The 72,089-nt window shown below is 37.6% G+C and overlaps 2 protein-coding genes across 2 annotated transcripts; both read right to left on the reverse strand.

The window, feature by feature from the left end:
- Positions 1–13,015: 13,015 nt before the first annotated feature.
- LOC135786112 (uncharacterized) lies at positions 13,016–25,567 on the reverse strand. Its single transcript, XM_065295811.2, has 4 exons — positions 25,454–25,567; positions 21,244–22,277; positions 14,590–19,251; positions 13,016–13,055 (listed from the first exon to the last, which is right to left on the reverse strand). The coding sequence occupies exons 2-4, from the start codon at positions 22,275–22,277 to the stop codon at positions 13,016–13,018; spliced, it is 5,736 nt and encodes a 1,911-aa protein (XP_065151883.1). The 5' UTR covers positions 25,454–25,567.
- A 20,286-nt stretch (positions 25,568–45,853) lies between these two features.
- LOC135786111 (uncharacterized) lies at positions 45,854–58,399 on the reverse strand. The gene is made up of 4 exons (XM_065295810.2): positions 58,286–58,399; positions 54,082–55,115; positions 47,428–52,089; positions 45,854–45,893 (listed from the first exon to the last, which is right to left on the reverse strand). Exons 2-4 carry the CDS (start codon positions 55,113–55,115, stop codon positions 45,854–45,856), a joined length of 5,736 nt encoding a protein of 1,911 aa, XP_065151882.1. The 5' UTR covers positions 58,286–58,399.
- Between the last annotated feature and the right edge of the window lie 13,690 nt (positions 58,400–72,089).

Below are 72,089 nucleotides of genomic sequence, written 5' to 3' on the forward strand. Positions count from 1 at the left end.
GTTGATTCAATTGCACACATTGATGTCATTTGTGTCATGCACATCTTTCCGCCATTTTGAATTTTCCGTAAAACCTACTTTTTCGAACTCCTCCTAGAGCGTTTGTCCGATTTGCATGTCCTTTGATATATAGCATCTAAAGACAACTCTGACAAAAAGTTATCAAAAGCTTTTTTATAGACCAATGCGTTCTCGTATAAATTAACAACATATATGGCGGCGAGCACGCCAAAACAGACGTGTGGCTGTATCTTCGCAACACTTTGGTGTATCGACACGAAACTTGGTATATGTCATTACAGTCATGAACTGAGGGTGCCTGCAACGTTTCGTCACAGCGCCACCTAGTGGTCACGAGATTCGAAAAATGCCTATTTTCGCTTATAACTACTTCAAACTTGAGTCTAAAATCATGAAGTTGGTCTTGTTAGATTCCTTGAGGCATGCCGAGTCAAACGATACCAAACGTTTTTCAGTCGGCCATTTTGGGTGTCGGCCATTTTGAATTTTCTCATTAAGTTCAGTATTTCACAAACAGAATGGCGTATCGCTACGAAATTTGGCATGGTTCATCAGTGACATGTTCTGAGCGCACCTACAAATCTTTAGGACGGCCCCACCTAGTGGTCAGGATATGTAAATAAATTGTTTAAAATCTTTATATCATTTGATTAAATTGCCACTATGACATAAGACTTCACTCTATTGATTCCTTGGCTCATGCTGAGTCCGACTGTACCAAATATGTCTGATTCAAACCTACTTCCTGTCGGCCATTTTGAATTATATTGAACACCTACTTTTTCGAACTCCTCCTAGAGCGCTCGTGTGATTGGCTTGATTTTTGGTATGCATCATCTAGAGACACTCTAGACAAAAAGTTATCAAAAGCTTTTCGGTAGACCTATTTGTTGTCGTATAACGCATCAAAGAATGCGAGGGCGAGCACGCCAAAATGTGTTTGAGCCTGTATCTTCGCAAAACTTTTGTGTATTAATATGAGACTTGGTATATGTCATAACAGTGATGACCTGAGGGTGCATGCACCATTTCGTCACACTGCCCCCTACTGGTCAAGAGATATAAAAAATGTATATTTTTGCTTATAACTACTGCAAACTTGAATGTAAAATTATGAGAGTGGTCTTGTTAGATTTCGTGAGGCATGCCGAGTCAAACGATACCAAATGGTTTTTGGTCGGCCATTTTGTGTGTCGGCCATTTTGAATTTTTCTTTAAGTTCAAGTATTTCAGAAACGCAATTACGTATTGTTATGAAACTTGGTATGGTTCTTCAGCAACATGTTCTGGGAGGACTTGTAAACTTTCCGGTGCCCCCTAGTGGTCAAGAGATTTGAAGCTATATCTCTGCATCTCTTTATTGTATTTACACCAAATTTGGTGGGTGTCATCACAATCAAGACCTGAGTCACAATTTATTTTTTGGTCAGTGCCCCCTAGTGGTCAAGTTATTTACGGCTATATCTCTGCATCTCTTTATTGTATTTACACCAAATTTGGTGGATGTCATCACAATCAAGACCTGAGTCACAATTTATTTTTTGGTCAGTGCCCCCTAGTGGTCAAGTCATTTAAGGCTATATCTCTGCATCTCTTTATTGTATTTACACCAAATTTGGTAGGTGTCATCACAATCAAGACCTGAGTCACAATTTATTATTTGGTCAGTGCCCCCTAGTGGTCAAGTCATTTAAGGCTATATCTCCGTATCGCTTTATTGTATTTACACCAAATTTGGTGGGTGTCATCACAATCAAGACCTGAGTCACAATTTATTGTTTGGTCAGTGCCCCCTAGTGGTCAAGTTATTTAAGGCTATATCTCTGCATCTCTTTATTGTATTTACACCAAATTTGGTGGATGTCATCACAATCAAGACCTGAGTCACAATTTATTTTTTGGTCAGTGCCCCCTAGTGGTCAAGTCATTTAAGGCTATATCTCTGCATCTCTTTATTGTATTTACACCAAATTTGGTAGGTGTCATCACAATCAAGACCTGAGTCACAATTTATTATTTGGTCAGTGCCCCCTAGTGGTCAAGTCATTTAAGGCTATATCTCCGTATCGCTTTATTGTATTTACACCAAATTTGGTGGGTGTCATCACAATCAAGACCTGAGTCACAATTTATTTTTTGGTCAGTGCCCCCTAGTGGTCAAGTTATTTAAGGCTATATCTCTGCATCTCTTTATTGTATTTACACCAAATTTGGTGGATGTCATCACAATCAAGACCTGAGTCACAATTTATTATTTGGTCAGTGCCCCCTAGTGGTCAAGTCATTTAAGGCTATATCTCCGTATCGCTTTATTGTATTTAAACTAAATTTAGTATGTGTCATCACAGTCATGACCTGAGGCACCATCTATTGTTTCGGCAAAGCGCCACCTAGTGGTCTCAAGATACAAAAAATGCTATTTTTTCATAAAACTAATGCAAACTTAGATCTTAAATCATGACAGTTATCACGTATGAATCATTTATTGCCATGTTTGGCTTGACCCCGGTATCGCTGCTTGCAGCTATTTTATTATTAGTTATTCTTCTTCCGCCATTGCGGTCTATGGCAGCCCATAGAACCGTACGTAGGAAAGTTATGAAATTTGGCACACTGATAAAGGACACTCCAATGTGTCCCCACAGCAAATTTGAAGTCTCTATGTCAAACCCGCTAGCGCCACCAACAGTCCAAAATTGCACTTATGTTTTTGCTTATAACAAAATTCTTGCTTCCTCTGATTCCTTGGCTCAAGACGATTCGATTGGACCCTATGACGTCATTTTCCGTCATGAAAATTTTCCCGCCATTTTGAATTATTCGAAAAACCTACTTCTTCGAACTCGTCCTAGAGCTTTTGTCCGATTGCCACGAAAATTGGTATGTATCATCTTGAGACACTCATGACAAAAAGTTATCAAAAGAATTTCGATACAGCAATCCGTTGTCAAATACCACCTTAACGAATTTTACGTAGAGCGCAAAAAAACAGTTTTTAGGCTGTATCGTCGTCAAACTTAGGCCTATTGACACGACACTTGGTACTTGTGATGCCAGTCAGGAAATGAGGGTGCATGCACAGTTTTGTCGCAGCGCCACCTAGTGGCCAGACAAATGATTTATACACCTATAACTTTGGCTGTGATAAACTTATTTTGACGGGACTTGATTTGTAGGAGTCCTGGGTAGTCGCCGAGTCCAACGATACCAAACATGCCAGATTTCGCCTTACGGTTAGCCCTGCACAGCAAAACAGCACTTAAAAAACAAGAGCGAATATCTTCGCAAGCGTTATTCTGATCGACTCGAAAACACCATAAGAAGAATATTGCATTACCTTCTGAACAAAAAGTTCTATTGGCATTATATTAAAATTTTCATCAGAAATGGCCGAAAATTGCAAAAAACGAAAAATTACCTTTGAATTTTGTGTTTTTTACACATAAATGGTTATAACTTCGCAACGAAAAGAGATTTTTTCACCAGATTTGATACGCTGATGTACGAGCAGAGTCTGAGGTCACACAAAAACATTGGTATGCTTGCACCACTAGTTGGCCTTATAATTGGACAAAACCTTTCATATCAAGCAAGCCCTATGGTCATACAACTATTTCTTTGCTGAACTAAAGTGTATAGTCAGAAAACTAGCTAAATGTAACGCAGTCATGCTCTGAGGTTGCATGCACAATTTTGTCATAGCGCCACCTAGTGGCTTGGAGATAGAAAATAGCAATTTTTGCCTAAAACTACTGCAACAACACATCTAAAACCATGAGTCATCATGGATTCTTCATTTCATGGCTTGGACTATTATCACTGGTGGATGTGAATTTACTCTCTAGCAACCAATTAGAATACCTAATCAACTGTTTTTGAAAGAGCTTTTTCTCTGCATCAGAACATCGTAGAGACATGGGGATGGTCTCTTTTGACTGATTTAACTTGTTGTAACATGTTGTGACCCATGTTATGCCACTGCATACATCACTCACATGTCCTTCAGTGCTCTAATGTTCCATGATTGTCAATAACAGAAGGACGATTGCATTAGACAAGAACATAGAATTATTTTTGTTGATTACTTTTGCGGTTTTTTTTTTCATTTGAAATCATGAGTTTTACCTAGGTTCTTCAGTATTCTTATCCAAACTCAACTTTACACCCTTCTGTGCCCTTTTCGGCTTGACCCCGGTATTGCTGCTTGCAGCTATATTTATTATTAGGGGTCAAGCCCAGAATGGGCGAAGACCCCTATTGTTTCTGTTAGTTTTCTTTTTCTTTTTCTTTTTCTTTTTCTTTTTCTTCCTCCGCCATTGCGGTCTATGGCAGCCTATAGAACCGTACGTAGGAAAGTTATGAAATTTGGCACACTGATAGAGGACTGTCCAAAAAGTCTCCACAGCAAATTTGAAGTCTGTATCTCTAACCCGCTAGCGCCACCAACAGTCCAAATTTGCACTTATGTATTTGCCTATAACTTCTGACCCGTAAGTCCTAGACACTAAATTCTTGTAGCCTCTGATTCCTTGGCTCAAGACGATTCGATTGGACCCTATGACGTCATTTTCCGTCATGAAAAATTTTCCGCCATTTTGATTTATTCATAAAACCTACTTTTGCGAACTTGTCCTAGAGCTTTTGCCCAATTGCCACGAAAAATGGTATGTAGCATCTAGAGACACTCAGGGCAAAAGTTATTAAAAGAATTTTGATAAACCATTCCGTTTTCGTATAGCGCGTCAACAAATTTTACGTAGAGCCCAAAAAACAGGTTTTAGTGTGTATCTTCGCCAATCTTATGTCTATTGACGCCACACTTGGTAGTTGTGATGCCAGTGAGGATCTGAGGGGGCATGCAGAGTTTCGTCACAGCACCACCTAGTGGTCATACGAATGTTGTGCATGCTTATAACTTTGGCTCTGATCTGTGTTTTTTCACGGGACTTGTTTCGCTGAAGTCCAGAATAGTTGCCGAGTCCAATCTTACCAAACATGCCAGATTTCGCCTTACGGTTAGCCCTGCGCAGCAAAACAGCACTTAAAAAACACGCGCGAATATCTCCGCGAGCGTAATTCTGATCGACTCGAAAACATCATAGGAAGAATATTGCATTACCTTCTGAACAAAAAGTTCTATTGGCGTTGTATTAAAATTTTCATCAGAAATGGCCGAAAATTGCAAAAAACGAAAAATTACCTTTAAATTTTCTGTTTTTACACATAAATGGTTATAACTTCGTAACGCAAAGAGATTTTTTCACCATATTTGATACGCTGATGTACGACCACAGTCTGAGGCTACACAAAAAAAATTGTATGCTTGCACCACTAGTTGGCCTTATAATTGAATAAAACCTTTGAAATCAAGCCACCCTATGGTCATACAACTGTTTCTTCACTAAACTAAAGTGTATAGTCATAAAACTAGCAAGATGTAACACAGTTATGACCTGAGGTTGCATGCACGAATTTTGTCATTGCGCCACCTACTGGTTTTGAGACAGAATATGGCATTTTTTTGGCCTAAAACTACTGCAACAACACATCTAAAACCATGAGTCATCATGGATTATTCCTTTCATGGCTTTGACTATAATCACTAGTGGATGTCCATTTACTCTCTAGCAACCAATGAGAATACCTTATCAACTGTTTTTGCAAGAGTTTTTTCTCTGCATCAGAACATCGCAGAGACATGGGGATGGTCTCTTTTGACTCTTTTAACTTGTTGTAACATGTTGTGACCCATGTTTGCCCACTGTAAGCATCACATACATGTCCTTCAGTGCTCTAATGTCCCATGATTGTCAATAACCGAAGGACAGTTGCAGTAGACAAGAACATAGATTATTTTTGTTGATTACTTTGCATTTTTTCATCTGAAATCATTAGGTTTACCTAAGTTCTTCAGTCTGCTTATCCAAACGCAACTTTACATCCTTCTGTGCCCTTTTCGGCTTGACCCCGGTGATTGCTGCTTGCAGCTATATTTAGGGGTCAAGCCCCGAAGGGGCGAAGACCCCTATTGTATTTGTTAGTTTTCTTATTATTATTATTATTCTGCTTCTTCTTCTTCTTCTTCTTCCGCCATTGCGGTCTATGGCAGCCCATAGAACCGTACCTAGGAAAGTTATGAAATTTGGCACACTGATAAAGGACAGTCCAATGTGTCCCCATAGCAAATTTGGAGTCTCTATCTCAAACCCGCTAGCGCCACCAACAGTCCAAAGTTGCACTTACGTTTTTGCTTATAACTTCTGATCCGTAAGTCCTAGAAACGAAACTCTTGTTTCCTCTGATTCCTTGGCTCAAGACGATTCGATTAGACCCTATGACGTTATTTTCCGTCATTAAAATTTTTCCGCCATTTTGAATTATTCGTAAAACCTACTTTTGCGAACTCGTCCTAGAGTTTTTACCCGATTGCCACAAAAATCGGTATGCAGCATCTAGAGACACTCAAGGCAAAAAGTTATTAAAATAATTTCGATAAACCAATCCGTTCTCGTATAGCGCGTCAACGAATTTTACATAGAGCGCAAAAAAACAGAGTTTAGGCTGTATCTTCGCCAAACTTAAGCCTATTGACACGACACTTGGTACTTGAGATGCCAGTCAGGAATTGAGGGTGCATGCACAGTTTCGTTGCAGCGCCACCTAGTGGCCAGACGAATGTTCTATACGCCTATAACTTTGACTGCGATAAAAGTATTTTCACGGGACTTGATTTTTTGGAGTCCTGAGTGGTCGCCGAGTCCAACGATACCAAACATGCCAGGATTCGTCATACGGTTAACCCTGTGCAGCAAAATAGCACTTAAAAAACATGCGCGAATATCTCGCCGAGCGTTATTCCGATCGACTCGAAAACACCATAGGAAGAACATTGCGTTACCTTCTGAACAAAAAGTTCTATTGGCGTTATATTAAAATTTTTATCAGAAATGGCCGAAAAATGCAAAAAACGAAAAATTACCTTTAAATTTTGCATTTTTTACACATAAATGGTTATAACTTCGCAACGAAAAGAGATTTTTTCACCAGATTTGATACGCTGATGTACGACCACAGTCTGAGGTTACACAAAAAAAAATGTATGCTTGCACCACTAGTTGGCCTTATAATTGAAAAAAACCTTTGAAATCAAGCCACCCTATGGTCATACAACTGTTTCTTCCCTAAAATAAAGTGTATAGTCATAAAACTAGCTAGATGTAACACAGTTATGACCTGAGGTTGCATGCACATTTTTGTCATTGCGCCACCTACTGGTTTTGAGATAGAAATATGGCATTTTTTGCCTAAAACTACTGCAACAACACATCTAAAACCATGAGTCATCATGGATTATTCCTTTCATGGCTTTGACTATAATCACTGGTGGTTGCCAATTCACTCCCTAGCAACCAATGAGAATACCTTATCAACCATTTTTGCAAGAGCTATATCTCTGCGTCAGAACATCGTAGAGACACGGGGGTGGGCTCTTTTGACTCATTAACACCACTGTAACATTTTGTGAGCTGAGTATTGCCACTGCAAGCACCACTCATTTTTACGTCAGTGTTCTAGTTATCAATGCTCGTCGAAAGAGAGGGAGAGATTTCACTAAATGAGAACAGCTTTTTTGCTGATAACTGTTATATTGTTTTGTCTGAAATCAAGAGATTTTCCTAGGTACTTTAAACTGCTCATCCGAAGTCAACTTTACTTTCTGCTGTGCCCTTTTTGGCTTGACCCCGGTGATTGCTGCTTGCAGCTATATTTATTATTATTATTCTGCTTCTTCTTCTTCTTCTTCTTCCGCCATTGCGGTCTAAGGCAGCCCATAGAACCGTACGTAGGAAAGTTATGAAATTTGGCACACTGATAAAGGACAGTCCAAATATTATCCACAGCAAATTTGGCGTCTCTATCTTAAACCCGCTAGCGCCACCAACAGTCCAAAGTTGCACTTATGTTTTTGCTTATAACTTTTGATCCGTAAGTCCTAGAAACGAAATTCTTGTTTCCTCTGATTCCCTGGCTAAAGACGATTCGATTGGACCCTATGACGTCATTTTCCGTCATGAAAATTTTTCCGCCATTTTGAATTATTCGTAAAACCTACTTTTGCGAACTCGTCCTAGAGTTTTTACCCGATTGCCGCAAAAATTGGTATGTAGCATCTAGAGACCCTCACGGCAAAAAGTTATTAAAAGAATTTTGATAAATCAATCCGTTGTTGTATAGCGCGTCAACAAATTTTACGTAGAGCGCAAAAAAACAGATTTTAGGCTGTATCTTCGTCAAACTTAGGCCTATTGACACGACACTTGGTACTTGTGATGCCAGTCAGGAACTGAGTGTGCATGCACAGTTTCGTCGCTGCGCCACCTAGTGGCCAGACAGATGTTTTATACACCTATAACTTTGGCTGCGATCAACGTATTTTGACGGGACTTAATTTTTAAGAGTCCTGAATAGTCGCCGAGTCCAACGATACCAAACATGCCAGATTTCGTCTTACGGTTAGCCCTGTGCATTAAAATAGCGCTGAAAAAACACGTGCGAATAACTCCGCCAGTGTTATTCCGATCGACTCGAAAACACCATAGGAAGAACATTGCATTACCTTCTGAACAAAAAGTTCTATTGGCGTTATATTAAAATTTTCATCAGAAATGGCCGAAAATTGCAAAAAACGAAAAATTACCTTTAAAATTTGTGGTTTTTACACATAAATGGTTATAACTTCGCAACGAAAAGAGATTTTTTCACCAGATTTGATACGCTGATGTATGAGCAGAGTCTGAGGCCACACAAAAAAATTGGTATGCCTGAACCACTAGGTGGCCCTATAATTGAACAAAATATTTCATATCAAGCAAGCCCTATGGTCATACAACTATTTCTTTGCCGAACTAAAGTGTATAGTCATGAAACTAGCTAGATGTAACGCAGTCATGACCTGAGGTTGCATGCACGATTCTGTCATAGCGCCCCCTAGTGGTTTGGAGATAGAAAATAGCTAATTATGCCTAAATCTACTGCAACAGCACATCTAAAACCATGAGTCATCATGGATTCTTCATTTCATATGGCTTGGTCTATAATCACTGGTGGATGTGAATTTACTCTCTAGCAACCAATGAGAATACCTTATAAACCGTTTTGAAAGAGCTTTTTCTCTGCATCAGGACATCGTAGAGACATTGGGATGGTCTCTTTTGACTGATTTAACTTGTTCTAACATGTTGTGACATGTTGTGTTTTATGCCACTGCAAACATCACTCACATGTCCTTCAGTGCTCTAATGTTCCATGATTGTCAATAACAGAAGGATGATTGCAGTAGACAAGAACATAGATTATTTTTGTTGATAACTTTTGTGTTTTTTTCATTTGACATCATGAGGTTTACATAGGTTCTTTAGTATCCTTATCCAAACTCAACTTTACACCCTTCTGTGCCCTTTTCGGCTTGACCCCGGTATTGCTGCTTGCAGCTATATTATATTATTCTTCTTCTTGTTCTTCCGCCATTGAGGTCAATGGCAGCCCATAGAACCGTACGTAGGAAAGTTATGAAATTTGGCACACTGATAAAGGACAGTCAAATGTGTCCCCACAGCAAATTTGGAGTCTCTATCTCTAACCCCCTAGCGCCACCAACAGTCCAAAGTTGCACTTACGTTTTTGCTTATAACTTCTGATCCGTAAGTCCTAGAAATGAAATTCTTGTTTCCTCTGATTCCTTGGCTCAAGCCGATTCGATTAGACCCTATGACGTCATTTTCCGTCATGAAATTTTTTCCGCCATTTTGAATTATTCGTAAAACCTACTTTTGCGAACTCGTCCTAGAGTTTTTACCCGATTGCCGCGAAAATTGGTATGTAGCATCTAGAGACCCTCACGGCAAAAAGTTATCAAAAGAATTTCGATAAACCAATCCGTTGTCGTATAGCGCGTCAACAAAATTTTCGTAGAGCGCAAAAAAACAGATTTTAGGCTGTATCTTCGTCAAACTTAGGCCTATTGACACGAAACTTGGTATATGTCATAACAGTCATGACCTGAGGGTGTCTGCAACGTTTCGTCACAGCGCCACCTAGTGGTCACGAGATTCGAAAAATGTATATTTTCGCTTATAACTACTTCAAACTTGAGTCTAAAATCATGAAGGTGGTCTTGTTAGATTCCTTGAGGCATGCCGAGTCAAACGATACCAAACGGTTTTCGGTCGGCCATTTTGGGTGTCGGCCATTTTGAATTTTCTCATTAAGTTCAGTATTTCACAAACAGAATGGCGTATCGCTACGAAATTTGGCATGGTTCATCAGTGACATATTCTGAGCGCACCTATAAATCTTTAGGACGGCGCCACCTAGTGGTCAGGATATGTAAAAAGAAATTTTTAAATCTTTATATCATTTGATTAAATTGCCACACTGACATAAGACTTCACTCTATTGATTCATTGGCTCATGCTGAGTCCGACTGTACCAAATATGTCTGAGTCAAACCTACTTCCTGTCGGCCATTTTGAATTATATTGAACACTTACTTTTTCGAACTCCTCCTAGAGCGCTCGAGTGATTGGCTTGATTTTTGGTACGCATCATCTAGAGACACTCCAGACAAAAAGTTATCAAAAGCTTTTCGGTAGACCTATCCGTTGTCTTATAACGCATCAAAGAATGCGAGGGCGAGCACGCCAAAATGTGTTTGAGCCTGTATCTTCGCAAAACTTTTGCGTATTAATATGAGACTTGGTATATGTCATAACAGTGATGTCCTGAGGGTGCATGCACTGTTTCGTCACACTGCCCCCTACTGGTCACGAAATATAAAAAATGTCTATTTTTGCTTATAACTACTGCAAACTTGAATGTAAAATTATGAGACTGGTCTTTTTTAGATTTCGTGACGCATGGCGAGTCAAACGATAGCAAATGGTTTTTGGTCTGCCATTTTGTGTGTCGATCATTTTGAATTTTTCTTTAAGTTCAAGTATTTCAGAAACGCAACTGCGTGTTATGAAACTTGGTATGGTTCATCAGTAACATGTTCTGAGAGCACTTGTAAACTTTTTGGCGCCCCCTTGTGGTCATGAGATTGAGGCTTTATCTCTGCATCTCTTTATCGCATTTACACCAAATTTGTTGGGTGTCATCACAGTCAGAAAATCATGAGATTTATTTTTCTTTTTTAATTGAGTCAACTTTTGGTCAATGTTTGATTTAAAAACCTTCATCCAGTAGTGGAGAAGTGTAACACTTAAATCATAAAAAATTTAAGTACAATGTGTAATACTACATAAGAAAGGTAACATATTAAAAATTCACAAAGAGCATACATGTTATTTTAATAGATATACAATATGTGCAGTAAAGATTAAAATGGATATGAGGCTGTATATTTGTAAAGCTTTAGTGTATACTTATGATGCTTGATTTATCTCATCACAGTTCAGATTTGAGGGTAGGTGCATAGTGTCATCTCAGAGCCACCTACTGGTGGGAAAATATGTAAAATAACTGTATTTCCTTGTAATTCATGAAATATTTATTTTGTCAACTATTTTAATATTTGTTCCCTTCAGTTCCTGGTATACAAAACAGTCAATAAATATAAAGTAACGGTAAGAAGAACACTGGTAAGAAAAAGCAGTAATAATAAAATGTTTAATAATTAATACAGTGTTTACAGAATAAATTAATGTAAAATTACTTAATATTACAGAGGTGAAATAATGCACAGATATGATATATATGGACAAAAAATGTTTATGTTTCTAATTTTGAGTGAGTGTAAACAAGGGGTTCTCAAATGTTTTGTGCACAGGGTCCCCTTGTAAGGAAGACAAATTAAGCATATTCTTCCTTTAAAACATTTAAGATGATTACATTTAAGAGATTATTTAGATGGTTGTTTAGTTGAAATTACATTTGATTTGACAGTTATACTGGTTAAATTATTATAAATGTTTTAATAAAATCAAAAGTAGCATGACCCACATTGTTCTTAGATTACCCTTCTTAATAATGCAAGGCAATTATATAAAACAGATTATTTAACAGATTCTCTGGCTAAACATTTAGAGCCTCCAGGGGTTCTCAACTCACACTTAAAGTTTTAGGATCTACAGCAGTCCTTTGCTTGATATGCACAACCACACCCACAGTATTTGCCATTACATTAATATACATTCACATGATATATTTATAAAGCTGCAACTGCAACGTATATGTTGAAATGTTGTATATAGTATATGATGCATATACTGCAATGTTTTATAAATAAAAAATAAAATAAAGTGACAATAAACTAGATATCTGCATGTATATGTTATATCATGTTTGTCTTGTAATGTTAAAGAAATTGTTCTTCACAATGTGATAGAAAATATTGAATAAATGTGGCTTGGTAGTCCTGTCCTGTTGTAAGCAGCTCTGGACATTAAAAAGGAATAGCCTGGATGACCAGGATGACTACTGTGTGTCATACTGATGTAGTGTTGTGTCCACCATATCACACCTTCCTGAAATTGACTGTAGTTGACCAGAAGATGAATGTTCAGCTGTGGTATCTTCATATACATTCTAAAACATAAAAGTATAAAAATACTATTTAGTTATTAAAAGGATGAGAAAACACGTATATAATTAATAACAAAAAATAGAATAAAAAATACTAACCTTAAGTGTCAATGTACATCCTTGTTCCATCACCACACATGAATAAATGACTGAAATAAGTACTGTTGAAGACGAATAAATGTTGATTGGTAGATCTGTTGTGTTGTAACGACAGTTGATGTGAATGACATTAAAAAGGAAGTCATCCCGATTTAGTAGTGTGTTCACCATAGTACATCTTTCTGCAATAAAAGAAAGCATATTATTATGTTATTATTTGTTTAGATGAAGTAAAAATATAAAGGCAAAACAAATTTATATAACAAGATTCTGAATAAAAATACACCTACTGTTTGTAAAATGGTAAGTGTCAACTTGATGCAGAGTTGTGTTCACCAAAGTACATGTTTCTGCAATAAAATAAAACATATTATTATGGTGTTATGTATTTTGAAGTGAAAGATATAAAGGCTAAACAAATTTATATAACAAAAATATGCATAAAAAAGCACTTACTTAATGTAAAATGGTAAATGTATTTCTGATGCACAGTCTTCTTTTTGCTGTATTCTGCTGTACATCAGTTGAAGACAGATGATGTTGTTGTTTCATGTAAACAATAACATTAGAATTCGATTTTTTCAACCACTAGGTAAAGGTTGAGCTGTGGTTTCGGCATATACATTCTAAAACATAAAAAGTAAGTAATGATTAATCGGTAAAAAATTAATGATGAGCATGTGAATTATAAAAAAAAATATGAAGAATAATTCTAACCTTAAGTTTCAATGAACGATTCTTCAATCACCAACAGTAGTTATCTCAGTCATTTAGTCATGTGTGGCATTGGAATATTGGCTGAAATATTTTTCTTAGACGTCAAAGAGTCACATGTAATTGTTTAACAGTGGTTAAGAAGCATTTTTGTACATAAAGTCAAGATGATTTTTGGCTTGTATAAAATAAAAATAAAAAAATTCTTGAACTGTGCTTAAAATGAAATAAATGTAGAAAATAGGTGTGGTTGTGATAAGAACTAAAACGTGCAAAACGCAGCAGATTACAAAACAAAAACACAAATAAAAGTAAATGAATAAATCAAACAAGCAAAGGACTGCTGAAACAAACAGTATAACTGTCATACACCAACCCCTGTCACCTCCCACCCAGTGTCCCCTACCCTTACATGCCCTTACCCAGGGAGCCGCTGTGATTAATTCCTCCCTAACCTCCCACCCCAATGGCCAGCGGAGTATTTATATGTACTATTACAATAGTGACATAAGTATAGCCTGATGGAAGCTGTAGTAGGTTTGTGCAACCTCAACATGTATACATTTAATGTCTTTTGTGTACACATGGTCTATTAATGTACCCTTTTCTGTAGTAGCAGTTTTTATCTGTTGACTGTATCCATGATGTTGCATCAATTTCACAATTGTGGATGAAGTAAAAAGATCTTCATTAAAGTCTCCCATGATTATTTTCTGTCCAGGATGCTTCTCCATTTCATCAATAACAAGTAATAAGTGCTGTCGAAACAGATCAGGATTATAAGAATTTGGTCTATACAAAACTGCAGCAGTCAAACTGACACATGGAATTACAAAGTATAAGCATTCTAAGTTGGAGTACTCAGGAATAAACAAATTACACTCAATGTTCTCAGAACAATACAATCCAACACCACCTCCTCTCTGATGTTTTAATTCAGTATAAAGTGCAGTGCTGTTGTCATAACACTTAGATCTTGGGTTGTGTGAGAACACATATCCTGGTATCTGTGGTTCTTGGTCATTAACATTTAGCCATGTTTCTGTCAAACAAATACAATCAGCGTTCATCAGAACTGTATGTGACAGGACATCCTGAAAGTGAGCTTTTAGACTTTGCACATTAAACAGTGCTATTCTAAATGTACCAAAGGATTTACTAAAACTGTACTTATCCAATTTTATTTTTGTCATATCTTTCAAAGACAACTCGATTTTTTCATTACAAAATATGACAGATTCTTTAAAGTCCTCAATGATTAATCCACTAAGAGACCTAACTCGGCTTAAAGCAACATATGCTTGTCCTGCTGTAAAGATTTTATTAAGTGAAACAACAGCTTTATCTACTGTGAGTCCTTGTACTTTGTGAACTGTACATGCCCATGCCAATCTGAGTGGAAATTGCCGTCTTATGCCACCAGCATTTGTGACCTGGTCTTCTTGTACTTCAATTACAGTTGAATTTGGAAAAAGTGTGTAACGCTTTTTGCATCTTTGAACTTTCCCAACAGTTGGATTATCAAACTCTACATAAATAGCTGATGGGAAATCATCATTATCTTCACCTTTTTTCTGACTTTCACTTATGTGGACAACCGTACCAAAAGCTCCATTGACAAGACCGTCAGCTACATCAATATTTTTCTTTAACATAACCCTTGCTCCAACACCCAAGGAAATGCATTTAGATAGACATGAGTTGAAAACTGTAGCGTGGTATCCAACTTTACGTTCCATTCTTCCAGTTTTTGAGTTTCTGATATAATCCTGAGCATTTATACTAATTGCATCTGGACAACACTCATGTAGTCTTTCAAGGTTGTATTTATCAACCTCGCTATTTGTAGCAAATATGTGAAGGTCATTACATCTCTCCCCTGTTTCACATTTTTTCAACACATCAATATCAGTAGTGATAAGATCTTCACTTTTCTTATGAACTCTCAGGCGATTTAACATTCCAGCAAAAGATGCATCTTGTTGTCTAACAACTTTAGTTAATTCAGCAAGCTCAAAGTTGCTTTCCCATAGGTTGACTCCTTTTGAATCAGCATAAAGAGCAGTTCCTTTCACAGGTGGTAACTGATAGAAATCACCCACAGCAATAATGCTGACTTTTCCAAATAAAGAGTAATCACCAGTTTGTTTTATTTGTCGCAGCCTTCCATGAATGTATGACAACAGACGATGGTCAACCATAGAGACTTCATCAATAATCAAAATTTGCAGGTTACCCATTTTGATACGTAAAGAATTTATTTTGTCATCACTAAGCGGTTGATATGGCAATCTGACGTTTGCACCAATTGAAAATGTATTATGAACAGTTGAAGCACCAACATTAAAGGCTGCTACTCCTGTCGAAGCTGTCAAAAGCACAGTAACATCATCAGGATTTTCAGACAGCTGAGATAACAGTCTGCAAGATTCATAGTGTATTGCCTTAATTAAATGACTTTTTCCTGTGCCTGCTCCACCAGTGATAAACAATCTGATAGGTTCAGGGTTTTGTCCAAGTACTTTTTGTAAACACCACTGACGGACTTTATAGAATATGTCAGACTGTTCCTCATTTAATGATCGCAGTAAATGTAACGCTTCATTTCTAGGCAATGTGGTATGGTTTGTTTGTACAGTAGAAATAGTTTGTTGGTTTCCTGTAAGATCTGGAATAAGGTTTTGAGTGTTATCTTCATCAGGCAATACTTTATTCTTCATCAGTTCCATACATTCGTGACGTTCTCTTTCAGTTTCAGGACATATTGCAGCCCAAGCATCCTCTAAATCTATATCCTTCTCCAAAAGCTGTTTAGCTCGCTCTAATTTATCAGAGTCCTTTTCAAACAATTCTCTGTTGCAATCAACAATTAATTTCACATTTTTCATTCCAGAATTAGTTTTTATGACACCACTGTTGTAGTACTCCTCATATGTCTCATAGTTGCTTGGCTTCAAGTGACAGTCATCATAATGTGGTAGAAAAAGCTGCAATAGTGAATGATAGTATTTTTCTGGATCTTTTGTGGGCGAAAATCTCGGATATCTGACAACAGCTGGCTCGGTTCGTGTTCTTCGTTTCACATAACCACAGTTTTTATTGAGTTTAATAACTTCAGTTTCTGCATTTTGTTTTTGTGACAAAACTTCTGATTTTGTCAAAACTCTGTACTCAGAACAAAAACTGGCAAGACAAAGATTAAGTAGTGGTTGTTTCTGTGGTCTGTTCGTATACCTATCAACAAAACTTGTCATCCAAAGACTGCTTTCATCATCAGACTGTTCTTTCTTCACTTTATTCTTAAGCACATTTAAAGGCAAACTCATCTTTACAGGATTTGGTCCTATTGGAATAAATTGTACTTTACGTGAGCATTCCTTTAAATGCATGCCTGTCAGTCTGTACACCGCTTCTTGCGCGGAAATTTCGCGGCTGTGCAAATAAACACTTCCCAATTGCTTTAAAGATGCCTTAGCTTCAAGATTTCCATTCATAGCTTCATTTTGCGTACGTTGAAGCAAAAGTCCCATTTCTTGTTCTGCTTTTGTAATGTAGCTTAGTATATAAACTACTACAGAAAAGGCATCTGTGACATACTGAATATCCATATTTCCTTGCCAAGCACGCAGTAAATCTCTGTTATACTGGTTTACCCAAATATCTTTTGGATTTCGTTTCAAGACAATGGATTTCTTTTTAGAACATTTGTTGTATGCTTTTTCAAAGACAGCCTGACAAATACCCACAGAAGAGAATAAATCATCAGTTGAATCAAAAATCACATCAGAGTTTAAAGCATTTTTGATTTTTTGTAAAATGGCATTTGCTGTGTCATCTTCATTTTTCCCTTTAAACTCGTCCGCATTAGATGCTCTTGTAATAAAGGTACGGCTAGATGGAGGTCTTGGAAAATTAAAACGACATACTGTATTTTTCTTGCGACATGTTTTTGAATGTCTTGTACTGTGCTTCTGCACACTGTTTACTGTTTCAAAGAGTTCTATGTCTTGTTCTGGCGGTGTCTCACAGGTGATATATGTGTCAATGAAATCAGCAACCACAGGATCATTAGCTTCATCATCATCATTAAGCTTTGGAGCATTTTCCACCCAAAACAGACAGTGAACGTGAGGAGAACCACGTTGTTGGAATTCAACACGATAAAAATAGTCTTTTATTTTACCGATAGGTTCAGCTGGTGACATAATGACATGTTTCAAAAAACAATGCCATCTGTGATCAAACATTCTTGCTGCAGTGACAGGATTTTTTCGTATAAGTTCGCATTTCTCAGCCCAGGCAAGTTGATCTAAATTGATTTGTTTGCCCTCTTGTTTAATAATGGTGTTCAACATTTCAGGCCATCTCATATCAGCAGAACTAAAAGATGCAAAGAATGTTGGTATGCCAATTTGTCTAATTAAAGCAAATAGATCTTTCTGTGTAGACATCCAATAGGGAGGGGTCCCTCTGACTGGTCTCAAAAACTTATATCCTTCATCAAACTTAAGTATTTTTTGCAAGGAATCAGGATTTGTCAGCATATCTGGTGTCAGCTCTGATAAACTACCTTTTTCAAAACCTTTTCGTAATGCAATTGAGACATTGGACAGAATTTGTTCAACTTCTGATATATACTGAGCATAAAAAATGAAGTCTGAATTCTGAGCAAAACGTCCATCAGCATTTAATATTCGTGCATTCAGGTATCTTGACAATGTGATTTTTTCTGGTCTGTCATCGTGAAATGTTGGACCACCAGTCGGATAGAGAAAAGGGAAGCACTTAGCCTCATTGGTTTCATCTGATAATAACCTGACAGGACTGTTACCTTCACCTGGTGCTACATTTAGTACATCATGAAAATGTTGATCAATTATTTCTGAACCAATGTCAACAGGCTGTAGTGATGTGTCTGACAAAAGTCCACTTTGCTCCTTGATATATGTAAGATCTTCATGTGATTCATCATTAGCTACCTTATCATCGTCACTGTTATCACAAACATTATCTTCCTGCATTTCATTACCATCAGCCTCGTCAGGTTTATTCAAGTTGTTAATCCACTGCTCATTAAACTGCACATCTTTATACATCTTGTTGTTTTTCACCAAATATACTAAAGCATTTCTGACATGATCGGTGTGGACATATTTAAATTCATAATGGCCTTTGTATGTCAATTTTCGTTTCAGTTTGATTTTTATCATATGATCATCACATTCATTTCGTGGAAGTATGTTGGTCATGTTTGTAGTATTAACCGGAATACAGACAACAGGTCCATGGCAACCCCTCTGCCCACCTCTGGGAAGACATAGCAATTTAAGAAAAGGAATATTGAGTGATATTAGATGTTGTTCCAATGAGTTTAGACATTTTAATTCTTTAGGAATGTCCTCCAAATGCATATTGTTGGCAACACTCTCTTCAGGTAGTTGTCCTCTAAGGATTTTTCGATGGCATGTATAACATATCCACAAATTACAGGCTAAATGCCCAGATAAATTACAATTATCCTCACATTCAGTGTCACATACATGTAAATACTTCAGTGTGATGCATCTTTTACTTAAATCAGCTATGTGCTGTCCTTTTTGTTCATAGCAATCAAATTTACACCCAATAACTTGTTTTCTAAACAATAGCCGATGACATACACAACAAACACATTCTGGACCACTGTTGACTTCTTGATGAAACCGACTAATAGTAGCATCAATGTTTGTTTGTCTTTCTCTTTGTTTTGCATAGATTTCACATCCTTTCTGTATTTTACTCATGCGAAAGTTTGCATCATTATGATATTTATCCTTAGAATATTCACGAACACTGGCATTAAAAGTGGGATTTGTGCAATATTTATGTTTAGAATATTCACGAACACTGGCATTAAAAGTGGGATTTGTGTTGTATTTATACTTAGAATATTCACGAACACTGGCATTGAAAGTGGGATTTGTGTTGTATTTATACTTAGAATATTCACGAACACTGGCATTGAAAGTGGGATTTGTGTTGTATTTATACTTAGAATATTCACGAACACTGGCATTGAAAGTGGGATTTGTGTTGTATTTATACTTAGAATATTCACGAACACTGGCTTTAAAAGTGGGGTTTGTGCTATATTTATGCTTTGAATAGTCACATAAGTTAGATTTAAAGACTTTGTTGGTTTTGTATTTGATCAGAGAATATTGCCTAACACATGCTTGAAAATCAACATCTGTGGAATACTTCTTCTTTGATCTTTGACGTTTTGACAGCCGAATGTTAATATCAGTCTTATATTTATTTTTAAGGATTTGAAGTTTTCTCTCCTTATATTCAGTATCATGACAATACTTATTTTTGGACATTTCAATCTTTTTCTGTCTGTATTTAATATCATCATATTTAGTTTTAGACATTTCTTTTGTTTTCTGTCTGTATTCAATGTCTTGACAATATTTACTTTTGGACAATTCTATCTTTTTCCGTCTGTATTCTGTGTCATCATAGTATTTAGATTTTATACTAAGTTTTTTTCTTTGTCTGAAATCATTATCACTGTGATATTTCTCACGCTCTCTTTTACATTTTGGCTTGTCTGATGTGTTATTTAACTTTCTTTTTCGTAAACACTGTGTAATGCTTTCATTACCCCATCCAGCTTTGCATGCTCCTGCACAAACATTTCTTTGATGTTTATGTGTTACACATGTGACCATTTCAAAGTGATTTTCATTACAGTGCTTCAGATATATAGCATTATCTGTAAATACCTGATCAGTTGGTGCATGTACATTCCATCTGTCATCATTGAAAGTAAAAATATTTGTTTTCAGCAAATCGGCCGTACAAAAAATGTCTATTTCTGTGGCCCACGATCCAGAATAATACATTTTACGCTGTGTCAAATAATCTTTAACCGATGTGTACTCTTCTCTTAAATACCTCATAAATTTAGAACTGTTAGCTTTAAGGTGTTTCACAACTTCACGTCTGATTTTCAGGTGTTTCTCTTCATTGCCACATACTGCATGTGCTACACATCGATAAAAGCAGTTGCCGTCTCCTTTGATACTCTTTGTTTTACATGGTTCTCCTAAAGAACTTATATTTGTACCCTGTACACTGTGGTTTTCATTAGTTAAATGTAAGCGTGCACACAACGCATCTTGATTTGCAGATGTTAACGGCTTAAAACTGAACTCATTATTTATAGTATCTCCAATGATGATGTCATCTGTGAGTACATTCTCATTTAACAGGACATCTGTCAAATCAACATTGTCTTGTGTATTTGTCAAATCAACATTTTCTTGTGTATTTTTCTTATAAGGCAATTTTTCTTTATCCAATTTGCATACATATAGCTCTTGTTTACTGTTACCATCAGTACACTTACTTAGCTTATGTTTCCTCTTTGGTGTAGTGCTTGTGGCACTGCATTGACTAGTATTACAAGTTGTGTTAGCAGCTGTGGGTTTACCAGTTGCTGTTGCTTTAACATCCATCACCTTGAGTTGTTTCCTTTCAGTGTTCAGTGAGACAGCAGCAATAACAGTTTGATTATTCAACTGACTATCACCAAGTGGTTTAGGTGCATTTGGTTCCTGATTGCAATCTTTTATGCATATGCCTTCTGTAGGTCTCGAGTCATGGTACAATAATTTATCTAGATCTGTTGCACTTTTTACATCATTAACATTTGTTCTGCTTTGACTATTAGGGACTGAAAAGGCACCTGCATTTCTGTCACACAAGCTTGGCTTGATTCCTGTTACCTCAAATGGAATATATGCATTGCCAAACCTATTAGCAAAGTCATAGAAATACCTGATAACATGATCAATGTTGCTGTAATAAGCTACAAAGCTTGTTGCAGATCTGTATTGTTGGCCATTAATGAAACTGGTTGCATGTGAATCTACAATGGCATACAAATTACCTTGTTTTATAATTGCACATGTATTGGCAGCAATAGTTACCAAACAAGCATCAAAATCACGCAGCGATCGCTCCACTGCTACATGAAATGGCATTGCAAAATCTCCCACTTCTGCATCATACTCAAAAACATCAGTAAAGCCACCGAAAGATGAACCAAACTTTATTTCAAAATATTTGTCACAGTACGTACATGTTCTGGGAAGTTCTGGAATCAATATGTATTCACACTGGCCTTTTCCTATTTGCCTTGTATTTTTTAAAACAACATAAAGGTCATTTCCCTTATTCAGTACATTATCCAAATCTGCAGTTTGCCATGTCAAAACATTTTTTACACAGTGCTGAAGTACAGATGTTAAACTGATAGCCGCACACTGCTTATTTCTTGTACTACCAAATCGCATATCGTCTTGACTGAACGATCCTCTTATAACTGATCCATCCAGTACTTTATCAGCTTCATTGGCAGATACCTTGTCATTCACATGCACTTTCTCATTGACAGTCTTATAGGCAGTCCCATGGACTTTCTCAATGACAGTTTTATTGGCAGTCCCATGGACTTTCTCAATGACAGTTTCAATGACAGTTTCAATGACAGTTTTATTGGCAGTCGCGTGGACTTTCTCATTGACAGTTTTGGCAGTCACGTGGACTTTCTCATTGGCAGTTTTGGCAGTCACATGGACTTTTTCATTGACAGTTTTGGCAGTCACGTGGACTTTCTCATTGGCAGTTTTGGCAGTCACATGGACTTTTTCATTGACAGTTTTGGGACAATAAATTGTCGGTATTGGAGCACTTTTGAGAGGAGGCCCAACCTCATATGCGGGTCTTTTTACAAGAGGCTCAACATGGCTGACAACAGCCATGCGCCTCTTAGCCGCCTCAGATCTCCGGAACCCCTTTTTACGTGGCATCTGCAAAAACATAACAACAAATAAGAAACTGTTAATACAAAAATATTATGCATATACTCTTCATTTTTTTTACAATGTTTTAATTTATTGACATTGGTGTACTTAAAGGGATAGTTCACTTTAAAAAGAAAATTCTGTCATCATTTACTCATCCTCATGTTGTTCTTAACCTGTATGAATTTCTTTTTCTGATTAACAGAAAAGAAGTTTTTTTGAGAAATGATGGCAAACACAGACAGGAAGTGACCATAGACTTCCATAGTATGAACAAAAAAATATGTTGGAATTTCCTGGATATCGTCAGCTGTGTGCTTAAAATCATTTATAAAATTTTGTCTTCATTTATCACAATACTTCCAAAATATTTTTTCCTACTATGGAAGTCTATGGTCACTTACTGCTGTGTGTTTACCATCATTTCTCAAAATACCTTCTTGTGTGTTCATCAGAAAAAAGAAATTCATACAGGTTTACAACAACATGCGGATGAGTAAATGATGACAGAATTTTCATTTTAAAGTGAACTAACCCTTTAAAAGCTAAATTTTTAGTATTGTATAATACAGGATACTAGAATACTGAACAAGGAAACGGCTTCACTGATGAAACGTGCATGACAATTCCTTTCGCTATATAACGCATCTCTACTAGTGAATTAAAAACAAAAGAAATAGAAGGCATTGCCCAGAATAAGTTTTACAAAGTAGTAAATCAGGATGACACCAGTAAGTACAGGCTATATAATTTGTGTGTTTAATTTAGGCTATTTATTTATTTTTGTCCCTGTGCGCTGATCGGAGACGTGTTTTACTGTGCTGATATTCTGAGAGCTTTCTAGTCTTGCGGCAGTCATCAGCAGCGCCTTGCATCGCCCAATCAGCAAATGATGGGCAAGTGCCTTTTTACATGTACTTAATTTAGTGTATTTGGATAAGGGCTGTGCATAAAAAAAACCTGCAATTCTTGTGTGTGTTTCATAAGTAAAGTCGGTTCGGTGATTAATATTAAATCGCCATTAGCTGCTTTCAGATGGAGCAGCATTTACTATACAGAGCCGTAGTTCACAGAGAAATTAGGCAAAATCGGGTTCATAATTTTAAAAAATGTACTCCGATAACCTATGCGCTTTTGGCTAGCTTCTCTGTGAACCACAGGTCTGTGTAATAAATGCCACTCCATCTGAAAGCAGATGATGGCGTTTTACTTCATCTTTACTGATGAGACACGCATTACAATCGCAGGCGATTTTTTGCGCAGCCATAATCCAAATACATTGAATTAAGGCCATGTTAATGTCCTGATGGTTTGTAATATAATCCACTAGCTAGCCTGCCTGTAATTTCTCTTTCAGCATGTTTGCTTGTGCTTTACAGAATCACAATTTAAACTTCTGAAACGTTTTCATTTTTGTATCTACGTTCAAGGTTCTAATGTATTACGTTCATATAAGGCACAAAATTAGTAATCATCTTCTCCGCTTTAGTTTTTAGTGTCTAATATTACATGATGGTCTTGTCATAATTATTAAATAACATCCTAAAATCTTTTCTTTTCCATTTTTAAACACTGCACCACTTATAATGTATATGTCATTACATTATATACAAAAAATAAACTTGTTGATTGATTATGTTTACACATACCATTATATGGTGTATAATAAGGTAAATGTTTATCAACAAATATTATTCTTTTCTAAAGCTAAGTCAAACACAATAATTTAAAATGTTGTTATGGGGTATTTTTTAATGTGCATGATTAATTTGAATTTTTGAAAGCCCTAAAAATACATGATTTCATTTTAGACTGGTCTTATGTTCTGCTTTAGAGATAAAGAGACAGTTTCCTACACCGGGCTTATTCTAGTACACGACTAAAATGTATGTTTGATCTGTCTTAATTTAAACACACTTATATATCTTAACATATATCAGTGCCATTGTTTTTGCTCAAGACGCACACCATTAATGTTTATTTATAAGGTTTGTTTAAAAAACTACTTAAATGTCCTAATATAACCTAGTAATAGGCCTAGTGCTGGATTATTCTAAACCATGTCAGGAAACTGCCCTATGATATAGCTCTATGATTTCCATTTTAGGTTGTTTACTGTATGTGCACTCTCAGAAGATAATTTACACAAGCTGTCACTGGGGTGGTACCCTTTCAAATAATACACCTTTGTGAAGAGTGCATAATAATGGGTACAAATGTACCCATATCTGTATTTATTTTAAATGTATGCAAAAACGTAAAAGAACAACTTACACCACAAACATGGTAAATATTAGGGCCCATTTAAAGGGTATCGTCCCAGTGACAGCTTTTGTACCTCTTATTCTGAGTATGTATGCATGATAACAGAAAGGAGTAAGCACGCGCCTTCAGCCATCTTCCTGCCAGTCAGCTTGCCTCAGACTGAAAGTAATACATGACATATGACACCTGCTGCTCTGTGATGTGACGCGCGTTCAACTCCGGTAAATTCAGGCAGATAATACATTCAGTTGTACTCTTTGCTCTCTCTCTAACTACACTAACTGATTTAATTACAAGAACATATAAAACAATGTTTTAAGTTGGTGCCGCTGTGGGCAAGTGATCTAAGCAAGACATAAAATATCCTTTTTAAAACAACATGGTTTCCTACACACGTGATTTACAAAACCGTTAAGTTAGTTGCAACCTTAAAGTTTCAAAGGTTCACAGTTACCTTATTTCATTATGTGCCATAAATAAATAAGACTTATTACAGTTATTTCATTCGCCGGTGTCTCAGGGTGTTATTTGGCGCTTACTGAGTTATTTTTCTACTTTTGTTGTCGTGCGCGAGTCCAGGTCAGACTTTAGGAGAGGCTTCATTCACTCGGAGAAAAAACGCTTTTAACCATCAAAGGCAGCGACAGATCTCTAACAGTATTAAACAGCCATTTACTTGCAGCATATTACATTTCTTCGTAAACTAACATTTTCTATAAAACTGTTATTGTTCGAAACATTCGGTGTTTTAGCAGCCTTTCAGTATGATTTCGGAGGCCCTAACGTTAGTTATTTGGTCGACGGAGTTTCCAAACTACTCAATACACACATTCATCGTCGTATACGTGTAAAGCATTGCATAACAATTGCTATTATTTATTATCTCGATATCACTTCCGATAAAATACATAACTTACCTTTGTTTAAGAACACCAGCAACTTTATAATACACGTCAACACAGCTTATACACCAACGACGACAACGCATGCGTACAGTAGTGATGAATCGTTTGCAACGAGCCTGCTCTGACCTATTTGCATGTGGCACTCGATGCGTCCAATCAAATGGAAAGACAGACTAGGACTATACCATTATGTTAAAGAAGAAAGGGGGAAAGACGCTGCAAAAATCAGTGTAGTGGTACAGTCCGAGTACACAAAAGGCTTGTTCGACTTCACCCGGCGCCGCAAGAACCGACAGCCAGATGACGTCAAAGTTCCGCGAGAGCGATATAAAAGCAAACTCCTCGTATGATTTCGCGAATCGCTCTCGCGGTACTTTGATGTCATCCCGCTGTCGATTCTTGTGGCGCCGGGTGAAGTCAAACATGCCTATTGCGATAGAGAGAGGAGGGGGAGCCGGATTTAAATATTATTATTATTCTTTATTCCAGACACATAGATCCATATCAAAAAGACATACAAACATACTTATTTAAAAAACAATACACACAAGAACGGAGGGGAAAAAAGACATTTAAAAAAACATACAGCCTTTTGCTCCAGTGCTAGGTATAACTCTCGCTTCCAGAAATGAGAGTTACACCTAGTGTCACTCAGTTTAACATTGTTTAACACACGTATAATACTGTTTTTCGAATCCCTCAGCCTACACATGAAGCTATAGATATACTTCCTTAACACAGCATTCAAGGTGGATACATTATTTGACACAAACAGTTGGCATGCACTTGTCCACCTTGGAAGCTTGAGCAGGATTCTCAGCGCATCGTTAAATGCAACTTGGAGCTTTCTCATTTTAGCATTGGTATAGTTACACCACAGGTGGGCTGTATAAAGAGAATTACAATATGTCCTAAACAGAGCTATTTTAATATCATCTGTACACATATAGAATTTACGTGCCAGCATATTAGCTTGTCCGTACAGCTTACAGCACTGCCGCTGCACATCATCACTCAAATCATTATATCAAATCAAATATAAGCGCGTTGGGAGAAAGTTAAGGCATTTAACGAAAATAAGAAGAAAGTTAAGTCATGAGTGAAACCTAAAAACACTACTTTTGTCTATATTTATTATGTTTATTTGCTGTAATTCTGTGTTAATTGTTCAATTGTTTACTTAAACTTTTATCATAATGTCAAATAATAGGCTTAGGCTATCTGTGTATTTTTTTCCAAACAAAACATTACAAAATAAGGCTTTTATATAATGAAACAATTGATACAACAATTGAATACCAACAAACCATTCACAGTTGCTAATTTGGCCTAAAAAAGAAGTATCCCAGTGATCGTAAATGAAGACCCGGAGCCGTAAGAGCCGGTGTTGTTCTAAGGAAGCAAAGCCAAAAGAGCCGAATCTTTGAAAAGATCCGGAATTCTGAAACAGAAAATCTGTCCCAATCAAAAACTGTCCCAATAGGCGGAACATAAATACATTTTTATAGGTTCGCTTGGCGACAAGCGATCTTAAATCATGACAGTCATCGCGTATGAATCATTTTTTGCCATGTTTGGCTTGACCCCGGTATCGCTGCTTGCAGCTATATTTAGGGGTCAAGCCCCGAAGGGGCGAAGACCCCTATTGTATTTGTTAGTTTTCTTATTATTATTATTAGGGGTCAAGCCCCGAAGGGGCGAAGACCCCTATTGTATTTGTTAGTTTTCTTATTATTAGGGGTCAAGCCCCGAAGGGGCGTAGAACCCTATTGTTATTGTTAGTTTTCTTATTATTATTATTATTATTATTATTATTTTTCTTCCTCGTTCTTCCGCCGAAAGTCAATGGCAGCCCATAGAACCGTACATAGGAAAGTTATGAATTTTGGCACACATGTAGAGGACAGTCTCAGAAGTTACTATAGCAACATTGGTGTGTCTGACTCAAACCCTCTAGCGCCACCAACAGTCCAAAAATCCACTTATGTTCATGCTTATAACTTCTGACCCATGAGTCCTAGAAACTAAATTCTTATTTCCTCTGAATCCTTGGCTCAAGATGATTCAAATGCACACAGTGATGTCATTTGTGTCATGCACATCTTTCCGCCATTTTGAATTTTTCGTAAAACCTACTTTTTCGAACTCCTCCTAGACCGTTTGTCCGATTTGCATGTCCTTTGGTATGTAGCATCTAGAGACACCCAAGACAAAAAGTTATCAAAAGCTTTTTGATAGACCAATGCGTTCTCATATAAATTGACAACATATATGGCGGCGAGCACGCCAAAACGGACGTGAGGCCTTATCTTCGCAACACTTTATTGTATCGACACGAAACTTGGTATATGTCATAACAGTCATGACCTGAGGGTGCCTGCAACGTTTCGTCACAGCGCCACCTAGTGGTCACGAGATTCGAAAAATGCCTATTTTCGCTTATAACTACTTCAAACTTGAGTCTAAAATCATGAAGGTGGTCTTGTTAGATTCCTTGAGGCATGCCGAGTCAAACGATACCAAACGGTTTTCGGTCGGCCATTTTGGGTGTCGGCCATTTTGAATTTTCTCATTAAGTTCAGTATTTCACAAACAGAATAGCGTATCGCTACGAAATTTGGCATGGTTCATCAGTGACATGTTCTGAGCGCACCTATAAATCTTTAGGACGGCGCCACCTACTGGTCAGGATATGTAAAAAAATGTTTTTAAATCTTTATATCATTTGATTAAATTGCCACTATGACATAAGACTTCACTCTATTGATTCCTTGGCTCATGCTGAGTCCGACTGTACCAAATATGTCTGAGTCAAACCTACTTCCTGTCGGCCATTTTGAATTATATTGAACAGCTACTTTTTCAAACTCCTCCTAGAGCGCTCGTGTGATTGGCTTGATTTTTGGTATGCATCATCTAGAGACACTCTAGACAAAAAGTTATCAAAAGATTTTCGGTAGACCTATCCGTTGTCGTATAACGCATCAAAGAATGCGAGGGCAAGCACGCCAAAATGTGTTTGAGCCTGTATCTTCGCAAAACTTTTGCGTATTAATATGAGACTTGGTATATGTCATAACAGTGATGACCTGAGGGTGCATGCACCATTTCGTCACACTGCCCCCTACTGGTCACGAGATATAAAAAATGTCTATTTTTGCTTATAACTACTGCAAATTTGAATGTAAAATTATGAGACTGGTCTTGTTAGATTTCGTGAGGCATGGCGAGTCAAACGATACCAAACGGTTTTTGGTCGGCCATTTTGTGTGTCGGCCATTTTGAATTTTTCTTTAAGTTCAAATATTTCAGAAACGCATATGCGTATTGTTATGAAACTTGGTATGGTTCCTCAGCAACATGTTCTGGGAGGACTTGTAAACTTTCCGGTGCCCCCTAGTGGTCAAGAGATTTGAAGCTATATCTCTGCATCTTTTTATCGTATTTAAACCAAATTTGGTGGGTGTCATCACAATCAAGACCTGAGTCACAATTTATTTTTTGGTCAGTGCCCCCTAGTGGTCAAGTCATTTAAGGCTATATCTCTGCATCTCTTTATTGTATTTACACCAAATTTGGTGGGTGTCATCACAATCAAGACCTGAGTCACAATTTATTTTTTTGTCAGTGCCCCCTAGTGGTCAAGTCATTTAAGGCTATATCTCCGTATCGCTTTATTGTATTTACACTAAATTTGGTGGGTGTCATCACAATCAAGACCTGAGTCACAATTTATTTTTTTGTCAGTGCCCCCTAGTGGTCAAGTCATTTAAGGCTATATCTCCGTATCGCTTTATTGTATTTACACTAAATTTGGTATGTGTCATCACAGTCATGACCTGAGGCACCATCTATTCTTTCGGCACAGTGCCACCTAGTGGTCTCAAGATACGAAACAATTGCTTTTTTTCATAAAACTAATGCAAACTTAGATCTTAAATCATGACAGTCATCATGTATGAATCATTTTTTGCCATGTTTGGCTTGACCCCGGTATCGCTGCTTGCAGCTATATTTATTATTATTATTAGTTATTCTTCTTCTTCCGCCATTGCGGTCTATGGCAGCCCATAGAACCGTACGTAGGAAAGTTATGAAATTTGGCACACTGATAAAGGACAGTCCAATGTGTCCCCACAGCAAATTTGGAGTCTCTATCTCCAACCCTCTAGCGCCACCAACAGTCCAAAGATGCACTTACGTTTTTGCTTATAACTTCTGATCCGTAAGTCCTAGAAACAAATTTCTTGTTTCCTCTGATTCCTTGACTCAAGACGATTCGATTTGACCCTATGACGTCATTTTCCGTCATGAAAATTTTTCCGCTATTTTGAATTATTCATAAAACCTACTTTTGCGAACTCGTCCTAGAGCTTTTGCCCAATTTTCACGAAAATCGGTATGTAGCATCTAGAGACCCTCACGGCAAAAAGTTATCAAAAGAATTTCGATAAACCAATCCGTTGTCATATAGCGCGTCAACAAAATTTTCGTAGAGCGCAAAAAAACAGATTTTAGGCTGTATCTTCGTCAAACTTAGGCCTATTGACACGACACTTGGTACTTGTGATGCCAGTCAGGAACTGAGTGTGCATGCACAGTTTCGTCGCAGCGCCACCTAGTGGCCAGACAGATGTTTTTTACACCTATAACTTTGGCTGTGATCAACGTATTTTGACGGGACTTGATTTTTAGGAGTCCTGAATAGTCGCCGAGTCCAACGATACCAAACATGCCAGATTTCGCCTTACGGTTAGCCCTGCGCAGCAAAACAGCACTTAAAAAACACGCGCGAATATCTCCGCGAGCGTAATTCTGATCGACTCGAAAACATCATAGGAAGAATATTGCATTACCTTCTGAACAAAAAGTTCTATTGGCACTGTATTAAAATTTTCATCAGAAATGGCTGAAAATTGCAAAAAACGAAAAATTACCTTTAAATTTTGTGTTTTTACACATAAATGGTTATAACTTCGTAACGCAAAGAGATTTTTTCACCATATTTGATACGCTGATGTACGACCACAGTCTGAGGCTACACAAAAAAAATTGTATGGTTGCACCACTAGTTGGCCTTATAATTGAACAAAACCATTGAAATCAAGCCACCCTATGGTCATACAACTGTTTCTTCACTAAACTAAAGTGTATAGTCATAAAACTAGCTAGATGTAACACATTTATGACCTGAGGTTGCATGCACGAATTTTGTCATTGCGCCACCTACTGGTTTTGAGATAGAATATGGCATTTTTTGCCTAAAACTACTGCAACAACACATCTAAAACCATGAGTCATCATGGATTATTCCTTTCATGGCTTTGACTATAATCACTAAAGGATGTCCATTTACTCTCTAGCAACCAATGAGAATACGTTATCAACAGTTTTTGCAAGAGCTTTTTCTCTGTATCAGAACATCACAGAGACATGGGGATGGTCTCTTTTGACTCTTTTAACTTGTTGTAACATGTTGTGACCCATGTTTGCCCACTGTAAGCATCACATACATGTCCTTCAGTGCTCTAATGTTCCATGATTGTCAATAACCGAAGGACAGTTGCAGTAGACAAGAATATAGATTATTTTTGTTGATTACCTTTGCATTTTTTCATCTGAAATCATTAGGTTTACCTAGGTTCTTCAGTCTGCTTATCCAAACGCAACTTTACATCCTTCTGTGCCCTTTTCGGCTTGACCCCGGTATCGCTGCTTGCAGCTATATTTATTATTATTCTGCTTCTTCTTCTTCTTCTTCTTCCGCCATTGCGGTCTATGGCAGCCCATAGAACCGTACCTAGGAAAGTTATGAAATTTGACACAATGATAAAGGACAGTCCAATGTGTCCCCATAGCAAATTTGGAGTCTTTATCTCAAACCCGCTAGCGCCACCAACAGTCCAAAGTTGCACTTACGTTTTTGCTTATAACTTCTGATCCGTAAGTCCTAGAAACGAAATTCTTATTTCCTCTGATTCCTTGGCTCAAGACGATTCGATTAGACCCTATGACGTTATTTTCCGTCATTAAAATTTTTCCGCCATTTTGAATTATTCGTAAAACCTACTTTTGCGAACTCGTCCTAGAGTTTTTACCCGATTGCCACAAAAATCGGTATGCAGCATCTAGAGACACTCAAGGCAAAAAGTTATTAAAATAATTTCGATAAACCAATCCGTTCTCGTATAGCGCGTCAACGAATTTTACATAGAGCGCAAAAAAACAGAGTTTAGGCTGTATCTTCGCCAAACTTAAGCCTATTGACACGACACTTGGTACTTGAGATGCCAGTCAGGAATTGAGGGTGCATGCACAGTTTCGTTGCAGCGCCACCTAGTGGCCAGACGAATGTTCTATACGCCTATAACTTTGACTGCGATAAAAGTATTTTCACGGGACTTGATTTTTTGGAGTCCTGAGTGGTCGCCGAGTCCAACGATACCAAACATGCCAGGATTCGTCATACGGTTAACCCTGTGCAGCAAAATAGCACTTAAAAAACATGCGCGAATATCTCGCCGAGCGTTATTCCGATCGACTCGAAAACACCATAGGAAGAACATTGCGTTACCTTCTGAACAAAAAGTTCTATTGGCGTTATATTAAAATTTTTATCAGAAATGGCCGAAAAATGCAAAAAACGAAAAATTACCTTTAAATTTTGCATTTTTTACACATAAATGGTTATAACTTCGCAACGAAAAGAGATTTTTTCACCAGATTTGATACGCTGATGTACGACCACAGTCTGAGGTTACACAAAAAAAAATGTATGCTTGCACCACTAGTTGGCCTTATAATTGAAAAAAACCTTTGAAATCAAGCCACCCTATGGTCATACAACTGTTTCTTCCCTAAAATAAAGTGTATAGTCATAAAACTAGCTAGATGTAACACAGTTATGACCTGAGGTTGCATGCACATTTTTGTCATTGCGCCACCTACTGGTTTTGAGATAGAAATATGGCATTTTTTGCCTAAAACTACTGCAACAACACATCTAAAACCATGAGTCATCATGGATTATTCCTTTCATGGCTTTGACTATAATCACTGGTGGTTGCCAATTCACTCCCTAGCAACCAATGAGAATACCTTATCAACCATTTTTGCAAGAGCTATATCTCTGCGTCAGAACATCGTAGAGACACGGGGGTGGGCTCTTTTGACTCATTAACACCACTGTAACATTTTGTGAGCTGAGTATTGCCACTGCAAGCACCACTCATTTTTACGTCAGTGTTCTAGTTATCAATGCTCGTCGAAAGAGAGGGAGAGATTTCACTAAATGAGAACAGCTTTTTTGCTGATAACTGTTATATTGTTTTGTCTGAAATCAAGAGATTTTCCTAGGTACTTTAAACTGCTCATCCGAAGTCAACTTTACTTTCTGCTGTGCCCTTTTTGGCTTGACCCCGGTGATTGCTGCTTGCAGCTATATTTATTATTATTATTCTGCTTCTTCTTCTTCTTCTTCTTCCGCCATTGCGGTCTAAGGCAGCCCATAGAACCGTACGTAGGAAAGTTATGAAATTTGGCACACTGATAAAGGACAGTCCAAATATTATCCACAGCAAATTTGGCGTCTCTATCTTAAACCCGCTAGCGCCACCAACAGTCCAAAGTTGCACTTATGTTTTTGCTTATAACTTTTGATCCGTAAGTCCTAGAAACGAAATTCTTGTTTCCTCTGATTCCCTGGCTAAAGACGATTCGATTGGACCCTATGACGTCATTTTCCGTCATGAAAATTTTTCCGCCATTTTGAATTATTCGTAAAACCTACTTTTGCGAACTCGTCCTAGAGTTTTTACCCGATTGCCGCAAAAATTGGTATGTAGCATCTAGAGACCCTCACGGCAAAAAGTTATTAAAAGAATTTTGATAAATCAATCCGTTGTTGTATAGCGCGTCAACAAATTTTACGTAGAGCGCAAAAAAACAGATTTTAGGCTGTATCTTCGTCAAACTTAGGCCTATTGACACGACACTTGGTACTTGTGATGCCAGTCAGGAACTGAGTGTGCATGCACAGTTTCGTCGCTGCGCCACCTAGTGGCCAGACAGATGTTTTATACACCTATAACTTTGGCTGCGATCAACGTATTTTGACGGGACTTAATTTTTAAGAGTCCTGAATAGTCGCCGAGTCCAACGATACCAAACATGCCAGATTTCGTCTTACGGTTAGCCCTGTGCATTAAAATAGCGCTGAAAAAACACGTGCGAATAACTCCGCCAGTGTTATTCCGATCGACTCGAAAACACCATAGGAAGAACATTGCATTACCTTCTGAACAAAAAGTTCTATTGGCGTTATATTAAAATTTTCATCAGAAATGGCCGAAAATTGCAAAAAACGAAAAATTACCTTTAAAATTTGTGGTTTTTACACATAAATGGTTATAACTTCGCAACGAAAAGAGATTTTTTCACCAGATTTGATACGCTGATGTATGAGCAGAGTCTGAGGCCACACAAAAAAATTGGTATGCCTGAACCACTAGGTGGCCCTATAATTGAACAAAATATTTCATATCAAGCAAGCCCTATGGTCATACAACTATTTCTTTGCCGAACTAAAGTGTATAGTCATGAAACTAGCTAGATGTAACGCAGTCATGACCTGAGGTTGCATGCACGATTCTGTCATAGCGCCCCCTAGTGGTTTGGAGATAGAAAATAGCTAATTATGCCTAAATCTACTGCAACAGCACATCTAAAACCATGAGTCATCATGGATTCTTCATTTCATATGGCTTGGTCTATAATCACTGGTGGATGTGAATTTACTCTCTAGCAACCAATGAGAATACCTTATAAACCGTTTTGAAAGAGCTTTTTCTCTGCATCAGGACATCGTAGAGACATTGGGATGGTCTCTTTTGACTGATTTAACTTGTTCTAACATGTTGTGACATGTTGTGTTTTATGCCACTGCAAACATCACTCACATGTCCTTCAGTGCTCTAATGTTCCATGATTGTCAATAACAGAAGGATGATTGCAGTAGACAAGAACATAGATTATTTTTGTTGATAACTTTTGTGTTTTTTTCATTTGACATCATGAGGTTTACATAGGTTCTTTAGTATCCTTATCCAAACTCAACTTTACACCCTTCTGTGCCCTTTTCGGCTTGACCCCGGTATTGCTGCTTGCAGCTATATTATTAGGGGTCAAGCCCCGAAGGGGCGTAGAACCCTATTGTTATTGTTAGTTTTCTTATTATTATTATTATTATTAGGGGTCAAGCCACGAAGTGGCGTAGACACCTATTGTTATTGTTAGTTTTCTTATTATTATTCATCCTAGTTCTTCCGCCATTGAAGTCAATGGCAGCCAATAGAACCGTACGTAGGAAAGTTATGTAATTTGGCACACATGTAGAGTACAGTCTTAGAAGTTACTATAGCAACATTGGTGTGTCTAACTCAAACCCTCTAGCGCCACCAACAGTCCAAAAATCCACTTATGTTCATGCTCATAACTTCTGACCCGTGAGTCCTAGACAATAAATTCTTGTTTCCTCTGAATCCTTGGCTCATGATGATTCAATTGCACACATTGATGTCATTTGTGTCATGCACATCTTTCCGCCATTTTGAATTTTCCGTAAAACCTACTTTTTCGAACTCCTCCTAGAGCGTTTGTCCGATTTGCATGTCCTTTGGTATGTAGCATCTAGAGACACCCCAGACAAAAAGTTATCAAAAGCTTTTTGATAGACCAATGCGTACTCGTATAAATTGACAACATATATGGCGGCGAGCACGCCAAAACGGACGTGAGGCCGTATCTTCGCAAAACTTTATTGTATCGACACGAAACTTGGTATATGTCATTACAGTCATGACCTGAGGGTGCCTGCAACGTTTCGTCACAGCGCCACCTAGTGGTCACGAGATTCGAAAAATGCCTATTTTCGCTTATAACTACTTCAAACTTGAGTCTAAAATCATGAAGGTGGTCTTGTTAGATTCCTTGAGGCATGCCGAGTCAAACGATACCAAACGGTTTTCGGTCGGCCATTTTGGGTGTCGGCCATTTTGAATTTTCTCATTAAGTTCAGTATTTCACAAACAGAATGGCGTATCGCTACGAAATTTGGCATGGTTCATCAGTGACATGTTCTGAGCGCACCTATAAATCTTTAGGACGGCGCCACCTAGTGGTCAGGATATGTAAAACAATTTTTTAAAATCTTTATATCATTTGATTAAATTGCCACTATGACATAAGACTTCACTCTATTGATTCCTTGGCTCATGCTGAGTCCGACTGTACCAAATATGTCTGAGTCAAACCTACTTCCTGTCGGCCATTTTGATTTATATTGAACAGCTACTTTTTCGAACTCCTCCTAGAGCGCTCGTGTGATTGGCTTGATTTTTGGTATGCATCATCTATAGACACTCTAGACAAAAAGTTATCAAAAGAGTTTCGGTAGACCTATCCGTTGTCGTATAACGCATCAAAGAATGCGAGAGCGAGCACGCCAAAATGTTTTTGAGCCTGTATCTTCGCAAAATTTATGCTTATTAATATGAGACTTGGTATACGTCATAACAGTGATGACCTGAGGGTGAATGCACCATTTCGTCACACTGCCCCCTACTGGTCACGAGATATAAAAAATGTCTATTTTTGCTTATAACTACTGCAAATTTGAATGTAAAATTATGAGACTGGTCTTGTTAGATTTCGTGAGGCATGCCGAGTCAAACGATACCAAATGGTTTTTGGTCGGCATTTTGTGTGTCGGCCATTTTGAATTTTTCTTTAAGTTTAAGTATTTCAGAAATGCAATTGCGTATTGTTATGAAACTCGGTATGGTTCATCAGCAACATGTTATGGGAGGACTTGTAAACTTTTCGGTGCCCCCTAGTGGTCAAGAGATTTGAAGCTATATCTCTGCATCTCTTTATCGTATTTACACCAAATTTGGTGGGTGTCATCACAAACAAGACCTGAGTCACAATTTATTTTTTGGTCAGTGCCCCCTAGTGGTCAAGTCATTTAAGGCTATATCTCTGCATCTCTTTATTGTATTCACACCAAATTTGGTGGGTGTCATCACAATCAAGACCTGAGTCACAATTTATTTTTTGGTCAGTGCCCCCTAGTGGTCAAGTCATTTAAGGCTATATCTCTGTATCGCTTTATTGTATTTACACCAAATTTGGTGGGTGTCATCACAGTCATGACCTGAGGCACCATCTATTCCTTCGGCACAGTGCCACCTAGTGGTCTCAAGATACGAAAAAAATGTTTTTTTTCATAAAACTAATGCAAACTTAGATGTTAAATCATGGCAGTCATCACGTATGAATAATTTTTCGCCATGTTTGGCTTGACCCCGGTATCGCTGCTTGCAGCTATATTTAGGGGTCAAGCCCCGAAGGGGCGTAGAACCCTATTGTTATTGTTAGTTTTCTTATTATTATTATTATTATTATTATTATTTTTCTTCCTCGTTCTTCCGCCGAAAGTCAATGGCAGCCCATAGAACCGTACATAGGAAAGTTATGAATTTTGGCACACATGTAGAGGACAGTCTCAGAAGTTACTATAGCAACATTGGTGTGTCTGACTCAAACCCTCTAGCGCCACCAACAGTCCAAAAATCCACTTATGTTCATGCTTATAACTTCTGACCCATGAGTCCTAGAAACTAAATTCTTATTTCCTCTGAATCCTTGGCTCAAGATGATTCAAATGCACACAGTGATGTCATTTGTGTCATGCACATCTTTCCGCCATTTTGAATTTTTCGTAAAACCTACTTTTTCGAACTCCTCCTAGACCGTTTGTCCGATTTGCATGTCCTTTGGTATGTAGCATCTAGAGACACCCAAGACAAAAAGTTATCAAAAGCTTTTTGATAGACCAATGCGTTCTCATATAAATTGACAACATATATGGCGGCGAGCACGCCAAAACGGACGTGAGGCCTTATCTTCGCAACACTTTATTGTATCGACACGAAACTTGGTATATGTCATAACAGTCATGACCTGAGGGTGCCTGCAACGTTTCGTCACAGCGCCACCTAGTGGTCACGAGATTCGAAAAATGCCTATTTTCGCTTATAACTACTTCAAACTTGAGTCTAAAATCATGAAGGTGGTCTTGTTAGATTCCTTGAGGCATGCCGAGTCAAACGATACCAAACGGTTTTCGGTCGGCCATTTTGGGTGTCGGCCATTTTGAATTTTCTCATTAAGTTCAGTATTTCACAAACAGAATAGCGTATCGCTACGAAATTTGGCATGGTTCATCAGTGACATGTTCTGAGCGCACCTATAAATCTTTAGGACGGCGCCACCTACTGGTCAGGATATGTAAAAAAATGTTTTTAAATCTTTATATCATTTGATTAAATTGCCACTATGACATAAGACTTCACTCTATTGATTCCTTGGCTCATGCTGAGTCCGACTGTACCAAATATGTCTGAGTCAAACCTACTTCCTGTCGGCCATTTTGAATTATATTGAACAGCTACTTTTTCAAACTCCTCCTAGAGCGCTCGTGTGATTGGCTTGATTTTTGGTATGCATCATCTAGAGACACTCTAGACAAAAAGTTATCAAAAGATTTTCGGTAGACCTATCCGTTGTCGTATAACGCATCAAAGAATGCGAGGGCAAGCACGCCAAAATGTGTTTGAGCCTGTATCTTCGCAAAACTTTTGCGTATTAATATGAGACTTGGTATATGTCATAACAGTGATGACCTGAGGGTGCATGCACCATTTCGTCACACTGCCCCCTACTGGTCACGAGATATAAAAAATGTCTATTTTTGCTTATAACTACTGCAAATTTGAATGTAAAATTATGAGACTGGTCTTGTTAGATTTCGTGAGGCATGGCGAGTCAAACGATACCAAACGGTTTTTGGTCGGCCATTTTGTGTGTCGGCCATTTTGAATTTTTCTTTAAGTTCAAATATTTCAGAAACGCATATGCGTATTGTTATGAAACTTGGTATGGTTCCTCAGCAACATGTTCTGGGAGGACTTGTAAACTTTCCGGTGCCCCCTAGTGGTCAAGAGATTTGAAGCTATATCTCTGCATCTTTTTATCGTATTTAAACCAAATTTGGTGGGTGTCATCACAATCAAGACCTGAGTCACAATTTATTTTTTGGTCAGTGCCCCCTAGTGGTCAAGTCATTTAAGGCTATATCTCTGCATCTCTTTATTGTATTTACACCAAATTTGGTGGGTGTCATCACAATCAAGACCTGAGTCACAATTTATTTTTTTGTCAGTGCCCCCTAGTGGTCAAGTCATTTAAGGCTATATCTCCGTATCGCTTTATTGTATTTACACTAAATTTGGTGGGTGTCATCACAATCAAGACCTGAGTCACAATTTATTTTTTTGTCAGTGCCCCCTAGTGGTCAAGTCATTTAAGGCTATATCTCCGTATCGCTTTATTGTATTTACACTAAATTTGGTATGTGTCATCACAGTCATGACCTGAGGCACCATCTATTCTTTCGGCACAGTGCCACCTAGTGGTCTCAAGATACGAAACAATTGCTTTTTTTCATAAAACTAATGCAAACTTAGATCTTAAATCATGACAGTCATCATGTATGAATCATTTTTTGCCATGTTTGGCTTGACCCCGGTATCGCTGCTTGCAGCTATATTTATTATTATTATTATTATTTTTCTTCCTCGTTCTTCCGCCGAAAGTCAATGGCAGCCCATAGAACCGTACGTAGGAAAGTTATGAAATTTGGCACACTGATAAAGGACAGTCCAATGTGTCCCCACAGCAAATTTGGAGTCTCTATCTCTAACCCTCTAGCGCCACCAACAGTCCAAAGTTGCACTTATGTTTTTGCTTATAACTTCTGATCCGTAGGTCCTAGAAACGAAATTCTTGTTTCGTCTGATTCCTTGGCTCAAGACGATTCGAATAGACCCTATGACGTCATTTTCCGTCATGAAATTTTTTCCGCCATTTTGAATTATTCGTAAAACCTACTTTTGCGAACTCGTCCTAGAGCTTTTACCCGATTTCCACGAAAATTGGTATGTAGCATCTAGAGACCCTCACGGCAAAAAGTTATCAAAAGAATTTCGATAAACCAATCCGTTGTCGTATAGCGCGTCAACAAAATTTTCGTAGAGCGCAAAAAAACAGATTTTAGGCTGTATCTTCGTCAAACTTAGGCCTATTGACACGACACTCGGTACTTGTGATGCCAGTCAGGAACTGAGTGTGCATGCACAGTTTCGTCGCAGCGCCACCTAGTGGCCAGACAGATGTTTTTTACACCTATAACTTTGGCTGTGATCAACGTATTTTGACGGGACTTGATTTTTAGGAGTCCTGAATAGTCGCCGAGTCCAATGATACCAAACATGCCAGATTTCGCCTTACGGTTAGCCCTGCGCAGCAAAACAGCACTTAAAAAACACGCGCGAATATCTCCGCGAGCGTAATTCTGATCGACTCGAAAACATCATAGGAAGAATATTGCATTACCTTCTGAACAAAAAGTTCTATTGGCGTTGTATTAAAATTTTCATCAGAAATGGCCGAAAATTGCAAAAAACGAAAAATTACCTTTAAATTTTCTGTTTTTACACATAAATGCTTATAACTTCGTAACGCAAAGAGATTTTTTCACCATATTTGATACGCTGATGTACGACCACAGTCTGAGGCTACACAAAAAAAATTGTATGGTTGCACCACTAGTTGGCCTTATAATTGAACAAAACCTTTGAAATCAAGCCACCCTATGGTCATACAACTGTTTCTTCACTAAACTAAAGTGTATAGTCATAAAACTAGCTAGATGTAACACAGTTATGACCTGAGGTTGCATGCACGAATTTTGTCATTGCGCCACCTACTGGTTTTGAGATAGAATATGGCATTTTTGCCTAAAACTACTCCAACAGTACATCTAAAATCTTGGGTCATCATGTATTATTCCTTTCATGGCTTGGAGATCATTGATGCATGCCAATTAACTCCTTAGCAACCAATTAGGATACCTTATCAATCCTTTTTACAAGAGCTATATCTCTGCATGAGAACATCGTAGAGACATGGGGGTGGTCTCTTTTGACTCATTAACACCACTGTAACATTTTGTGAGCTGAGAATTGCCACTGCAAGCACCACTCACATTTTCTTCAGTGTTCTAGTTGTCAATGCTCCTCGAAAAGAGAGGGAGAGATGACACTGAATGAAAACACAGCTTTTTTGCTGATAACTGTTATATTATTTAGTCTGAAATCAAGAGATTTTCCCAGGTTCTTTAAAATGCTCATCCGAATTCAACTTTACTTTCTTATGTGCCCTTTTTGGCTTGACCCCGGCATTGCTGCTTGCAGCTATATTTATTAGTTATTCTTCTTCCGCCATTGCGGTCTATGGCAGCCCATAGAACCGTACGTAGGAAAGTTATGAAATTTGGCACACTGATAAAGGACAGTCCAATGTGTCCCCACAGCAAATTTGGAGTCTCTATCTCCAACCCTCTAGCGCCACCAACAGTCCAAAGTTGCACTTACGTTTTTGCTTATAACTTCTGATCCGTAAGTCCTAGAAACAAAATTCTTGTTTCCTCTGATTCCTTGGCTCAAGACGATTCGATTTGACCCTATGACGTCATTTTCCGTCATGGAAATTTTTCCGCCATTTTGAATTATTCGTAAAACCTACTTTTGCGAACTCGTCCTAGAGCTTTTGCCCAATTTCCACGAAAATCGGTATGTAGCATCTACAGACCCTCACGGCAAAAAGTTATGGAATTCATGTCAATTCGTCCATCCGTTTCCGTAAACCGCGTCAACGAATTTTACATAGAGCGCAAAAAAACGGATTTGAGGCTGTATCTTTGCCAAACTTAAGCCTTTTGACACGATACTTGGTACTTGTGATGCGAGTCAGGAACTGAGAGTGCATGCCCAGTTTCGTCGCAGCGCCACCTAGTGGTAAGACGAATGTTTTACACACCTATAACTTTGGCTGTGATCGACGTATTTTCATGGGACTTGTTTACTTGGAGTCCTGAATAGTTGCCGAGTCCAACGATACCATACATGCCAGAATTGGCCTTACGGTTAACCCTGTGCGGCAAAATAGTGATTAAAAAACACCCGCAAATAACTCCGCGAGCGTTATTCCGATCGACTCGAAAACACCATAGGAAGAACATTGCATTACCTTCTGAACAAAAAGTTATATTGGCGTTATATTAAAATTTTCATTGGAAATGTCCGAAAATTGCAAAAAACGAAAAATTTACTTTAAATTTTGTGTTTTTAACACATAAATGGTTATAACTTCGCAACGAAAATAGATTTTTTCACCAGATTTGATACACTAATGTATGAGCACATTCTGAGGCCACACAAAAAAAATTGTATGCTTGCACCACTAGTTGGCCTTATAATTGAACAACACCTTTGATATCAAGCCAGCCCTATGGACATACAACTGTTTCTTCACTAAACTAAAGTGTATAGTCATAAAACTAGCTAGATGTAACACAATAATGACCTGATGTTGCATGCACAATTTTGTCATTGCGCCACCTAGTGGTTTTGAGATAGAATATGGTATTTTTTGCCTAAAACTACTGCAACAACACTTCTAAAACCATGAGTCATCATGGATTATTCCTTTCATGGCTTTGACTATAATCACTGGTGGTTGCCAATTCACTCCCTAGCAACCATTTAGAAGACTTTATCAACCGCTTTTGCAAAAGCTATTTCTCTGCAGCGGAACATCGTAGATACACTGGGGTGGGCTCTTTTGACTAATTAAACTTGGTTTACCTAGGTTGTTCAGTCTGCTTATCCAATCTCAATTTTACATCCTTTTGGGCCCTTTTCGGCTTGACCCCGGTATTGCTGCTTGCAGCTATATTATTATTCTTCTTCTTGTTCTTCCGCCATTGAGGTCAATGGCAGCCCATAGAACCGTACGTAGGAAAGTTATGAAATTTGGCACACTGATAAAGGACAGTCAAATGTGTCCCCACAGCAAATTTGGAGTCTCTATCTCTAACCCCCTAGCGCCACCAACAGTCCAAAGTTGCACTTACGTTTTTGCTTATAACTTCTGATCCGTAAGTCCTAGAAATGAAATTCTTGTTTCCTCTGATTCCTTGGCTCAAGCCGATTCGATTAGACCCTATGACGTCATTTTCCGTCATGAAATTTTTTCCGCCATTTTGAATTATTCGTAAAACCTACTTTTGCGAACTCGTCCTAGAGTTTTTACCCGATTGCCGCGAAAATTGGTATGTAGCATCTAGAGACCCTCACGGCAAAAAGTTATCAAAAGAATTTCGATAAACCAATCCGTTGTCGTATAGCGCGTCAACAAAATTTTCGTAGAGCGCAAAAAAACAGATTTTAGGCTGTATCTTCGTCAAACTTAGGCCTATTGACACGAAACTTGGTATATGTCATAACAGTCATGACCTGAGGGTGTCTGCAACGTTTCGTCACAGCGCCACCTAGTGGTCACGAGATTCGAAAAATGTATATTTTCGCTTATAACTACTTCAAACTTGAGTCTAAAATCATGAAGGTGGTCTTGTTAGATTCCTTGAGGCATGCCGAGTCAAACGATACCAAACGGTTTTCGGTCGGCCATTTTGGGTGTCGGCCATTTTGAATTTTCTCATTAAGTTCAGTATTTCACAAACAGAATGGCGTATCGCTACGAAATTTGGCATGGTTCATCAGTGACATATTCTGAGCGCACCTATAAATCTTTAGGACGGCGCCACCTAGTGGTCAGGATATGTAAAAAGAAATTTTTAAATCTTTATATCATTTGATTAAATTGCCACACTGACATAAGACTTCACTCTATTGATTCATTGGCTCATGCTGAGTCCGACTGTACCAAATATGTCTGAGTCAAACCTACTTCCTGTCGGCCATTTTGAATTATATTGAACACTTACTTTTTCGAACTCCTCCTAGAGCGCTCGAGTGATTGGCTTGATTTTTGGTACGCATCATCTAGAGACACTCCAGACAAAAAGTTATCAAAAGCTTTTCGGTAGACCTATCCGTTGTCTTATAACGCATCAAAGAATGCGAGGGCGAGCACGCCAAAATGTGTTTGAGCCTGTATCTTCGCAAAACTTTTGCGTATTAATATGAGACTTGGTATATGTCATAACAGTGATGTCCTGAGGGTGCATGCACTGTTTCGTCACACTGCCCCCTACTGGTCACGAAATATAAAAAATGTCTATTTTTGCTTATAACTACTGCAAACTTGAATGTAAAATTATGAGACTGGTCTTTTTTAGATTTCGTGACGCATGGCGAGTCAAACGATAGCAAATGGTTTTTGGTCTGCCATTTTGTGTGTCGATCATTTTGAATTTTTCTTTAAGTTCAAGTATTTCAGAAACGCAACTGCGTGTTATGAAACTTGGTATGGTTCATCAGTAACATGTTCTGAGAGCACTTGTAAACTTTTTGGCGCCCCCTTGTGGTCATGAGATTGAGGCTTTATCTCTGCATCTCTTTATCGCATTTACACCAAATTTGTTGGGTGTCATCACAGTCAGAAAATCATGAGATTTATTTTTCTTTTTTAATTGAGTCAACTTTTGGTCAATGTTTGATTTAAAAACCTTCATCCAGTAGTGGAGAAGTGTAACACTTAAATCATAAAAAATTTAAGTACAATGTGTAATACTACATAAGAAAGGTAACATATTAAAAATTCACAAAGAGCATACATGTTATTTTAATAGATATACAATATGTGCAGTAAAGATTAAAATGGATATGAGGCTGTATATTTGTAAAGCTTTAGTGTATACTTATGATGCTTGATTTATCTCATCACAGTTCAGATTTGAGGGTAGGTGCATAGTGTCATCTCAGAGCCACCTACTGGTGGGAAAATATGTAAAATAACTGTATTTCCTTGTAATTCATGAAATATTTATTTTGTCAACTATTTTAATATTTGTTCCCTTCAGTTCCTGGTATACAAAACAGTCAATAAATATAAAGTAACGGTAAGAAGAACACTGGTAAGAAAAAGCAGTAATAATAAAATGTTTAATAATTAATACAGTGTTTACAGAATAAATTAATGTAAAATTACTTAATATTACAGAGGTGAAATAATGCACAGATATGATATATATGGACAAAAAATGTTTATGTTTCTAATTTTGAGTGAGTGTAAACAAGGGGTTCTCAAATGTTTTGTGCACAGGGTCCCCTTGTAAGGAAGACAAATTAAGCATATTCTTCCTTTAAAACATTTAAGATGATTACATTTAAGAGATTATTTAGATGGTTGTTTAGTTGAAATTACATTTGATTTGACAGTTATACTGGTTAAATTATTATAAATGTTTTAATAAAATCAAAAGTAGCATGACCCACATTGTTCTTAGATTACCCTTCTTAATAATGCAAGGCAATTATATAAAACAGATTATTTAACAGATTCTCTGGCTAAACATTTAGAGCCTCCAGGGGTTCTCAACTCACACTTAAAGTTTTAGGATCTACAGCAGTCCTTTGCTTGATATGCACAACCACACCCACAGTATTTGCCATTACATTAATATACATTCACATGATATATTTATAAAGCTGCAACTGCAACGTATATGTTGAAATGTTGTATATAGTATATGATGCATATACTGCAATGTTTTATAAATAAAAAATAAAATAAAGTGACAATAAACTAGATATCTGCATGTATATGTTATATCATGTTTGTCTTGTAATGTTAAAGAAATTGTTCTTCACAATGTGATAGAAAATATTGAATAAATGTGGCTTGGTAGTCCTGTCCTGTTGTAAGCAGCTCTGGACATTAAAAAGGAATAGCCTGGATGACCAGGATGACTACTGTGTGTCATACTGATGTAGTGTTGTGTCCACCATATCACACCTTCCTGAAATTGACTGTAGTTGACCAGAAGATGAATGTTCAGCTGTGGTATCTTCATATACATTCTAAAACATAAAAGTATAAAAATACTATTTAGTTATTAAAAGGATGAGAAAACACGTATATAATTAATAACAAAAAATAGAATAAAAAATACTAACCTTAAGTGTCAATGTACATCCTTGTTCCATCACCACACATGAATAAATGACTGAAATAAGTACTGTTGAAGACGAATAAATGTTGATTGGTAGATCTGTTGTGTTGTAACGACAGTTGATGTGAATGACATTAAAAAGGAAGTCATCCCGATTTAGTAGTGTGTTCACCATAGTACATCTTTCTGCAATAAAAGAAAGCATATTATTATGTTATTATTTGTTTAGATGAAGTAAAAATATAAAGGCAAAACAAATTTATATAACAAGATTCTGAATAAAAATACACCTACTGTTTGTAAAATGGTAAGTGTCAACTTGATGCAGAGTTGTGTTCACCAAAGTACATGTTTCTGCAATAAAATAAAACATATTATTATGGTGTTATGTATTTTGAAGTGAAAGATATAAAGGCTAAACAAATTTATATAACAAAAATATGCATAAAAAAGCACTTACTTAATGTAAAATGGTAAATGTATTTCTGATGCACAGTCTTCTTTTTGCTGTATTCTGCTGTACATCAGTTGAAGACAGATGATGTTGTTGTTTCATGTAAACAATAACATTAGAATTCGATTTTTTCAACCACTAGGTAAAGGTTGAGCTGTGGTTTCGGCATATACATTCTAAAACATAAAAAGTAAGTAATGATTAATCGGTAAAAAATTAATGATGAGCATGTGAATTATAAAAAAAAATATGAAGAATAATTCTAACCTTAAGTTTCAATGAACGATTCTTCAATCACCAACAGTAGTTATCTCAGTCATTTAGTCATGTGTGGCATTGGAATATTGGCTGAAATATTTTTCTTAGACGTCAAAGAGTCACATGTAATTGTTTAACAGTGGTTAAGAAGCATTTTTGTACATAAAGTCAAGATGATTTTTGGCTTGTATAAAATAAAAATAAAAAAATTCTTGAACTGTGCTTAAAATGAAATAAATGTAGAAAATAGGTGTGGTTGTGATAAGAACTAAAACGTGCAAAACGCAGCAGATTACAAAACAAAAACACAAATAAAAGTAAATGAATAAATCAAACAAGCAAAGGACTGCTGAAACAAACAGTATAACTGTCATACACCAACCCCTGTCACCTCCCACCCAGTGTCCCCTACCCTTACATGCCCTTACCCAGGGAGCCGCTGTGATTAATTCCTCCCTAACCTCCCACCCCAATGGCCAGCGGAGTATTTATATGTACTATTACAATAGTGACATAAGTATAGCCTGATGGAAGCTGTAGTAGGTTTGTGCAACCTCAACATGTATACATTTAATGTCTTTTGTGTACACATGGTCTATTAATGTACCCTTTTCTGTAGTAGCAGTTTTTATCTGTTGACTGTATCCATGATGTTGCATCAATTTCACAATTGTGGATGAAGTAAAAAGATCTTCATTAAAGTCTCCCATGATTATTTTCTGTCCAGGATGCTTCTCCATTTCATCAATAACAAGTAATAAGTGCTGTCGAAACAGATCAGGATTATAAGAATTTGGTCTATACAAAACTGCAGCAGTCAAACTGACACATGGAATTACAAAGTATAAGCATTCTAAGTTGGAGTACTCAGGAATAAACAAATTACACTCAATGTTCTCAGAACAATACAATCCAACACCACCTCCTCTCTGATGTTTTAATTCAGTATAAAGTGCAGTGCTGTTGTCATAACACTTAGATCTTGGGTTGTGTGAGAACACATATCCTGGTATCTGTGGTTCTTGGTCATTAACATTTAGCCATGTTTCTGTCAAACAAATACAATCAGCGTTCATCAGAACTGTATGTGACAGGACATCCTGAAAGTGAGCTTTTAGACTTTGCACATTAAACAGTGCTATTCTAAATGTACCAAAGGATTTACTAAAACTGTACTTATCCAATTTTATTTTTGTCATATCTTTCAAAGACAACTCGATTTTTTCATTACAAAATATGACAGATTCTTTAAAGTCCTCAATGATTAATCCACTAAGAGACCTAACTCGGCTTAAAGCAACATATGCTTGTCCTGCTGTAAAGATTTTATTAAGTGAAACAACAGCTTTATCTACTGTGAGTCCTTGTACTTTGTGAACTGTACATGCCCATGCCAATCTGAGTGGAAATTGCCGTCTTATGCCACCAGCATTTGTGACCTGGTCTTCTTGTACTTCAATTACAGTTGAATTTGGAAAAAGTGTGTAACGCTTTTTGCATCTTTGAACTTTCCCAACAGTTGGATTATCAAACTCTACATAAATAGCTGATGGGAAATCATCATTATCTTCACCTTTTTTCTGACTTTCACTTATGTGGACAACCGTACCAAAAGCTCCATTGACAAGACCGTCAGCTACATCAATATTTTTCTTTAACATAACCCTTGCTCCAACACCCAAGGAAATGCATTTAGATAGACATGAGTTGAAAACTGTAGCGTGGTATCCAACTTTACGTTCCATTCTTCCAGTTTTTGAGTTTCTGATATAATCCTGAGCATTTATACTAATTGCATCTGGACAACACTCATGTAGTCTTTCAAGGTTGTATTTATCAACCTCGCTATTTGTAGCAAATATGTGAAGGTCATTACATCTCTCCCCTGTTTCACATTTTTTCAACACATCAATATCAGTAGTGATAAGATCTTCACTTTTCTTATGAACTCTCAGGCGATTTAACATTCCAGCAAAAGATGCATCTTGTTGTCTAACAACTTTAGTTAATTCAGCAAGCTCAAAGTTGCTTTCCCATAGGTTGACTCCTTTTGAATCAGCATAAAGAGCAGTTCCTTTCACAGGTGGTAACTGATAGAAATCACCCACAGCAATAATGCTGACTTTTCCAAATAAAGAGTAATCACCAGTTTGTTTTATTTGTCGCAGCCTTCCATGAATGTATGACAACAGACGATGGTCAACCATAGAGACTTCATCAATAATCAAAATTTGCAGGTTACCCATTTTGATACGTAAAGAATTTATTTTGTCATCACTAAGCGGTTGATATGGCAATCTGACGTTTGCACCAATTGAAAATGTATTATGAACAGTTGAAGCACCAACATTAAAGGCTGCTACTCCTGTCGAAGCTGTCAAAAGCACAGTAACATCATCAGGATTTTCAGACAGCTGAGATAACAGTCTGCAAGATTCATAGTGTATTGCCTTAATTAAATGACTTTTTCCTGTGCCTGCTCCACCAGTGATAAACAATCTGATAGGTTCAGGGTTTTGTCCAAGTACTTTTTGTAAACACCACTGACGGACTTTATAGAATATGTCAGACTGTTCCTCATTTAATGATCGCAGTAAATGTAACGCTTCATTTCTAGGCAATGTGGTATGGTTTGTTTGTACAGTAGAAATAGTTTGTTGGTTTCCTGTAAGATCTGGAATAAGGTTTTGAGTGTTATCTTCATCAGGCAATACTTTATTCTTCATCAGTTCCATACATTCGTGACGTTCTCTTTCAGTTTCAGGACATATTGCAGCCCAAGCATCCTCTAAATCTATATCCTTCTCCAAAAGCTGTTTAGCTCGCTCTAATTTATCAGAGTCCTTTTCAAACAATTCTCTGTTGCAATCAACAATTAATTTCACATTTTTCATTCCAGAATTAGTTTTTATGACACCACTGTTGTAGTACTCCTCATATGTCTCATAGTTGCTTGGCTTCAAGTGACAGTCATCATAATGTGGTAGAAAAAGCTGCAATAGTGAATGATAGTATTTTTCTGGATCTTTTGTGGGCGAAAATCTCGGATATCTGACAACAGCTGGCTCGGTTCGTGTTCTTCGTTTCACATAACCACAGTTTTTATTGAGTTTAATAACTTCAGTTTCTGCATTTTGTTTTTGTGACAAAACTTCTGATTTTGTCAAAACTCTGTACTCAGAACAAAAACTGGCAAGACAAAGATTAAGTAGTGGTTGTTTCTGTGGTCTGTTCGTATACCTATCAACAAAACTTGTCATCCAAAGACTGCTTTCATCATCAGACTGTTCTTTCTTCACTTTATTCTTAAGCACATTTAAAGGCAAACTCATCTTTACAGGATTTGGTCCTATTGGAATAAATTGTACTTTACGTGAGCATTCCTTTAAATGCATGCCTGTCAGTCTGTACACCGCTTCTTGCGCGGAAATTTCGCGGCTGTGCAAATAAACACTTCCCAATTGCTTTAAAGATGCCTTAGCTTCAAGATTTCCATTCATAGCTTCATTTTGCGTACGTTGAAGCAAAAGTCCCATTTCTTGTTCTGCTTTTGTAATGTAGCTTAGTATATAAACTACTACAGAAAAGGCATCTGTGACATACTGAATATCCATATTTCCTTGCCAAGCACGCAGTAAATCTCTGTTATACTGGTTTACCCAAATATCTTTTGGATTTCGTTTCAAGACAATGGATTTCTTTTTAGAACATTTGTTGTATGCTTTTTCAAAGACAGCCTGACAAATACCCACAGAAGAGAATAAATCATCAGTTGAATCAAAAATCACATCAGAGTTTAAAGCATTTTTGATTTTTTGTAAAATGGCATTTGCTGTGTCATCTTCATTTTTCCCTTTAAACTCGTCCGCATTAGATGCTCTTGTAATAAAGGTACGGCTAGATGGAGGTCTTGGAAAATTAAAACGACATACTGTATTTTTCTTGCGACATGTTTTTGAATGTCTTGTACTGTGCTTCTGCACACTGTTTACTGTTTCAAAGAGTTCTATGTCTTGTTCTGGCGGTGTCTCACAGGTGATATATGTGTCAATGAAATCAGCAACCACAGGATCATTAGCTTCATCATCATCATTAAGCTTTGGAGCATTTTCCACCCAAAACAGACAGTGAACGTGAGGAGAACCACGTTGTTGGAATTCAACACGATAAAAATAGTCTTTTATTTTACCGATAGGTTCAGCTGGTGACATAATGACATGTTTCAAAAAACAATGCCATCTGTGATCAAACATTCTTGCTGCAGTGACAGGATTTTTTCGTATAAGTTCGCATTTCTCAGCCCAGGCAAGTTGATCTAAATTGATTTGTTTGCCCTCTTGTTTAATAATGGTGTTCAACATTTCAGGCCATCTCATATCAGCAGAACTAAAAGATGCAAAGAATGTTGGTATGCCAATTTGTCTAATTAAAGCAAATAGATCTTTCTGTGTAGACATCCAATAGGGAGGGGTCCCTCTGACTGGTCTCAAAAACTTATATCCTTCATCAAACTTAAGTATTTTTTGCAAGGAATCAGGATTTGTCAGCATATCTGGTGTCAGCTCTGATAAACTACCTTTTTCAAAACCTTTTCGTAATGCAATTGAGACATTGGACAGAATTTGTTCAACTTCTGATATATACTGAGCATAAAAAATGAAGTCTGAATTCTGAGCAAAACGTCCATCAGCATTTAATATTCGTGCATTCAGGTATCTTGACAATGTGATTTTTTCTGGTCTGTCATCGTGAAATGTTGGACCACCAGTCGGATAGAGAAAAGGGAAGCACTTAGCCTCATTGGTTTCATCTGATAATAACCTGACAGGACTGTTACCTTCACCTGGTGCTACATTTAGTACATCATGAAAATGTTGATCAATTATTTCTGAACCAATGTCAACAGGCTGTAGTGATGTGTCTGACAAAAGTCCACTTTGCTCCTTGATATATGTAAGATCTTCATGTGATTCATCATTAGCTACCTTATCATCGTCACTGTTATCACAAACATTATCTTCCTGCATTTCATTACCATCAGCCTCGTCAGGTTTATTCAAGTTGTTAATCCACTGCTCATTAAACTGCACATCTTTATACATCTTGTTGTTTTTCACCAAATATACTAAAGCATTTCTGACATGATCGGTGTGGACATATTTAAATTCATAATGGCCTTTGTATGTCAATTTTCGTTTCAGTTTGATTTTTATCATATGATCATCACATTCATTTCGTGGAAGTATGTTGGTCATGTTTGTAGTATTAACCGGAATACAGACAACAGGTCCATGGCAACCCCTCTGCCCACCTCTGGGAAGACATAGCAATTTAAGAAAAGGAATATTGAGTGATATTAGATGTTGTTCCAATGAGTTTAGACATTTTAATTCTTTAGGAATGTCCTCCAAATGCATATTGTTGGCAACACTCTCTTCAGGTAGTTGTCCTCTAAGGATTTTTCGATGGCATGTATAACATATCCACAAATTACAGGCTAAATGCCCAGATAAATTACAATTATCCTCACATTCAGTGTCACATACATGTAAATACTTCAGTGTGATGCATCTTTTACTTAAATCAGCTATGTGCTGTCCTTTTTGTTCATAGCAATCAAATTTACACCCAATAACTTGTTTTCTAAACAATAGCCGATGACATACACAACAAACACATTCTGGACCACTGTTGACTTCTTGATGAAACCGACTAATAGTAGCATCAATGTTTGTTTGTCTTTCTCTTTGTTTTGCATAGATTTCACATCCTTTCTGTATTTTACTCATGCGAAAGTTTGCATCATTATGATATTTATCCTTAGAATATTCACGAACACTGGCATTAAAAGTGGGATTTGTGCAATATTTATGTTTAGAATATTCACGAACACTGGCATTAAAAGTGGGATTTGTGTTGTATTTATACTTAGAATATTCACGAACACTGGCATTGAAAGTGGGATTTGTGTTGTATTTATACTTAGAATATTCACGAACACTGGCATTGAAAGTGGGATTTGTGTTGTATTTATACTTAGAATATTCACGAACACTGGCATTGAAAGTGGGATTTGTGTTGTATTTATACTTAGAATATTCACGAACACTGGCTTTAAAAGTGGGGTTTGTGCTATATTTATGCTTTGAATAGTCACATAAGTTAGATTTAAAGACTTTGTTGGTTTTGTATTTGATCAGAGAATATTGCCTAACACATGCTTGAAAATCAACATCTGTGGAATACTTCTTCTTTGATCTTTGACGTTTTGACAGCCGAATGTTAATATCAGTCTTATATTTATTTTTAAGGATTTGAAGTTTTCTCTCCTTATATTCAGTATCATGACAATACTTATTTTTGGACATTTCAATCTTTTTCTGTCTGTATTTAATATCATCATATTTAGTTTTAGACATTTCTTTTGTTTTCTGTCTGTATTCAATGTCTTGACAATATTTACTTTTGGACAATTCTATCTTTTTCCGTCTGTATTCTGTGTCATCATAGTATTTAGATTTTATACTAAGTTTTTTTCTTTGTCTGAAATCATTATCACTGTGATATTTCTCACGCTCTCTTTTACATTTTGGCTTGTCTGATGTGTTATTTAACTTTCTTTTTCGTAAACACTGTGTAATGCTTTCATTACCCCATCCAGCTTTGCATGCTCCTGCACAAACATTTCTTTGATGTTTATGTGTTACACATGTGACCATTTCAAAGTGATTTTCATTACAGTGCTTCAGATATATAGCATTATCTGTAAATACCTGATCAGTTGGTGCATGTACATTCCATCTGTCATCATTGAAAGTAAAAATATTTGTTTTCAGCAAATCGGCCGTACAAAAAATGTCTATTTCTGTGGCCCACGATCCAGAATAATACATTTTACGCTGTGTCAAATAATCTTTAACCGATGTGTACTCTTCTCTTAAATACCTCATAAATTTAGAACTGTTAGCTTTAAGGTGTTTCACAACTTCACGTCTGATTTTCAGGTGTTTCTCTTCATTGCCACATACTGCATGTGCTACACATCGATAAAAGCAGTTGCCGTCTCCTTTGATACTCTTTGTTTTACATGGTTCTCCTAAAGAACTTATATTTGTACCCTGTACACTGTGGTTTTCATTAGTTAAATGTAAGCGTGCACACAACGCATCTTGATTTGCAGATGTTAACGGCTTAAAACTGAACTCATTATTTATAGTATCTCCAATGATGATGTCATCTGTGAGTACATTCTCATTTAACAGGACATCTGTCAAATCAACATTGTCTTGTGTATTTGTCAAATCAACATTTTCTTGTGTATTTTTCTTATAAGGCAATTTTTCTTTATCCAATTTGCATACATATAGCTCTTGTTTACTGTTACCATCAGTACACTTACTTAGCTTATGTTTCCTCTTTGGTGTAGTGCTTGTGGCACTGCATTGACTAGTATTACAAGTTGTGTTAGCAGCTGTGGGTTTACCAGTTGCTGTTGCTTTAACATCCATCACCTTGAGTTGTTTCCTTTCAGTGTTCAGTGAGACAGCAGCAATAACAGTTTGATTATTCAACTGACTATCACCAAGTGGTTTAGGTGCATTTGGTTCCTGATTGCAATCTTTTATGCATATGCCTTCTGTAGGTCTCGAGTCATGGTACAATAATTTATCTAGATCTGTTGCACTTTTTACATCATTAACATTTGTTCTGCTTTGACTATTAGGGACTGAAAAGGCACCTGCATTTCTGTCACACAAGCTTGGCTTGATTCCTGTTACCTCAAATGGAATATATGCATTGCCAAACCTATTAGCAAAGTCATAGAAATACCTGATAACATGATCAATGTTGCTGTAATAAGCTACAAAGCTTGTTGCAGATCTGTATTGTTGGCCATTAATGAAACTGGTTGCATGTGAATCTACAATGGCATACAAATTACCTTGTTTTATAATTGCACATGTATTGGCAGCAATAGTTACCAAACAAGCATCAAAATCACGCAGCGATCGCTCCACTGCTACATGAAATGGCATTGCAAAATCTCCCACTTCTGCATCATACTCAAAAACATCAGTAAAGCCACCGAAAGATGAACCAAACTTTATTTCAAAATATTTGTCACAGTACGTACATGTTCTGGGAAGTTCTGGAATCAATATGTATTCACACTGGCCTTTTCCTATTTGCCTTGTATTTTTTAAAACAACATAAAGGTCATTTCCCTTATTCAGTACATTATCCAAATCTGCAGTTTGCCATGTCAAAACATTTTTTACACAGTGCTGAAGTACAGATGTTAAACTGATAGCCGCACACTGCTTATTTCTTGTACTACCAAATCGCATATCGTCTTGACTGAACGATCCTCTTATAACTGATCCATCCAGTACTTTATCAGCTTCATTGGCAGATACCTTGTCATTCACATGCACTTTCTCATTGACAGTCTTATAGGCAGTCCCATGGACTTTCTCAATGACAGTTTTATTGGCAGTCCCATGGACTTTCTCAATGACAGTTTCAATGACAGTTTCAATGACAGTTTTATTGGCAGTCGCGTGGACTTTCTCATTGACAGTTTTGGCAGTCACGTGGACTTTCTCATTGGCAGTTTTGGCAGTCACATGGACTTTTTCATTGACAGTTTTGGCAGTCACGTGGACTTTCTCATTGGCAGTTTTGGCAGTCACATGGACTTTTTCATTGACAGTTTTGGGACAATAAATTGTCGGTATTGGAGCACTTTTGAGAGGAGGCCCAACCTCATATGCGGGTCTTTTTACAAGAGGCTCAACATGGCTGACAACAGCCATGCGCCTCTTAGCCGCCTCAGATCTCCGGAACCCCTTTTTACGTGGCATCTGCAAAAACATAACAACAAATAAGAAACTGTTAATACAAAAATATTATGCATATACTCTTCATTTTTTTTACAATGTTTTAATTTATTGACATTGGTGTACTTAAAGGGATAGTTCACTTTAAAAAGAAAATTCTGTCATCATTTACTCATCCTCATGTTGTTCTTAACCTGTATGAATTTCTTTTTCTGATTAACAGAAAAGAAGTTTTTTTGAGAAATGATGGCAAACACAGACAGGAAGTGACCATAGACTTCCATAGTATGAACAAAAAAATATGTTGGAATTTCCTGGATATCGTCAGCTGTGTGCTTAAAATCATTTATAAAATTTTGTCTTCATTTATCACAATACTTCCAAAATATTTTTTCCTACTATGGAAGTCTATGGTCACTTACTGCTGTGTGTTTACCATCATTTCTCAAAATACCTTCTTGTGTGTTCATCAGAAAAAAGAAATTCATACAGGTTTACAACAACATGCGGATGAGTAAATGATGACAGAATTTTCATTTTAAAGTGAACTAACCCTTTAAAAGCTAAATTTTTAGTATTGTATAATACAGGATACTAGAATACTGAACAAGGAAACGGCTTCACTGATGAAACGTGCATGACAATTCCTTTCGCTATATAACGCATCTCTACTAGTGAATTAAAAACAAAAGAAATAGAAGGCATTGCCCAGAATAAGTTTTACAAAGTAGTAAATCAGGATGACACCAGTAAGTACAGGCTATATAATTTGTGTGTTTAATTTAGGCTATTTATTTATTTTTGTCCCTGTGCGCTGATCGGAGACGTGTTTTACTGTGCTGATATTCTGAGAGCTTTCTAGTCTTGCGGCAGTCATCAGCAGCGCCTTGCATCGCCCAATCAGCAAATGATGGGCAAGTGCCTTTTTACATGTACTTAATTTAGTGTATTTGGATAAGGGCTGTGCATAAAAAAAACCTGCAATTCTTGTGTGTGTTTCATAAGTAAAGTCGGTTCGGTGATTAATATTAAATCGCCATTAGCTGCTTTCAGATGGAGCAGCATTTACTATACAGAGCCGTAGTTCACAGAGAAATTAGGCAAAATCGGGTTCATAATTTTAAAAAATGTACTCCGATAACCTATGCGCTTTTGGCTAGCTTCTCTGTGAACCACAGGTCTGTGTAATAAATGCCACTCCATCTGAAAGCAGATGATGGCGTTTTACTTCATCTTTACTGATGAGACACGCATTACAATCGCAGGCGATTTTTTGCGCAGCCATAATCCAAATACATTGAATTAAGGCCATGTTAATGTCCTGATGGTTTGTAATATAATCCACTAGCTAGCCTGCCTGTAATTTCTCTTTCAGCATGTTTGCTTGTGCTTTACAGAATCACAATTTAAACTTCTGAAACGTTTTCATTTTTGTATCTACGTTCAAGGTTCTAATGTATTACGTTCATATAAGGCACAAAATTAGTAATCATCTTCTCCGCTTTAGTTTTTAGTGTCTAATATTACATGATGGTCTTGTCATAATTATTAAATAACATCCTAAAATCTTTTCTTTTCCATTTTTAAACACTGCACCACTTATAATGTATATGTCATTACATTATATACAAAAAATAAACTTGTTGATTGATTATGTTTACACATACCATTATATGGTGTATAATAAGGTAAATGTTTATCAACAAATATTATTCTTTTCTAAAGCTAAGTCAAACACAATAATTTAAAATGTTGTTATGGGGTATTTTTTAATGTGCATGATTAATTTGAATTTTTGAAAGCCCTAAAAATACATGATTTCATTTTAGACTGGTCTTATGTTCTGCTTTAGAGATAAAGAGACAGTTTCCTACACCGGGCTTATTCTAGTACACGACTAAAATGTATGTTTGATCTGTCTTAATTTAAACACACTTATATATCTTAACATATATCAGTGCCATTGTTTTTGCTCAAGACGCACACCATTAATGTTTATTTATAAGGTTTGTTTAAAAAACTACTTAAATGTCCTAATATAACCTAGTAATAGGCCTAGTGCTGGATTATTCTAAACCATGTCAGGAAACTGCCCTATGATATAGCTCTATGATTTCCATTTTAGGTTGTTTACTGTATGTGCACTCTCAGAAGATAATTTACACAAGCTGTCACTGGGGTGGTACCCTTTCAAATAATACACCTTTGTGAAGAGTGCATAATAATGGGTACAAATGTACCCATATCTGTATTTATTTTAAATGTATGCAAAAACGTAAAAGAACAACTTACACCACAAACATGGTAAATATTAGGGCCCATTTAAAGGGTATCGTCCCAGTGACAGCTTTTGTACCTCTTATTCTGAGTATGTATGCATGATAACAGAAAGGAGTAAGCACGCGCCTTCAGCCATCTTCCTGCCAGTCAGCTTGCCTCAGACTGAAAGTAATACATGACATATGACACCTGCTGCTCTGTGATGTGACGCGCGTTCAACTCCGGTAAATTCAGGCAGATAATACATTCAGTTGTACTCTTTGCTCTCTCTCTAACTACACTAACTGATTTAATTACAAGAACATATAAAACAATGTTTTAAGTTGGTGCCGCTGTGGGCAAGTGATCTAAGCAAGACATAAAATATCCTTTTTAAAACAACATGGTTTCCTACACACGTGATTTACAAAACCGTTAAGTTAGTTGCAACCTTAAAGTTTCAAAGGTTCACAGTTACCTTATTTCATTATGTGCCATAAATAAATAAGACTTATTACAGTTATTTCATTCGCCGGTGTCTCAGGGTGTTATTTGGCGCTTACTGAGTTATTTTTCTACTTTTGTTGTCGTGCGCGAGTCCAGGTCAGACTTTAGGAGAGGCTTCATTCACTCGGAGAAAAAACGCTTTTAACCATCAAAGGCAGCGACAGATCTCTAACAGTATTAAACAGCCATTTACTTGCAGCATATTACATTTCTTCGTAAACTAACATTTTCTATAAAACTGTTATTGTTCGAAACATTCGGTGTTTTAGCAGCCTTTCAGTATGATTTCGGAGGCCCTAGTTATTTGGTCGACGGAGTTTCCAAACTACTCAATACACACATTCATCGTCGTATACGTGTAAAGCATTCCATAACAATTGCTATTATTTATTATCTCGATATCACTTCCGATAAAATGCATAACTTACCTTTGTTTAAGAACACCAGCAACTTTATAATACACGTCAACACAGCTTATACACCAACGACGACAACGCATGCGTACAGTAGTGATGAATCGTTTGCAACGAGCCTGCTCTGACCTATTTGCATGTGGCACTCGATGCGTCCAATCAAATGGAAAGACAGACTAGGACTATACCATTATGTTAAAGAAGAAAGGGGGAAAGACGCTGCAAAAATCAGTGTAGTGGTACAGTCCGAGTACACAAAAGGCTTGTTCGACTTCACCCGGCGCCGCAAGAACCGACAGCCAGATGACGTCAAAGTTCCGCGAGAGCGATATAAAAGCAAACTCCTCGTATGATTTCGCGAATCGCTCTCGCGGTACTTTGATGTCATCCCGCTGTCGATTCTTGTGGCGCCGGGTGAAGTCAAACATGCCTATTGCGATAGAGAGAGGAGGGGGAGCCGGATTTAAATATTATTATTATTCTTTATTCCAGACACATAGATCCATATCAAAAAGACATACAAACATACTTATTTAAAAAACAATACACACAAGAACGGAGGGGAAAAAAGACATTTAAAAAAACATACAGCCTTTTGCTCCAGTGCTAGGTATAACTCTCGCTTCCAGAAATGAGAGTTACACCTAGTGTCACTCAGTTTAACATTGTTTAACACACGTATAATACTGTTTTTCGAATCCCTCAGCCTACACATGAAGCTATAGATATACTTCCTTAACACAGCATTCAAGGTGGATACATTATTTGACACAAACAGTTGGCATGCACTTGTCCACCTTGGAAGCTTGAGCAGGATTCTCAGCGCATCGTTAAATGCAACTTGGAGCTTTCTCATTTTAGCATTGGTATAGTTACACCACAGGTGGGCTGTATAAAGAGAATTACAATATGTCCTAAACAGAGCTATTTTAATATCATCTGTACACATATAGAATTTACGTGCCAGCATATTAGCTTGTCCGTACAGCTTACAGCACTGCCGCTGCACATCATCACTCAAATCATTATATCAAATCAAATATAAGCGCGTTGGGAGAAAGTTAAGGCATTTAACGAAAATAAGAAGAAAGTTAAGTCATGAGTGAAACCTAAAAACACTACTTTTGTCTATATTTATTATGTTTATTTGCTGTAATTCTGTGTTAATTGTTCAATTGTTTACTTAAACTTTTATCATAATGTCAAATAATAGGCTTAGGCTATCTGTGTATTTTTTTCCAAACAAAACATTACAAAATAAGGCTTTTATATAATGAAACAATTGATACAACAATTGAATACCAACAAACCATTCACAGTTGCTAATTTGGCCTAAAAAAGAAGTATCCCAGTGATCGTAAATGAAGACCCGGAGCCGTAAGAGCCGGTGTTGTTCTAAGGAAGCAAAGCCAAAAGAGCCGAATCTTTGAAAAGATCCGGAATTCTGAAACAGAAAATCTGTCCCAATCAAAAACTGTCCCAATAGGCGGAACATAAATACATTTTTATAGGTTCGCTTGGCGACAAGCGATCTTAAATCATGACAGTCATCGCGTATGAATCATTTTTTGCCATGTTTGGCTTGACCCCGGTATCGCTGCTTGCAGCTATATTTAGGGGTCAAGCCCCGAAGGGGCGAAGACCCCTATTGTATTTGTTAGTTTTCTTATTATTATTATTAGGGGTCAAGCCCCGAAGGGGCGAAGACCCCTATTGTATTTGTTAGTTTTCTTATTATTATTATTATTCTGCTTCTTCTTCTTCTTCTTCTTCCGCCATTGCGGTCTATGGCAGCCCATAGAACCGTACCTAGGAAAGTTATGAAATTTGACACAATGATAAAGGACAGTCCAATGTGTCCCCATAGCAAATTTGGAGTCTTTATCTCAAACCCGCTAGCGCCACCAACAGTCCAAAGTTGCACTTACGTTTTTGCTTATAACTTCTGATCCGTAAGTCCTAGAAACGAAATTCTTATTTCCTCTGATTCCTTGGCTCAAGACGATTCGATTAGACCCTATGACGTTATTTTCCGTCATTAAAATTTTTCCGCCATTTTGAATTATTCGTAAAACCTACTTTTGCGAACTCGTCCTAGAGTTTTTACCCGATTGCCACGAAAATCGGTATGCAGCATCTAGAGACACTCAAGGCAAAAAGTTATTAAAAGAATTTCGATAAACCAATCCGTTCTCGTATAGCGCGTCAACGAATTTTACATAGAGCGCAAAAAAACAGAGTTTAGGCTGTATCTTCGCCAAACTTAAGCCTATTGACACGACACTTGGTACTTGAGATGCCAGTCAGGAATTGAGGGTGCATGCACAGTTTCGTTGCAGCGCCACCTAGTGGCCAGACGAATGTTCTATACGCCTATAACTTTGACTGCGATAAAAGTATTTTCACGGGACTTGATTTTTTGGAGTCCTGAGTAGTCGCCGAGTCCAACGATACCAAACATGCCAGGATTCGTCATACGGTTAACCCTGTGCAGCAAAATAGCACTTAAAAAACATGCGCGAATATCTCGCCGAGCGTTATTCCGATCGACTCGAAAACACCATAGGAAGAACATTGCGTTACCTTCTGAACAAAAAGTTCTATTGGCGTTATATTAAAATTTTTATCAGAAATGGCCGAAAAATGCAAAAAACGAAAAATTACCTTTAAATTTTGCATTTTTTACACATAAATGGTTATAACTTCGCAACGAAAAGAGATTTTTTCACCAGATTTGATACGCTGATGTACGACCACAGTCTGAGGTTACACAAAAAAAAATGTATGCTTGCACCACTAGTTGGCCTTATAATTGAAAAAAACCTTTGAAATCAAGCCACCCTATGGTCATACAACTGTTTCTTCCCTAAATTAAAGTGTATAGTCATAAAACTAGCTCGATGTAACACAGTTATGACCTGAGGTTGCATGCACAATTTTGTCATTGCGCCACCTACTGGTTTTGAGATAGAAATATGGCATTTTTTGCCTAAAACTACTGCAACAACACATCTAAAACCATGAGTCATCATGGATTATTCCTTTCATGGCTTTGACTATAATCACTGGTGGTTGCCAATTCACTCCCTAGCAACCAATGAGAATACCTTATCAACCGTTTTTGCAAGAGCTATATCTCTGCGTCAGAACATCGTAGAGACACGGGGGTGGGCTCTTTTGACTCATTAACACCACTGTAACATTTTGTGAGCTGAGTTTTGCCACTGCAAGCACCACTCATTTTTACGTCAGTGTTCTAGTTATCAATGCTCGTCGAAAGAAAGGGAGAAATTTCACTAAATGAGAACAGCTTTTTTGCTGATAACTGTTATATTGTTTTGTCTGAAATCAAGAGATTTTCCTAGGTACTTTAAACTGCTCATCCGAAGTCAACTTTACTTTCTGCTGTGCCCTTTTTGGCTTGACCCCGGTGATTGCTGCTTGCAGCTATATTTATTCTTCTTCTTCTTCTTCTTCTTCTTCTTCTTCTTCTTCTTCTTCCGCCATTGCGGTCTATGGCAGCCCATAGAACCGTACGTAGGAAAGTTATGAAATTTGGCACACTGATAAAGGACAGTCCAAATATTATCCACAGCAAATTTGGAGTCTCTATCTCAAACCCGCTAGCGCCACCAACAGTCCAAAGTTGCACTTATGTTTTTGCTTATAACTTTTGATCCGTAAGTCCTAGAAACGAAATTCTTGTTTCCTCTGATTCCTTGGCTCAAGACGATTCTATTGGACCCTATGACGTAATTTTCCGTCATGAAAATTTTTCCGCCATTTTGAATTATTCGTAAAACCTACTTTTGCGAACTCGTCCTAGAGTTTTTACCCGATTGCCGCAAAAATTGGTATGTAGCATCTAGAGACCCTCACGGCAAAAAGTTATTAAAAGAATTTTGATAAATTAATCCGTTGTTGTATAGCGCGTCAACAAATTTTACGTAGAGCGCAAAAAAACAGATTTTAGGCTGTATCTTCGTCAAACTTAGGCCTATTGACACGACACTTGGTACTTGTGTTGCCAGTCAGGATCTAAGTGTGCATGCACAGTTTCGTCGCTGCGCCACCTAGTGGCCAGACAGATGTTTTATACACCTATAACTTTGGCTGCGATCAACGTATTTTGACGGGACTTGATTTTTAGGCGTCCTGAATAGTCGCCGAGTCCAACGATACCAAACATGCCAGATTTCGCCTTACGGTTAGCCCTGCGCAGCAAAACAGCACTTAAAAAACATGCGCGAATATCTCCGCGAGCGTAATTCTGATCGACTCGAAAACATCATAGGAAGAATATTGCATTACCTTCTGAACAAAAAGTTCTATTGGCACTATATTAAAATTTTCATCAGAAATGGCCGAAAATTGCAAAAAACGAAAAATTACCTTTAAATTTTGTGTTTTTACACATAAATGGTTATAACTTCGTAACGCAAAGAGATTTTTTCACCATATTTGATACGCTGATGTACGATCACAGTCTGAGGCTACACAAAAAAAATTGTATGCTTGCACCACTAGTTGGCCTTATAATTGAATAAAAACTTTGAAATCAAGCCACCCTATGGTCATGCAACTGTTTCTTCACTAAACTAAAGTGTATAGTCATAAAACTAGCTAGATGTAACACAGTTATGACCTGAGGTTGCATGCACGAATTTTGTCATTGCGCCACCTACTGGTTTTGAGATAGAATATGGCATTTTTTGCCTAAAACTACTGCAACAACACATCTAAAACCATGAGTCATCATGGATTATTCCTTTCATGGCTTTGACTATAATCACTAGTGGATGTCCATTTACTCTCTAGCAACCAATGAGAATACGTTATCAACTGTTTTTGCAAGAGCTTTTTCTCTGCATCAGAACATCGCAGAGACATGGGGATGGTCTCTTTTGACTCTTTTAACTTGTAACATGTTGTGACCCATGTTTGCCCACTGCAAGCATCACATACATGTCCTTCAGTGCTCTAATGTTCCATGATTGTCAATAACCGAAGGACAGTTGCAGTAGACAAGAACATAGATTATTTTTGTTGATTACTTTTGCATTTTTTCATCTGAAATCATTAGGTTTACCTAGGTTGTTCAGTCTGCTTATCCAAACGCAACTTTACATCCTTCTGTGCCCTTTTCGGCTTGACCCCGGTATTGCTGCTTGCAGCTATATTTAGGGGTCAAGCCCCGAAGGGGCGTAGAACCCTATTGTTATTGTTAGTTTTCTTATTATTATTATTATTATTATTATTATTATTTTTCTTCCTCGTTCTTCCGCCGAAAGTCAATGGCAGCCCATAGAACCGTACGTAGGAAAGTTATGAAATTTGGCACACTGATAGAGGACAGTCCAATGTGTCCCCACAGCAAATTTGGAGTCTCTATGTCTAACCCACTAGCGCCACCAACAGTCCAAAGTTGCACTTATGTTTTTGCTTATAACTTCTGATCCGTAAGCCCTAGAAACAAAATTCTTACTTCGTCTGATTCCTTGGCTCAAGACGATTCGATTGGCCCCTATGTCGTTGTTTTCCGTCATAAAAATTGTTCCGCCATTTTGAATTATTCGTAAAACCTACTTTTGCGAACTCGTCCTAGAGTTTTTACCCGATTGCCACGAAAATTGGTATGTATCATCTAGAGACCCTCCCGGCAAAAAGTTATCAAAAGAATTTCGATAAACCAATCCGTTGTCGTATAGCGCGTCAACAAATTCTACGTAGAGCGCAAAAAAACAGATTTTAGGCTGTATCTTCGTCAAACTTAGGCCTATTGACACGACACTTGGTACTTGTGATGCCAGTCAGGAACTGAGTGTGCATGCACAGTTTCGTCGCAGCGCCACCTAGTGGCCAGACAGATGTTTTTTACACCTATAACTTTGGCTGTGATCAATGTATTTTGACGGGACTTGATTTTTAGGAGTCCTGAATAGTTGCCGAGTCCAACGATACCAAACATGCCAGATTTCGCCTTACGGTTAGCCCTGCGCAGCAAAACAGCACTTAAAAAACACGTGTGAATATCTCCGCGAGCGTTATTCCGATCGACTCGAAAACACCATAGGAAGAACATTGCATTACCTTCTGAACAAAAAGTTCTATTGGCGTTATATTAAAATTTTCATCAGAAATGGCCGAAAATTGCAAAAAACGAAAAATTACCTTTAAATTTTCTGTTTTTACACATAAATGGTTATAACTTCGTAACGCAAAGAGATTTTTTCACCATATTTGATATGCTGATGTACGACCACAGTCTGAGGCTACACAAAAAAAATTGTATGGTTGCACCACTAGTTGGCCTTATAATTGAACAAAACCTTTGAAATCAAGCCACCCTATGGTCATACAACTGTTTCTTCACTAAACTAAAGTGTATAGTCATAAAACTAGCTAGATGTAACACATTTATGACCTGAGGTTGACTGCACGAATTTTGTCATTGCGCCACCTACTGGTTTTGAGATAGAATATGGCATTTTTTGCCTAAAACTACTGCAACAACACATCTAAAACCATGAGTCATCATGGATTATTCCTTTCATGGCTTTGACTATAATCACTAGAGGATGTCCATTTACTCTCTAGCAACCAATGAGAATACGTTATCAACTGTTTTTGCAAGAGCTTTTTCTCTGTATCAGAACATCACAGAGACATGGGGATGGTCTCTTTTGACTCTTTTAACTTGTTGTAACATGTTGTGACCCATGTTTGCCCACTGTAAGCATCACATACATGTCCTTCAGTGCTCTAATGTTCCATGATTGTCAATAACCGAAGGACAGTTGCAGTAGACAAGAATATATATTATTTTTGTTGATTACCTTTGGATTTTTTTATCTGAAATCATTAGGTTTTCCTAGGTTCTTCAGTCTGCTTATCCAAATGCAACTTTACATCCTTCTGTGCCCTTTTCGGCTTGACCCCGGTATTGCTGCTTGCAGCTATATTTATTATTATTATTATTATATATTATTCTTCTTCTTGTTCTTCCGCCATTGAAGTCAATGGCAGCCCATAGAACCGTACGTAGGAAAGTTATGAAATTTGGCACACTGATAAAGGACAGTCAAATGTGTCCCCACAGCAAATTTGGAGTCTCTATCTCTAACCCCCTAGCGCCACCAACAGTCCAAAGTTGCACTTACGTTTTTGCTTATAACTTCTGATCCGTAAGTCCTAGAAATGAAATTCTTGTTTCCTCTGATTCCTTGGCTCAAGCCGATTCGATTAGACCCTATGACGTCATTTTCCGTCATGAAATTTTTTCCGCCATTTTGAATTATTCGTAAAACCTACTTTTGCGAACTCGTCCTAGAGTTTTTACCCGATTGCCGCGAAAATTGGTATGTAGCATCTAGAGACCCTCACGGCAAAAAGTTATCAAAAGAATTTCGATAAACCAATCCGTTGTCGTATAGCGCGTCAACAAAATTTTCGTAGAGCGCAAAAAAACAGATTTTAGGCTGTATCTTCGTCAAACTTAGGCCTATTGACACGACACTTGGTACTTGTGATGCCAGTCAGGAACTGAGTGTGCATGCACAGTTTCGTCGCAGCGCCACCTTGTGGCCAGACAGATGTTTTTTACACCTATAACTTTGGCTGTGATCAACGTATTTTGACGGGACTTGATTTTTAGGAGTCCTGAATAGTCGCCGAGTCCAACGATACCAAACATGCCAGATTTCGCCTTACGGTTAGCTCTGCGCAGCAAAACAGCACTTAAAAAACACGCGCGAATATCTCCGCGAGCGTAATTCTGATCGACTCGAAAACATCATAGGAAGAATATTGCATTACCTTCTGAACAAAAAGTTCTATTGGCACTATATTAAAATTTTCATCAGAAATGGCCGAAAATTGCAAAAAACGAAAAATTACCTTTAAATTTTGTGTTTTTACACATAAATGGTTATAACTTCGCAACGCAAAGAGATTTTTTCACCATATTTGATACGCTGATGTACGAGCAGAGTCTGAGACCACACAAAAAAATTGGTATGCCTTCACCACTAGTTGGCCTTATAATTGGACAAAACCTTTCATATCAAGCAAGCCCTATGGTCATACAACTATTTCTTTGCTGAACTAAAGTGTATAGTCAGGAAACTAGCTAAATGTAACGCAGTCATGCCCTGAGGTTGCATGCACAATTTTGTCATAGCGCCACCTAGTGGCTTGGAGATAGAAAATAGCAAATTTTGCCTAAAACTACTGCAACAACACATCTAAAATCATAAGTCATCATGGATTCTTCATTTCATGGCTTGGACTATAATCACTGGTGGATGTGAATCTACTCTCTAGCAACTAATGAGAATACCTAATCAACTGTTTTTGAAAGAGCTTTTTCTTTGCATCAGAACATCGTAGAGACATGGGGATGGTCTCTTTTGACTGATTTAACTTGTTGTAACATGTTGTGACCCATGTTATGCCACTGCAAACATCACTCACATGTCCTTCTGTGCTCTAATGTTCCATGATTGTCAATAACAGAAGGACGATTGCAGGAGACAAGAACATAGATTATTTTTGTTGATTACTTTTGCGTTTTTTTCTTTTGAAATCATGAGGTTTACCTAGGTTCTTTAGTATTCTTATCCAAACCCAATTTTACACCCTTCTGTGCCCTTTTCGGCTTGACCCCGGTATTGCTGCTTGCAGCTATATTTAGGGGTCAAGCCCCGAAGGGGCGAAGACCCCTATTGTATTTGTTAGTTTTCTTCTTATTATTATTATTATTAGGGGTCAAGCCCCGAAGGGGCGAAGACCCCTATTGTATTTGTTAGTTTTCTTATTATTATTATTATTATTAGGGGTCAAGCCCCGAAGGGGCGAAGACCCCTATTGTATTTGTTAGTTTTCTTATTATTATTATTATTATTATTCTGCTTCTTCTTCTTCTTCTTCTTCCGCCATTGCGGTCTATGGCAGCCCATAGAACCGTACTTAGGAAAGTTATGAAATTGGGCACACTGATAAAGGACAGTCCAATGTGTCCCCACAGCAAATTTGGAGTCTCTATCTCTAACCCGCTAGCGCCACCAACAGTCCAAAGTTGAACTTATGTTTTTGCTTATAACTTCTGATCCGTAAGTCCTAGAAAAGAAATTCTTGTTTCCTCTGATTCCTTGGCTCAAGACGATTCGATTGGACCCTAAGACGTCATTTTCCGTCATGAAAATTTTTCCGCCATTTTGAATTATTCGTAAAACCTACTTTTGCGAACTCGTCCTAGAGTTTTTACCCGATTGCCGCGAAAATTGGTATGTAGCATCTAGAGACCCTCACGGCAAAAAGTTATTAAAAGAATTTTGATAAACCAATCCGTTGTCGTATAGCGTGTCAACAAATTTTACCTAGAGCGCAAAAAAACGGATTTGAGGCTGTATCTTCGGCAAACTTAAGCCTATTGACACGATACTTGGTACTTGTGATGCCATTCAGGAACTACGAGTGCATGCAGAGTTTCGTCACAGTGCCACCTAGTGGTCAGACTTATGCTTTACACGCCTATAACTTTGGCTCCGATTGACGTATTTTCACGGGACTTGTTTCTTTGGAGTTCTGAATAGTTGCCGAGTCCAACGATACCAAACATGCCAGAATTGACCTTACGGTTAACCCTGCGTGGCAAAATAGCACTTAAAAAACATGCGCGAATATCTCCGCGAGCGTTATTCCGATCGACTCGAAAATGCCATAGGAAGAACATTGCATTACCTTCTGAACAAAAAACTCTATTGGCGTTATATTAAAATTTTCATCAGAAATGGCCGAAAATTGCAAAAAACGAAAAATTACCTTTACATTTTGTGTTTTTTACACATAAATGGTTATAACTTCGTAACGAAAAGAGATTTTTTCACCAGATTTGATACGCTGATGTATGAGCAGAGTCTGAGGCCACACAAAAAAATTGGTATGCCTGAACCACTAGGTGGCCCTATAATTGAACAAAATCTTTCATATCAAGCAAGCCCTATGGTCATACAACTATTTCTTTGCTGAACTAAAGTGTATAGTCATGAAACTAGCTAGATGTAAGGCAGATATGACCCGAGGTTGCATGCACGATTCTGTCATAGCGCGACCTAGTGGTTTGGAGATAGAAAATAGCTATATTTGCCTAAAACTACTGCAACAACACATCTAAAACCACGAGTCATCATGGATTCTTCATTTCATATGGCTTGGTCTATAATTACTGGTGGATGTGAATTTACTCTCTAGCAACCAATGAGAATACCTTATCAACCGTTTTTGAAAGAGCTTTTTCTCTGCATCAGAACATCGTAGAGACATGGGGATGGTCTCTTTTGACTGATTTAACTTGTTGTAACATGTTGTGACCCATGTTATGCCACTGCAAACATCACTCACATATCCTTCTGTGCTCTAATGTTCCATGAGTGTCAATAACAGAAGGACGATTGCAGTGGATTAGAACATAGATTATTTTTGTTGATTACTTTTGCGTTTTTTCATCTGAAATCTTTAGGTTTACCTAGGTTCTTTGGTCTGCTTATCCAAACTCAACTTTACACCCTTCTGTGCCCTTTTCGGCTTGACCCCGGTATCGCTGCTTGCAGCTATATTTATTCTTCTTCTTCTTCTTCTTCTTCTTCTTCCGCCATTGCGGTCTATGGCAGCCCATAGAACCGTACGTAGGAAAGTTATGAAATTTGGCACACTGATAAAGGACAGTCCAAATATTATCCACAGCAAATTTGGAGTCTCTATCTCAAACCCGCTAGCGCCACCAACAGTCCAAAGTTGCACTTATGTTTTTGCTTATAACTATTGATCCGTAAGTCCTAGAAACAAAATTCTTGTTTCCTCTGATTCCTTGGCTCAAGACGATTCGATTGGACCCTATGACGTCATTTTCCGTCATAAAAATTTTTCCGCCATTTTGAAATATTCGTAAAACCTACTTTTGCGAACTCGTCCTAGAGCTTTTGCCCAATTTCCACGAAAATCGGTATGCAGCATCTACAGACCCTCACGGCAAAAAGTTATGGAATTCATGTCAATTCGTCAATCCGTTTCTGTAAACCGCGTCAACGAATTTTACGTAGAGCGCAAAAAAACGGATTTGAGGCTGTATCTTTGCCAAACTTAAGCCTATTGACACGATACTTGGTACTTGTGATGCGAGTCAGGAACTTAGGGTGCATGCAGAGTTTCGTCACAGCGCCACCTAGTGGTCAGACTTATGCTTTAAACGCCTATAACGTTGGCTCCGATTGACATATTTTCACGGGACTTGTTTCTTTGGAGTTCTGAATAGTTGCCGAGTCCAACGATACCAAACATGCCAGAATTCGCCTTACGGTTAACCCTGCGCGGGAAAATAGCACTTAAAAAACACGCTCAAATATCTCCGCGAGCGTTATTCCGATCGACTCGAAAACACCATAGGAAGAACATTGCATTACCTTCTGAACAAAAAACTCTATTGGCGTTATATTAAAATTTTCATCAGAAATGGCCGAAAATTGCAAAAAACGAAAAATTACCTTTACATTTTGTGTTTTTTACACATAAATGGTTATAACTTCGCAACGAAAATAGATTTTTTCACCATATTTGATACCCTGATGTATGAGCATATTTTGAGGCCACACAAAAAAAATTGTATGCTTGCACCACTAGGTGGCCCTATAATTGAACAAAACCTTTGATATCAAGCCAGCCCTATGGTCATACAACTGTTTCTTCACTAAACTAAAGTGTATAGTCATAAAACTAGCTAGATGTAACACAGTTATGACCTGATGTTGCATGCACAATGTTGTCATTGCGCCACCTACTGGTTTTGAGATAGAATATGGTATTTTTTGCTTAAAACTACTGCAACAACACTTCTAAAACCATGAGTCATCATGGATTATTCCTTTCATGGCTTTGACTATAATCACTGATGGTTGCCAATTCACTCCCTAGCAACCAATGAGAATACCTTATCAACCGGTTTTGCAAAAGCTATATCTCAGCATCGGAACATCGTAGAGACACGGGGGTGGGCTCTTTTGACTAATTAAACTTGGTTTAACTAGGTTCTTCAGTCTGCTTATCCAATCTCAATTTTAAATCCTTTTGGGCCCTGTTTGGCTTGACCCCGGTATTGCTGCTTGCAGCTATATTTATTAGGGGTCAAGCCCCGAAGGGGCGAAGACCCCTATTGTATTTGTTAGTTTTCTTATTATTATTATAATTATTAGGGGTCAAGCCCCGAAGGGGCGAAGACCCCTATTGTATCCGTTAGTTTTCTTATAATTAGGGGTCAAGCCCAGAATGGGCGAAGACCCCTATTGTATCTGTTAGTTTTCTTTTTATTATTAGGGGTCAAGCCCCGAAGGGGCGAAGACCCCTATTGTATTTGTTAGTTTTCTTATTATTATTATTATTCTTCTTCTTCTTCCGCCATTGCGGTCTATGGCAGCCCATAGAACCGTAGGTAGGAAAGTTATGAAATTTGGCACACTGATAAAGGACAGTCCAATGTGTCTCCACAGCAAATTTGGAGTCTCTAACTCCAACCCTCTAGCGCCACCAACAGTCTAAATTTGCACTTACGTTTTTGTTTATAACTTCTGACCCGTACGTCCTAGAAATGAAATTCTTGTTTCCTCTGATTCCTTGGCTCAAGACGATTCGACTGGACCCTATGACGTCATTTTCCGTCATGAAAATTTTTCCGCCATTTTGAATTATTCGTAAAACCTACTTTTGCGAACTCGTCCTAGAGCTTTTGCCCGATTTCCATGAAAATTGGTATGTAGCATCTACAGACCCTCACGGCAAAAAGTTATGGAATTCATGTCGATTCGCCAATCTGTTTGCGTAAACCGCGTCAACAAATTTTACGTAGAGTGCAAAAAAACGGATTTGAGGCTGTATCTTCGCCAAACTTAAGCCTATTGAAACGACACTTGGTACTTGTGATGCCAGTCAGGAACTGAGAGTGCATGCCCAGTTTCGTCGCAGCGCCACCTAGTGGTAAGACGAATGTTTTACACACCTATAACTTTGGCTGTGATCGACGTATTTTCATGGGACTTGTTTCCTTGGAGTCCTGAATAGTTGCCGAGTCCAACGATACCAAACATTTCAGATTTCGCCTTACGGTTAGCCCTGCGCAGCAAAACAGCACTTAAAAAACACGCACGAATATCTCCGCGAGCGTTATTCCGATCGACTCGAAAACACCATAGGAAGAACATTGCATTACCTTCTGAACAAAAAGTTCTATTGGCGTTATATTAAAATTTTCATCAGAAATGGCCGAAAATTGCAAAAAACGAAAAATTACCTTTAGATTTTGTGGTTTTTACACATAAATGGTTATAACTTCGCAACGAAAAGAGATTTTTTCACCAGATTTGATACGCTGATGTATGAGCAGAGTCTGAGGCCACACAAAAAAATTGGTATGCCTGAACCACTAGGTGGCCCTATAATTGAACAAAATATTTCATATCAAGCAAGTCCTATGGTCATACAACTATTTCTTTGCCGAACTAAAGTGTATAGTCATGAAACTAGCTAGATGTAACGCAGTCATGACCTGAGGTTGCATGCACGATTCTGTCATAGCGCCACCTAGTGGTTTGGAGATAGAAAATAGCTTTTTTTGCTTAAAACTACTGCAACAGCACATCTAAAACCATGAGTCATCATGGATTCTTCATTTCATGGCTTGGTCTATAATCACTGGTGGATGTGAATTTACTCTCTAGCAACCAATGAGAAAACCTTATGAACTGTTTTTGAAAGCGCTTTTTCTCTGCATCAA

Source organism: Paramisgurnus dabryanus, chromosome 4 (genome assembly GCF_030506205.2).
Source record: "Paramisgurnus dabryanus chromosome 4, PD_genome_1.1, whole genome shotgun sequence".
Taxonomy (NCBI): Eukaryota; Metazoa; Chordata; class Actinopteri; order Cypriniformes; family Cobitidae; genus Paramisgurnus; species Paramisgurnus dabryanus.

Excerpts from the sequence above, each read along its gene's own strand:
- LOC135786112 (XM_065295811.2), bottom strand. The coding sequence starts at position 22,277 with ATGCCACGTAAAAAGGGGTTCCGGAGATCTGAGGCGGCTAAGAGGCGC. Across the intron at positions 19,252-21,243 it reads AACATTGATCATGTTATCAG|TGTTCGTGAATATTCTAAGG; the intron begins GTATTTCTATGA and ends TTTTAATGCCAG. Across the intron at positions 13,056-14,589 it reads ACAAAAATAAAATTGGATAA|AAACATGTACTTTGGTGAAC; the intron begins GTACAGTTTTAG and ends ATTTTATTGCAG.
- LOC135786111 (XM_065295810.2), bottom strand. The coding sequence starts at position 55,115 with ATGCCACGTAAAAAGGGGTTCCGGAGATCTGAGGCGGCTAAGAGGCGC. Across the intron at positions 52,090-54,081 it reads AACATTGATCATGTTATCAG|TGTTCGTGAATATTCTAAGG; the intron begins GTATTTCTATGA and ends TTTTAATGCCAG. Across the intron at positions 45,894-47,427 it reads ACAAAAATAAAATTGGATAA|AAACATGTACTTTGGTGAAC; the intron begins GTACAGTTTTAG and ends ATTTTATTGCAG.